Below are 62,474 nucleotides of genomic sequence, written 5' to 3' on the forward strand. Positions count from 1 at the left end.
TAGGGTAATGACCGAAATGCCATAGTCCACAGTAACTCACAAATTTGATAAATAATTTTTATATTTTAATAAATTTTATAATATTTTTACTCAAAAAGTAAGAATAGTTGTAACGGCCCGCCTCCCAGAACCCCCGTGCACCAAGAAGATCCGTGAGAGGGTCATTATTAAAATGATATCGAACAATGGCGCACAACACACACATAACCCTTTTTGAAATCATAATTTTTCTTTATTATAACATCTCATCATAATCTTTACAAACCATTCATCACTTGGGCCCACCTGAGCTTACATAACATGCGACAAACTCTGAAAACATAAACATTAACCTTATTAAGACACGATGACACCCAGCATCTAGTTTTGGGAGAGCTCTGCACTGGCTACCATGACTTGACGGTCTGGACCCAAACCCCGATGAACACACCTGCGATCTCAGGATATGCTGACCTGGAATGATGTAAAACAAACATGAGTCGCGAGACTCAGCAAGCTCTAGAAAGAAAGGTTACGGGTTTAGGATAGGACTCTTCCCATGACACCCCATGCAATTCATGTCAATGAAATCACGCCATGTCATGAGCTATACGTACCTTACTTCTACATGCATAACATAAAATAAACTGCACATAAGGAACCAGGGGCCCACATAAGTCAAACATTGGCACCCGGGTCCCACATACAAACCTGTTGTAGCCTAACATAGGCTACCATATCATCATTCTCTTATACCAGTCTTTTCCTGACATGGTCGGCTTTTCCTGACATTCAACTTTTGTCTTTTCCTAATACTTGTTACATACTTTTCCTGATTCCCATCATATTCTCATGTGTTCATCATGTCATACATCACATAATCATATACTTCCGCGATCTTGGTCTTCCCTCGGGCCAACCCCGAGCTAATATCTAAGCCGAGCCGAAGCTCACATGAGTCGGTACTCCCGACACCTGGCACGGTACTCCCGTCCAGAATAACAGTAACATTAGAACCATGCAATGCAACACATAGGAAATGCAAGGGCTTCTGTAGCATAAACGTGATGACAAGGCCCCCATAAACCAAGCATCAGGCCCTGCTACGCCCACACATAAGAATTCACACATGCGACATGCTCTAAATGCATATGCTCATCTAGGGTACCCAAATTGGCTCTTAGACCAACCGGGTCATGCAAATGCTCATACATCCCATCGCACACAAAGCATGTCCCAACGTGAATGCAACCCAGCCCTTTGTAGCACACACATCATGAAATGCACAAACCAAGGCGGGAATCTGGAGTACCAGCTCTTCTGGCCGTCTAGCGCTTATCGTAACAACCGATGACTGGAGCCCATACATCCAGCCATCAACTGCCACGACCCACGGTCAACAGTCAGTAGCTTTGTACCCATACCCTTAGACACACTTACTGACATTATTGACTTTATATCTTCCCAGCTTAACTTTACATAACATTTTTCCATAACTCATAACTCTTCATGTACATAACCACATAACATCATAATACCATTCTTATTACTTTTCATTCACATAAAGTCATCTCAACATACATAATAAACTCTTTAACACATTCTCCTAATTCTAACCATAACCAATTTCTCTAAGAACCTAACCCCAATGGGTTCGGCATCATTCCCAAGGAAAGCGGAGCAATATGAAGCTCCGTGACGGTTGAAATAAAAGACGCCATGACATCCTTACTTAGCTTATCCCATTAACAATAAACTTATTAATAAAATAAAAGTCGTGAAATGGTTACTACGCGGATTATTATTATTTGTGCGTAGAACCGAGTCATGGTGAGGGAGGATTTAGAATATAAGAAATCTCAAAGACTTTTGCGGGAAATAAATAATGCGAGAAGAGGGTTAGGATTTGCCTAAAAACGGCTGATTTCAGCCTCTCTTGTGCTCCCGATGCAAAGAAAACATTTCCTATCAAATAATACAACCGTGACTTAAATTGGTTAATTCTAACGCGTAAACTGTATAATCTAACCATATAAAATCCATGATTTAAACATATAACACTTATATAAATTTTACCCACTTACCAAAATATTCTAAATACCAAATAACCTCGAAGACTCCTTAATTTTATCACTTCACTTCCATTTCGTAGCTACCGTGCGCTTCCCCAATTCTTTTCTCCTTCCTTTCCCTTTGCTGCTCGCGGTCTCCCTCTTCTCCAAGCTCTGTTCGCGAACTCCCTCTTTTCCAAGTTTTCTTTAGCAAATTTGTATCCCTATTTATACTCCTCAGAACACCTTCGCCACTAAGTTTTTCCCCAACCCCAATGGCCATCATTTAAGCTATCAAATCTCATTTAATTCTCTCACAGCCTCTTGACTTTTGAACCAATTTCAGCCGCATTTAAGCCATTTTGATTGACCATTTTCCATAAAAATAAGAAAAACACAAATTGGGAAAAGAATTAAAGGCAGCGCATGTTGCCATCGCGCCACACGTCCCACACACACACTATATTACATGTATACATATATATATATAATGTTATCTCAAGTATTCCATACTTATATATATTATGTAATATAATATATTAACTTAAGATTATATTTTACTTCACATATAATTACGCGCGTTTCCTTCCAAATTACTTTCATTCCTTTATTTAATTATTTTATTATTTTATATTATATGTAAATATATTAATTACTATAATATTTTATTTATCTTAATCACTTAATAATCTAAATCCTAAAATTCTACAAACTTCCGATCACTTCCCCATTTAAGAATACAATAAATTTAACATCCTCATTTAAATTTCTTTAACTCACAAGTATTCCATAAGTCACCAATCACTCTAAAACGTCGAAATTAGTACTTATTATTTACCTCTAAAATTTCGGATGCTACAATAGTATTATGAATTATTAATTTTAAAAATAAGTATTACAAATTTTATATATAACACGTTAGTTTATGAGAGTCTATAAACTCTAAATCTCCCCTTTTGAATTTTTTGTTTTAAGTCTATTTTAGATTTGGACTCACTTTCTAACACATAAATTTAGTTTTACAAAAGATAAAAAAAAAAAAAACAAAAAGGCGAAAAAGCCATATAAATATTCAAACACTGGGCGCAAAAGATTTTTCATGGGGTTGTTTTAGTTTAGGCACGTTGGTTGGATATAAATCTACATGAGCAGTTATAATAAAAAAATTATTTAATTCTTTCTATAAATTATGTTTAATCCCAGAGTATTTGTGTTAATTTTTTTTAATAAAACTTCTATGAAATTTAGAAAAATAATTATTATTAAAATTAAAATATTATACTAAAAATATATATTGTTTGAACATATTATACATAATATATATAATAAAATATTATCTCCGAGGATATAGCCCTAAGGATATAGCTCTGTGGTCAGAACGAGTATGGAAAAAGATTTTTTGCCCTCACATTTGTAGTGTGCCAGTATTTGAACTTTGACTGCTACGGTTCTCTAATTTATATTTTTTGTTAGAATTGTGGGGTCAAATAACGAATACATCCGCAATATAGCATCATCCAAAATATATATATATATAATATATATATATATAAATTATATACTTAATACAATTTTCGAACTTAGTTTCGAGTTTCAACTATGCTAAGGGCTACTTTCTAGCTTTTTGTGTAGTGGTTTTGCCGAAAGCACCATCAATGATAAAAAGGCATGAAGTCTTATCACATGGAGATGAATCTTTTGACCTTTTATTTCTTAGATAATAATCATAATTTAAAAAGAATTAAAAAAACTTTAATCCACATCAAGAGCTTTTAATCAATTTATTTAGTTAGCTTTTGTTAGAATGAGTAACATAAAATTGTATTAAAATATTTTTTAAACTAAACATATAAAATGATCAGGATAAAACTAAGAAGTATTCAAAATTTTTTATCAAACTAATTGTTAAATTTTTTAAAATATACTATAAGACACATACATTATTTTTTTTTTATTTGTAAAGACCAAGATAAATTTATCTAGAGAGAGATAAATTTATTTGAAAAAACTCAAATAAAAAATCACATAATTTCTTTTTTAAAAGTCACCGAATAAATATAATGAAAAATACTTTTATTTTGAATGCTTTACATATCACAATTTTTTTTATTTATATTTTGATTAACAAATACTACTTTAATTGAGTTAATTTTATAAATTTTTTATTTAAGATTTATAATATTTCATCGAATAAATTTTTGTTAGTTGTCGCTCTCTAATATAAACTTATTTTTGTATTCAAATTTAAGACTTATTATAAATTAATAAAAGTGTTCAAGAAATTATTAAACTTATAAATAATATTGTTGATGATGGAATATCCTATTTTAATAAAAATTACAAAAATGTCTTTTATCAGGAGCTTTTGGAGGTGCGGCTAGGAACATTTCAAACTTATGCCAATGTCATTTGGGATCATTAATCTCAAGGAAGCAAGATCTGACTTAGGGACATACAAAAGATATGGCTTGAAAGATTGGATCCAGACCTAAATTTGGACCCAAATTTACATCACTCCTCATGAGGTTAGCCCATGAGTTCAAATTCAAAAGATTGGATCCAGACCTAAATTTGGACCCAAATTTACATCACTTCTCATGAGTTTAGCCCATGAGTTCAAATTCAATCATTCACGAGAAACGATCACAATCATCCATTAAACCCTACATCCTATCATTCCGGTGACGTCCACGTGAGCCTTTACTAGCTCTATAGTATTCTTATATAAAAACATGAATTTCAATGGTTAAGTATTTATTAATTACATCATTATTGTGTTACTTTATCTAAGATTCATGATTGACTTGATCGTCGAAGGACACAACAAGTGGTTGAGTCTCGCCCTCCTCACTAATTAGTTGAGTATTTTGATTTTAATAATAATAAAAATATTTTTTAATACAAAAACAAACAACTCAAGCTTAAGATTGGGTCCTAAAAATCCAAAAAAGCCTAGATGGTGACATTCACGCATATAAGAATTAACAAATGTTTGGAAGAGTCTATCTATCTATCTATCTATCTATATATATATATATATATATATTAAAGTTGAATCTAATATCTTCTTTGGTGAGTATTTTATTTTTCTAATTTTGTAGTAATTTTTAAATTATTTATTTTATTAATTAACTATATGTATATTCTTTATAATAATACTATTAAATCTAATAATTTTTTAATTCCACTTGAACTCTAAACATCCAAGTAATATTTCATATTCATAAATATTTATTATTATTAAAGTAAGTTGCACCTATATAATCAATAAAATAGATTAGATTTAAGTTTTATCATTTATTTAAAAAATCATTGTACTTATCATACATTTAATTGTCTATTACTTTAATGCAATGAATTTAATAACAAAATAGAGATAATATATCTTGAACTTTATACATTCAAATAACACTTCATATTCATATTTATTGCAACTAAAGTCAGATACATTTGAAGATTAGTTGAGTGTTGTCAATTATAATTTCATACACAAATTATAGATATCATTGGTTGCTTGGTGGGAGTCAGTAACATTGACAACATTAGCATAGTAAGAAACATTGCAAAAAAAAAAAAAACTCCACATGCTTGCAAATGAGTAAGGATTTTCATTTTCCAAACCTTTCAAAAATTAAGTTTTAAAATATTACAAACAAGTTGGTATACTATATTTATTTTCCTATAAAAATATTTGCCAATAACTAATTGGAAAATTCTATTCACAATCACGTTTTTGCTCTTCGCAGCCATTAAAAATTTATTATTATTCTTTACTTTTCGTAGCCAATTTAATAACTCTTTACAGTCAATATTTTTCAAAAATACCCTCTTCCACACAGCCATACGCATTCACACACTTTTTCTCTCGTCAGCAGTGATACGCAGCTGCCCAAACACAAAAAAAAATTACAATGGGAGAATACAAAAAAATATATGAAAATAAATAATCAACACACATACACATATATATACATGCTGACACACAAACACACATATATATATACGCACACATACATATATATAAAGACACACATATATATACACACATGTAGACACACAAACATATATATATATACACACGCACACACAGACACACACACATATACATTAACAGTCCACATACACAAAAATAAATATATGTATGTATATATACACACATACATATAGAGAGAGAGAAAGGAAGGAAGCAGCGACTATATATAGAGAGAGAGAGCGGAAGGAAGAAAGCTGCGGCCATACATGTATTTATTTTTGTGTACACACATACATATATATAGAGAGAGAGAAAGGAAGGAAGGAAGCATCGACTATATATAGAGAGAGAGAGGAAGGAAGGAAGCAGCGGCCATACATATATTTATTTTTTGTGTATGCGGATTGTTAATGTATATGTATGTGTGTATATATATATATATATATGTTTGTGTATATATGAAGAGGTGGTGGCGGGTAATTAATTGAGGGAGAAAATGGGTGTGAGGATAAAAATGAGTTTTTAAAATAAGGTATTTTAGGTATATTAAAATATGGTTGCGAAGAGTAAAAACGTGGTTGCGAATAGAATTTCTCTAACTAATTTAGTATCATATAAATTTTGTGGCATCAGGTTAAAAATTAACATTGACAATATTTATAAAAAAATATAACCTAAATATCATTATTATCTATTTACAAGAAAATTCCCGCATCGAGAAATAACGCCTACTATTAACAAACGTTTGAACTAGCCTTAAAAGATTAAGCCATGCTTGAACCTTTGTATAAACTCTCATATGATTCTTATATGTTTAAAACACTTATTATCTATTGAGATTTTATTCTTAATAAATCTTTTATTTTCAAAGAAGTTAAAAAAAAAACTCAAGATTTTTTCTCTTTTAGTTAATTTTATAAGCTTTTATGTCATTTCTTAAAAGTAAGGATATTAGCTCCCATGTTAAACTAGGTTGACCTGATTGCTTTTATTTTAGGGATGAATTCATATTTGACCAAAGTCAAATGTATAAAATCTTTTTTGTACTTTTTACAGAAAAAAAATGTTTTTAACTATTCAAACAAACTAATTACACTCTATAGCCACTTTTATGTAAAATACCAAAAATACCCTTAATGAGATTTTAAAATAGAAAACCCTACTGTCCTTAGCCTCATTTACCAAAATATCCTTATCTCTTTCATATAACCTTTCTTCTCTCTCCTCTTCCCACATTCACGTTACTCTCTTTCTCTCCATTGTCAAACTATCCAAACTCAATCATTCTTCATACATTCAATCTTTTTGCTTGTTGGGTCATTCAATCTTCTTTATCAATTGCAGCGACCTCACTGAAGTCTCATTCAATAAGTTTCTTTCTCTTCAACAAATAATTTCACCCAATATCTCAAGGTATCTATTCGATTTGTATTTGTTTTATTTTTTTAAAATAATTTTTGTGTTCACATTGCTTATTAAGGTTGTGTAGAATGATTGTAGTTGTGAGCAGAACATATTTTGATAGATATCATTCCAAATCTGCTCTAATTCGGATGAAAAAAAAAATTTCAAAACTGCACATCGTTTATGGGTTTTGTGGGCGATAACAGTTGATCGGGCTTCGTTCCCCCACAAAGCCCGATCGGGCTTCGTTCCCCCACAAAGCCCTATCGGGCTTTGTTCCCCCACTAAGCCCGATTATGATTTTTGTAGGCATTATGATTTTTGTTGCCTACAAACCTGATATGGTTTTTATATATATTATTTTTTAAAATAATATGAGTATTTTGTTAAATAATTTAATATTATATATGAGTAAAATAATATAATTTAATATAATATATTTAATTTTATCATATTATTTAACAAAATTTAACTTTTTAAGCATTTGTGCCTAAATGTGTTATGTTAAAATCCTCCAATGTTTTTCATAAAATTTTTAAATATTTTTCTTAAATTACATATGAAAAATTATCATAACTTGGTTGTTAGTTTATAAGTCAAAAATCATGTTTAATTGTACAAATCATCTCTTTAGAAAAAGAAAATAAAATACAAATCTCAAAAAGCAAATAAACTTACTTACTTATAGTTATGACTTGGTTTAATAAGGAAATGAACCCGATTTGGGTGTGTGTGGGTCCGTTGCATCCATGGTAATGGTGAGACTAATTTTTTACTCCTTTCAATCTTGCAGCAATGGATTTAGTGCAGTTGGTCATCGTGTGGAACGAGGAATGGAATGATAATAAGTATATTGGGGGTAATAGGATGTGTGCGGGAATCTACAAAAATACGACTTTTACTCAATTGGTTGAGATTGTGTACACAGTAACGGGAATTGATAAAACAAGGTACGATATCACCATTCATTTTGTAACGGAACACTCAAGCGAACTTCCAGCTACCAAGTTCCCTATCAAGGACGACTACGGTGTCAGGTTTATTATGTGCGATGACAGAAAATATAAAGTGATGTATGTTGATATGATTTGTAAAGATATTGGAGTTTGTAATCTACGTAGTGGTGGTAATCAAGATTCAGGTGCCGTTCCATTTACATCCGCACGTAGTCCACTGCAAAATGATGATTTTGGTACATATGGTATGGGTGGTTTGTCAGATGACGCTCCACATACGGATGATGATTGTGATAATGAAACTGATAATAATAGTGACGATAGCGATGGTGATAATAGTGATGATGGTGGTGATGAAAGAGAAGTGAGTCCGGAGTACCCAGAAGTAAGATTTTCAGGTTCACAATTTGAGGACAACCATTTACAAAGAAACTGGATCGTTCCTGGTGTAGAAAATTATGCAATTGAGGAAACAAGACCTGAAGTGTCTATTCCATACCAAGGTGATCTTTTACACATGGGTGCACTCTTTAAAAGTAAACAGGAACTAATTTTGGCATTTGGACAATATTGTGTTGATGTGAAGATGGACTATCGAGTCAGACGTTCGTGCACAATTCGATTTGAGGCTGGTTGCAAGGATGTGAACTGCAAATTTATGCTTCGTGCAAGATGTAGACCTGGTTGTTCGTTTTGGCATGTGGTGAAATTTATGCTGAGTCACACGTGTACTCCGGACGTATACGATTCACATTTTCGAAGTGTGAAGGCTATTGTCATCGGAAGTTTGTTTTCTGAAAGAGTGGCGAGTAGTGAATATACACCTAGAATGCTAATGAGAGAGTTGCTGGAACAACATGATGTGCAGATTATGTACACTAAAGCTTGGAGGTCTTTACAACATGCAAAGAGACTTACTTATGGTAATCCAGATGAATCATATCAGCAACTACCCTCATATTTTCACATGTTAAAAGAAACAAATCCTGGCAGTATCACGGCAATAGAGACAAATGAAAATAATTATTTTTTATATTCATTTTTTGCACTCGGAGCTTGCCTTCATGGTTTTCGGTCTTACATAAGACCGGTTGTTGCCGTTGATGCCACACATTTGAAAGGTGAACACAAAGGGGTGATATTCGTTGCAACTTGCAAAGATGGGGAGGAAATGATTTATCCCATCGCTTTTGGATTTGGAGATGGTGAGTCTGACAGATCATGGATATGGTTTTTGACGAAATTGAGAGAGGCTATCGGAGTGCGAGAAGATTTAGTCATTGTTTCTGATCGTCACCAAAGCATTGCGAATGCGATGAGTCATGTCTTCCCTTCTATCCCACATGTCTTTTGTTTCTTCCACCTTAAGCAAAACTTGAAGAAACGTTGTAGACAGCGAAAAGATGTGATGACTGCATTCTACCTTGCAGCATACAGTTACACCACAACAGAGTGTGATACATACTTGGCAGAAATACAATCGATGCATCCTCAGACTCATTTGACATTGATGGAAGCTGTTAGAACAGGTAGGTTCTATGGCACACACCAAGAGGGGGGGTGAATTGGTGATTTTAAAAACTTGATTTAAAACTTTGAAATCCTTTTGATGGAAAATTCGATGCAAGTGGGGATTATTGAATTGCTTGAAATAATAAATGAAATAAAACCACAAGCACAAGAGAAGAACACAAATGATTTATAGTGGTTCGGCTTAACCCAAGCCTAATCCACTACCTTAGCTCCTCACTAAGGATTTTTCAAACCATCCACTAAAACCCCCTACTTAAACCAAGTAGGTCCTCTAGTCCGAGACTAGGAATTACAACCTCCCACTCAAATGGGCCCTCTAGCTACACAAGCTAGGAAAATAACAACGATACAAATGAAAGAGAGAAGCTAAGAGTTAACACTCTTAGTCACAAGTTCTCTCACAATGAAAACTAGGCTTAAGAATAGATTTACAATGATAGAACGAAGCCTTGCATAGAAAAATATAAAATTGAAAGCACAGAGAACACTGTAAGCTCAAATAAAATGATTTCCAAATTCTAGATCATCTCGTTTCCGTCCATTAGTCTCCTCTTGATCATCTATGACATGTATATATAAGTGTCCCACGAAGTTGAAGAGAAATATAGCCGTTTGGAGCCGTTGGGATTTGAAAAAATAACCGTTGGAACTTTCTGCACAAAGAAATAGTCGACAAAAGAAATATATAGTTGACTATTTTTACAACTAAAGCAAGAAATAGTCGACAGACAAAACGAATAGTCGACTATTTTATAACACAAAATTTCAATAGTCGACAGACACATTCCAATAGTCGACAGATGCTGAGATATGAAGAAATTTTTGAAACTTATGAACAAAAATAGTCGCCAGATCAAAAGGGATAGTCGACTATTTTTACTCGATAGTCGACAGATGCTAAAATAGTCGACAGATGCTTAAATAGTCGACAGAACATCAAAAATAGTCGACTATTTTGAAGCATAGTCGACAGAATGATCCTGATAGTCGACTATTCTATAGAAAATCTTGAATTTTCAATACATCCTTATTCGATTCTTTTAAAACCTCATTTTGATTATCTTGAAAGCAAGTTGAGATTATCAAAAGTATATTTTGAAACAAATCACTCTCAACAAGCAAGTTTTTCAAATCACTCTCAACCATACTCAATATTTCTTCTATAAGTTTTCATATCTTGCTTCAAAGCTTATATACTAAAAATTCATTTTCTCATTCATATAATCCACATGATAGAAATTGATTTTTATATAGACATTCATCAAAACCATTTCATTACTAAGAGATATTAGATATCAAAATACTAGGAGATAGTTTTCTAAAATGAACACTTTCTAAAATGAACACACTTTCAAAAACATGTTCTAGTTGGTCTTTTGCCTTAGAATTGTTTTGACCAACGATTTCAAGGAGATTCTTTTTAAGACTAAAAACTTGACTTTGCAAATCTCTAACTAAAATAGAAAATCATAAATCTTTTTGGTTTTCATTTTGACAATGCACTTGAAATTTATTTTGTTGAAAACCACCACCTTGATTCATGACTTAGGGATTTAATAACATATGTTTTTCATCATCAAAACTAAGCACAAGGGTAGAACATCAGAAGCAAGACCGGAAAAGTGGTCACGTGCATATTGTCCAAGAAGAAGATATTCCATGATGACCACCAACATTGCCGAGTCTCTCAATAAATGCATGATGAAAGCACGTCGGTTGCCTATAACAAGTGCACATGAATTTTTGAGACATATGCTTCAGAAATGGTTTAGTGATAGACGTGCTGCAGCTGCCAGACTCGAAACCATTGTGACCTCCGCTGCAGTGGCACATATTAACTTGGCGCATGCCAAAACATTAGACCGAGGATGTCGTGTAGTTCCTATAATACAAGGGAACAAATACCTCGTGCAACATGCAAAGGAAGGCGATGGGATAGTTGACATTGTTGCGAGTACATGCAGTTGTCGCAAGTGGGACATTGATCAAATGCCACGTCTTCATGCAATTGCTGCTAGCAGGTATCATGGTTTGACTTTTATTTGCGTATTATGTTCGTAATTTAGTGTGATATGTTAACACTATGTGTTTCTTTGCCTTATGCGACAGTTTCATGAGGGTGCACTACCATATGCTTTGCCATTCATATTACACCGCAGATTGGGTCAGACGGGCATATGCACTTCCCATCAATCCTCTCCCTAACAAGGCTGCTTGGGTTCTTCCAGCGTACGTCAGACAGATAGTTATACTCCCACCTGTGCAAAGACGACAACCGGGTAGACCGAGAAATGGTCGGATTCCTTCCATGGGGGAAGCTCGTCGAAGAAAAAAATGTGGAAAATGCGGTGAACTAGGACACAACAGTCTGGGTTGCCCTAATGAATGGACTTCCTCCATTGGAGAGTCGAGCACAGCCACTACTTCAGAATCCAGGGACGCTGCTAGGGCCTCTGCAAGGGCAAGCTGGAAATGCAGCATTTGCAAAGAGACTGGACACACTCGTCGTCGGTGCCCTATACAGTTGTCAATTCCAGGTGATGATAATATTGTCAATGATGAAAACAATCAATAGACATTAACTCATTCAGGTATGATATAATGTTATCACATATGTTATCAATAGTTGTTAGATCGTTTGTGAAAAAAAAATGTTTTTTACTCGCAAAGTGTTAATGGAATTTTTACTGACCATATATATCCTTTGTGTTTCAGCAATGCTCAAAAATCACTGGCACGATACAAAAAGGATGACAACATCAATCAAATATCTTTTTGTCGGGGGTTCAGAAATGAATATTATTTTTTACATTAATATTTGAAATTGAGATTTATTTATATTTGTAATCTTTCAATTTCCTTCATCTAAACTCATAATAATTAATTTAATTGACAGCTTGTGTTGTAGTATGTTGTTGAGCAAAGAACTGAGTATATAATGCAGTTTCAATAGCACCAAAATGATGCAATGATAAACTTGCTAAAAAATTAGAGTGTAATTTCTTAACAATCACTGTTATTTGAGACTATACTAGTGGGAAACTTCAAAAAAAATTCAATTGCAAAAAAAAAAAAAAAAAAAAAAATCGGGCTTTGTGGGCCACCAAAACCCGGCCATCGGGTTTTGTGGCCAACGAAACCCGGCCATCGGTTTTTGTGGCCCACGAAACTCGGCCATCGGGCTTTGTGGCCCACGAAGCCCGAAAATGATTTTTTTTTATTTTTCTTGATTTTTCTTCAAATTAATATATTCCATTACCACTAAAATGATGTCTTTTAATGTTATTTGGGTGAACCCAAATGTATATATCACAACAAAGTCATTATTTTTCACTTTGTGTGAGGATGTCCATCCACCATCTACACAACCAACACATGATCAATTGCTTCTAATAATATTGTACAAAGCAAGATAATAACGCTATGATAATAAACTTGCTCAAAACTTAGAGTGTAATTTCTTAACAATCACTGTTATTTGAGACTATACTAGTGGGAAACTTCAAAAAAAATTCAATTGCAAAAAAAAAAAAAAAAAAAAAATCGGGCTTTGTGAGCCACCAAAACCCGGCCATCAGGTTTTGTGGCCCACGAAACCCGGCCATCGGGCTTTGTGGCCCACGAAGCCCGAAAATGATTTTTTTTTATTTTTCTTGATTTTTTTTCAAATTAATATATTCCATTACCACTAAAATGATGTCTTTTAATGTTATTTGGGTGAACCCAAATGTATATATCACAACAAAGTCATTATTTTTCACTTTGTGTGAGGATGTCCATCCACCATCAACACAACCAACACATGATCAATTGCTTCTAATAATATTGGACAAAGCAAGATACTTAGAGTGTAATTTCTTAACAATCACTGTTATTTGAGACTATACTAGTGGGAAACTTCAAAAAAAATTCAATTGCAAAAAAAAAAAAAAAATCGGGCTTTGTGGGCCACCAAAACCCGGCCATCGGGTTTTGTGGCCAACGAAACCCGGCCATCGGGTTTTGTGGCCCACGAAACCCGGCCATCGGGCTTTGTGGCCCACGAAGCCCGAAAATGATTTTTTTTTTTATTTTTCTTGATTTTTCTTCAAATTAATATATTCCATTACCACTAAAATGATGTCTTTTAATGTTATTTGGGTGAACCCAAATGTATATATCACAACAAAGTCATTATTTTTCACTTTGTGTGAGGATGTCCATCCACCATCAACACAACCAACACATGATCAATTGCTTCTAATAATATTGGACAAAGCAAGATAATAACGCTATGATAATAAACTTGCTCAAAACTTAGAGTGTAATTTCTTAACAATCACTGTTATTTGAGACTATACTAGTGGGAAACTTCAAAAAAAATTCAATTGCAAAAAAAAAAAAAATCGGGCTTTGTGGGCCACCAAAACCCGGCCATCGGGTTTTGTGGCCCACGAAACCCGGCCATCGGGCTTTGTGGCCCACGAAACCCGAAAATAATTTTTTTTTATTTTTCTTGATTTTTCTTCAAATTAATATATTCCATTACCACTAAAATGATGTCTTTTAATGTTATTTGGGTGAACCCAAATGTATATATCACAACAAAGTCATTATTTTTCACTTTGTGTGAGGATGTCCATCCACCATCAACACAACCAACACATGATCAATTGCTTCTAATAATATTGGACAAAGCAAGATAATAACGCTATGATAATAAACTTGCTCAAAACTTAGAGTGTAATTTCTTAACAATCACTGTTATTTGAGACTATACTAGTGGGAAACTTCAAAAAAAATTCAATTACAAAAAAAAAAAAAAAAAAAAAAAAAATCGGGCTTTGTGGGCCACCAAAACCCGGCCATCAGGTTTTGTGGCCCACGAAACCCGGCCATCGGGCTTTGTGGCCCACGAAGCCTGAAAATGATTTTTTTTTATTTTTCTTGATTTTTCTTCAAATTAATATATTCCATTACCACTAAAATTATGTCTTTTAATGTTATTTGGGTGAACCCAAATGTATATATCACAACAAAGTCATTATTTTTCACTTTGTGTGAGGATGTCCATCCACCATCAACACAACCAACACATGATCAATTGCTTCTAATAATATTGGACAAAGCAAGATACTTAGAGTGTAATTTCTTAACAATCACTGTTATTTGAGACTATACTAGTGGGAAACTTCAAAAAAAATTCAATTGCAAAAAAAAAAAAAAATCGGGCTTTGTGGGCCACCAAAACCCGGCCATCGGGTTTTGTGGCCAACGAAACCCGGCCATCGGGTTTTGTGGCCCACGAAACCCGGCCATCGGGCTTTGTGGCCCACGAAGCCCGAAAATGATTTTTTTTTATTTTTCTTGATTTTTCTTCAAATTAGTATATTCCATTACCACTAAAATGATGTCTTTTAATGTTATTTGGGTGAACCCAAATGTATATATCACAACAAAGTCATTATTTTTCACTTTGTGTGAGGATGTCCATCCACCATCAACACAACCAACACATGATCAATTGCTTCTAATAATATTGGACAAAGCAAGATAATAACGCTATGATAATAAACTTGCTCAAAACTTAGAGTGTAATTTCTTAACAATCACTGTTATTTGAGACTATACTAGTGGGAAACTTCAAAAAAAATTCAATTGCAAAAAAAAAAAAAAAAAATCGGGCTTTGTGGGCCACCAAAACCCGGCCATCGGGTTTTGTGGCCCACGAAACCCGGCCATCGGGCTTTGTGGCCCACGAAGCCCGAAAATGATTTTTTTTTATTTTTCTTGATTTTTCTTCAAATTAATATATTCCATTACCACTAAAATAATGTCTTTTAATGTTATTTGGGTAAACCCAAATGTATATATCACAACAAAGTCATTATTTTTCACTTTTTGTGAGGAACAACTACAAAAAATTCATTAGTCATTTCCAAGTTTTTCATTTTTCCTCTCAATATATGGGTTCCACTAACACTAAAATGATCTCTTGTTACGTTGTTCAAGTTAGTTAAAGGTAGAATGCACAACAAATACATGATGAATTGTTCTAACTACTAACATTGGATCAACATGATGTAATGATCTTCAAATTACCCCATAAGTGTAATTTAAAAATTTCGGCAGAGTCTCCCTTGTTTCTTGGACATTGAACCTGCATTAGAGACTCAGTCTCTATGTTCAACAACATAATAACATGACAATATTTACCATCACAACATTAGAGACTCAGTCTCTCTTCCCAACAACATACTGCCACCACAACCACTTATCCCTTACCATCAACAACACCGCAAACCACATTTCATCAAGTGAGCAATATACAATTTGCTATTTGCTATTTGCTATTTGCTATTTGCTATACTTATACAAAAATATACAACATTTGAACTAGATGAAAATAAAAACACAAAACAAAGAATCTTCTAATCTATTGATCTACAAGTATACTATCGTGCTATGTCTATACAAAAATATTCCAATCTGTCTTCGGAGGGTACGGACATCCACAGTTGGGTGCATCTGCCAGTGATCCTCATTATGCCTCAGTATGTCCTCGACATATTTGATAACGTAGCACCCGCAGCTAGCCCTGTATTAGACATAACACACATTGGTAGCATAACCATATTTTCATGAAAATTGACCCTGTAATATAATTTAAATTAATTTACCCATCCGGTTGTTGAGGCAACTTCTGAGGATCAGTATTCTCCACTTCCCAATCTCTGTCTAGCGTCGCAGTTGCAGTTACATGTTCATAATATGCAGCTTTCTTTAGTAGAATGGGTAACAAACTCACAAGTGGTTGTATAGCTTCGACCCTGCTCCTACGACTATCTTCATTTATGGAATTGGAGTCATATATGATAATTCTCCTATCTTTCAAGCAAATCTTTAAGAGAAACCAATGAGAATTTGCTACATTACAAGGGAGCAACACCTGTATTTTATTTTAATATGTCAATCGTACGGAAATAAATAAATAAATAATTAAATAGAATGAATTAAGACTTACATAATCGACTGTCCACCAAGGGAGACTTCCGTCAGTGCGCCCGTCAACGAAACCGATCCACTCTTCTGGAACAGATGCGATAGAAGGCACAAAAACCCTCCTATTGCCCCCGTACTCCTGTTCCCAAAATCTTACCATGGATGCCTGAAAAATAAAATAAAATAAAATAAAATAAAAATATTGGTCATAGATTAAATTAATATGCAAAAAAAAAAAAAAGTAGTGCAAACTCACAAAAAACGAAGTTGACATGATAGCGTAGTTTGTGTCATATTGACGCCGAGACTGTATATGTAAGGGCCCACTCCTGAATGTGCCCGCTAGCATAGGACATTCGAAAGGAGGTCATCACAAGGATGATATAGAACAATACCTCATAATAAACACACACATTTATTTATTTTCACGCAGCGGAATATCAATAACTTTCGTTACAAACCAATGTTGATACATCTAGGCTCTTAGGCCATACAAACTGAATATGAGGCTCTAATGTAAAACAACAATTTAAAATCTCATCAATCTACCTCACCAAAACGCAACTAGGATCTCCGAGTTGAGTGCCTCTGTACACCACTACCCTTGGGTTGTAGTCCCACTGGACTCGCCCTTAATGACTGTTTTACCTTTACCTGGAATGGCATAAGAAGATCAAGTGAGCCACAAGGCTCAGCAAGTTCTAGTACAAAGGAGCAGTATGAAGAAAGAGAAATCATGATGACACCGAGAGGAGTGTACAACGACTTCATATCAATATTCAATTATATGAGTCGGAAATCATATCTCATAGAATTATAAATTTCAAATTTTTGTTCATGTATAATCATACAAGTGCATACATCATAAGTATAAATCCCATAGGCTCATAAGCCACGATGCAAAATATGCGTTAATCATCATATCAGTAAATCAACACATAACGTATCGAGCACAACCTGCCGGGCTATGGCCACCTCGTCCCGCGTCAGGCGCTCCTAGGGAACCCTTTATTTTCGCGCAAAATAATAAGTGCGCTAAGAACATATATATATGAGCATCATGTACATGTATGCATCATGTATGCATTTACCAGCAATGTAAAATTTAAATTCTCGTTCTCAATATACATTTAATACCATTGAAGAATGTTATGGCAAAAATTGTTATTTTTCCACCATACAATTGCTCCAATACATTAAGTAAATGTTTAATTAATATTAATAAAAATTTTCGGATGGGTATTGTAGCGGGGTACTATACGGATACGGTATGGTACTGTAGCAAGATACTGTATGTATATTGTACGAATACGGTATCATACTATAGCGAGATACTATATGGTATTGTATCGAGATACTGTATAGGTACTGTATGGTACTGTATCGAGATACTGTATAGGTATTGTATGGTACTGTATCGAGATACTGTATAGGTACTGTATGGTACTGTATCGAGATACTGTATTGAGATACTATATAGGTACTGTATGGTACTGTATTGAGATACTGTATAGGTACTGTATCAAGATACTGTATAGGTACTATATTGAGATACTGTATAGGTACTGTATTGAGATACTGTATAGGTACTATATGGTACTGTAGCATCCGAATTTTTTCACACATTAACTTGATATTTTTCCACAATTTCATGGGACATTCGGGTATAGACATTAATTATCCAGACATCATTCACATATAAGATATACCAATAAATACACTACAATGAGCAATGAAGGTGAACAAACTCCCATCATAATGGAGGTGAAAAATGCCATTCACAGAATAATATTGGGGTGAATCAAACCCCTTTTGAGACATCAAATAGACTCACAATATTTAGGAATTTTATACTATGTAGATAGAAAAAATTTAATAGAGATGCTACACATGGAAGGGGAGAAAAATAAAAGAAGAAGAAGAAAGGATACTTGCCTGAGGATGAATAAATCAAGATGAAGCACCCGCACAGAAGCTCCAATTGCCACAGAAAATTTAACAGAATAGAAGCAGTAGAGAAGAAAAAGAATGCGTATTAGATGAGGAAGAAGAAGAAGAAGAAGAAGAATAGAATAAGAAGAAGAAGAAGAAGTCGGGAGGGAGAAGAAAAAAAGGAGATAAAGAGGAAGAAAAAGAAGGTGTAAAAAAGAAGTGAAAGAAGAAAGTAGGAGTAAAAGGAAAAAGAAGAAGTAAAAGGAGGAGTGAAAGAAGAAAGGAGAAGTAAAAGAGGGAGTGAAAAACAATAAAGAAGAAGTGAAAGAAAAGGTGAAAGAAGAAAAAGAAAGGGGGGTTGGGAAGTAATGATGCGTTGATGGTGGATGTTTTTTTTTTTTTTTTTTTTTTTTTGTATTGGGCTTAAGCCCAAATAAATGGCCCATCTTCTATTTCCTTAAAGGCCCAAGCCCAACTCATAGCCCATTTGCCTTAAATAAATTGAAGCCCAACTCATTATCCCATCCATTTAATTTAAACCCATACATACAAGCCCATAGATCTATTTCAACATTAAGAATCAAATTTGCTCAACTTATATAATAACTAAAATAAGTTAATATATCATTCTAAAATTCTAAACCCAATAATGGGTCGTTACAGTTTCTCCCCCCCTTCAAAGAATTTGGTCCCCAAATTCCTGTCTGGTCACTCGAATAGCTGGGGGAAAAGACACCTCATCTCCTCCTCGCGCTCCCAGGTAGCCTCATCTAAAGAGTGACACTGCCACTGAATTTTAACAAATGGAATCGATCGATTTCGTAGCACTTTCTCTTTCCGCTCCAAAATACTAATAGGTTTCTCCTCGTATGTGACATCCTCCTTGACTTCTATAGTCTGATAGTCGATGATATGCTGGGGATCCGGCACGTACTTCCTTAACATGGACACATGGAAGACATTATGAACGCCAGCTAACTGTGGTGGCAAGGCCAACCTATAGGCCAAAGGGCCAACTCGTTCCAAGATTTCAAACAGTCCAATATAGCGAGAACTAAGCTTCCCCGACACCCCAAATCTGCGTACGCCCTTTATGGGCATCACTCTCAGCCATACGTGGTCCCCAGCTGAGAACTCCAAGTCTCGACGTCTTTTATCCGCATAGCTCTTTTGTCGGTCCTGTGCGACCTTCATTCTAGCCTTGATAATCCGAATCTTTTCTGATGTCTGCTCAACAATCTCTGGCCCTAATAATGCTCTGTCTCCAATCTCCTCCCAACAAATGGGTGATCTACACGGCCTGCCGTAAAGTGCCTCATAAGGCGGCATACCAATACTAGAGTGGTGACTGTTGTTGTAAGCGAATTCTACTAGTGGCAGATGATCATCCCAACTACCATGGAAATCTAACACACATGCCCTCAACATGTCCTCTAATGTCTGGATGGTCCTCTCTGACTGTCCATCTGTCTGAGGGTGGAACGCGGTACTAAACTTTAGCTTCGTCCCCAAAGCATCTTGCAACGCTCCCCAAAAGTGTGAAGTAAATCGAGGGTCCCGATCCGACACGATACTAGAGGGAACTCCATGTAATCTCACCACTTCCTCCACATATAACTTCGCAAGGTGGTTCAAACGGTAAGTCTTCTTAATCGGTAGGAAATGGGCTGATTTCGTCAAACGGTCTACTATCACCCAAATAGCATCGCACCCCTTCGTTGTCCTTGGTAGCCCTGACACGAAGTCCATGGATATGTTATCCCACTTCCACTCTGGAATGGGCAACGACCGTAGGAGACCTGCTGGTTTTTAATGTTCTGCCTTAACCTGCTGGCACACTGCACACTGGGATACATATCTTGCCACATCTCTCTTCAGACCATCCCACCAAAACTGCCTCCGTAGATTCTGATACATTTTCGTCGTGCCGGGGTGAATTGTATAGCGGGACTTATGAGCCTCTGCCAAAATCTCGTTCCTGATCTCCGCATCATCTGGTACACAAATCCGATCTTGGAATAGTAGCATCCCATCGCCCCTTTGGCCGAAACCCACTGGGGAAAACTTCCCCACATCTGCTAAGATCTGGGCCAACTTCACATCGTGTGATTGTTGCACCCTAATCTGTTCCATCACATCAGGTTGTATCCTTAGGTACGAACAATACCCCGTAGGTCTCTCTTCGGGTTCAGAGATAGATAACTCCCCCATCTGACTCAAAAGCATCCATTCCTGGGTCTTCATAGCCGCCATATAAGCCCCTCGGCGACTCAATGCGTCGGCCACCACGTTGGCCTTCCCCGGATGGTACAAGATCTCACAATCATAGTCCTTCAAAAGCTCCATCCACCTACGTTGCCTCATGTTCAACTCCTTCTGGGAGAAAAGGTACTTTAAACTTTTATGGTCAGTATAAATCTCCACCTTCTCTCCATAAAGGTAATGCCTCCAAATCTTGAGAGCAAACACTACTGCCGCTAACTCCAAGTCATGGGTAGGGTAGTTCACCTCATGTTTCTTCAATTGTCTCGAGGCATAGGCACTCACTCGTCCATCCTACATCAATACACATCCGAGACCTGAGTGTGACGCATCACTGAAGATGGAAAATGTCTCTTCACTCCTAGGAATAGCCAATACTGGTGCTGAGGTTAGCCTCTTCTTCAACTCCTCAAAGCTACGCTCACAAGCCTCGTTCCATTCGTACTTGACTCCCTTCTGAGTCAACTTTGTCATAGGAGATGAAAGCCTAGAGAAACCCTCAATGAATCTTCTGTAGTAACCTGCTAGCCCCAAAAAGCTCCTGATGCCGGTCACTGTAGTCGGTTGTGGCCACTCAATCACTGCCTTCACTTTTTCAGGGTCTACTGAAATACCCTCACCAGATACTACGTGTCCCAAGAAGCCAACCTGTCGCTGCCAAAAATCACACTTACTGAACTTGGCATACAACTGCCTCTCCCTCAGCCTCTGCAATGCCAGCCTAAGGTGGGTCTCATGGTCCTCCAAACTCGGCGAGTAGATGAGTATGTCATCAATGAACACTATAACAAAGCTATCCAAATACTCTCTAAACACCCTGTTCATCAAATCCATGAAGACTGCCGGGGCATTAGTCAACCCAAATGGCATGACCACAAACTCGTAATGGTCGTACCTAGTGCGAAAAGCAGTCTTCTTTACATCTTCTTCTCTGACCCTCACCTGATGGTATCCAGACCTCAAGTCAATCTTCGAAAAGACGGATGCTCCACGTAACTGGTCCAACAAGTCATCAACATGGGGGAGGGGATACTTGTTCTTCATCGTCACCTGATTCAACTGCCGGTAGTCAATGCATAATCTCATGGATCCATCCTTCTTCCTCACGAATAAAACTGGAGCACCCCAAGATGAGGCACTCGGGCGGATGAATCCCTTCTCAATCAATTCCTCCAACTGCACCTTTAGCTCTTTCAATTCATTTGGAGCCATTCTGTAAGGAGCCCTAGAAACTGGCTGCGTACCTGGTACCAAGTCAATAGAGAACTCAACCTCCCTCGATGGCGGCAATCCTGGCAACTCTTCAGGAAATATATCGGGAAATTCACAGACCACCGGAATATCTGGCAATTCCATCTTGTCCTCATTACCAGTCGTCACTAAAGCCAAATATGCCTCGCAACCATGTCGCATTAATTTCTCCGCCTTCATCACCGAAATCAAGGGTGTGGAGCTCATTGGTTTAATGCCTCTATACACAACAATTGGCTGATGAGGCTACTCAAAATGAATTACCTTGTGCCGATAATCAACCTTAGCATAGTGTTGGGATAGCCAGTCCATGCCCAAAATAAGATCAAAATCTTTTATGTCTAGCACCACCAAATTCCCCGGAAACTCCTTATCGTGCACTATGATTTTACAATCCCTATACACCTCACTACCCACCATTTTCGTATCTCCCGGAGTAGTTACAATCAAATAATATGGTAACAATGTACTGGAAATTGGAATATGACATACCACCCGAGGTGCAACAAAAGAGTGTGTGGATCCCGTATCAAATAAAACACAAACATCAATATCATATAAGGATAAGATACCTTGCACTGTGTCCTTCCCTTGCTCTGCTTCAGCTGTAGTCAAGGCGAACACTCGCCCCTGGATGTGGGGTCTATCAGCATCTGCGGTGCTCTGTCCTGATGGTAGTGCCAATGATGGTGCCATCCCCTGAAGTCTAGGCACTGACTGCCTCTGCCCAGATCTATCACTCTGATACCCCGGCCTTTGGCCTCCTCGCTGGGGTGGCACTGAACAAACGTTGGCCTTATGGCCCTTGCGCCCACATTTAAAACATGTCACCTCCTGGCTGCCTGCTCTACCTGACCCCTGAGGGCAGTCCCTCTGTACGTGCCCCGCCTGACCACAAGTGTAACATGTCACCCCTCTGTCGTAGCGGCATGGGTCACGATGCCTCTTTCCACATGTCTTGCATGGGGGGATGTCTGGCGTGCCTCTCGAAGGCCCTGGTGCACCCTTCCTCTTCCTGTCATTGCCCTATCCCTGGGCTAAGCCTGACCCCCTAGTAGCTGTCAGGGCTGCTCTCAGCTCGCTCCTCTCCCTCTCAATGATGTATGCCCGATGTACCAGTGTAGAATAGTCAGTGAACTGCGCACCTGCCAGTTGAAATCGAATCTCCACTCGCAACCCTCTCAAGAACTTGGTCGCTTTCTTCTCATCAGTGTCTACTAACTCGGGGGCAAAGCGTGCTAGGGAGGTGAACTCCTCCTCATACTGAGCCACTGACATGTTGCCCTGGGTCAACTCGATGAACTCGTATGTCTTCTGGCTACGAACCCAGGCGGGAAAATAATTGGCGTTGAAGAGCTCCCTAAATTCAGCCCAAGATGGCTCCCTGTTCCTGAATCGCAGTCTGGCCGTCTCCCACCACCTCTCAGCTGCTCCCCGAAGTAGGTATGTGGCCAGCTGTACCTTCTGTGCATCAGTGCATCCTATGGTCCGCAGATGTTTCTCTATTGCCATCAGCCACTCTTCTGCAACCAGAACGTCATTTCCCCCTCTGAATTCCGATGGCCTGAGTGCCATGAAGTTCCTCACCAACTGACTGCCAGCATTACCATCCATACCCTGAGGCTCAACCTCCTGCTGCACTGGGTTCGACGTCTGACCACTAACATTTTCTTGTAAGACTGCCTCATTCCCTGCTACCGGCGGCGCCTGTCCTGGCCTGCCCTGATGGGCCATGAATTCCTCGAAATGCCTCAACATGGAAGCCATCGTGCCCCTCAACTCACTAACCTCTTGGCGCAACTCTGCCACTGAATCTGTAGGAGTAGGCGATGCTAGGGGTGGTGTAGGGTTAGATACAGGTGCAGGCTCCGGAATGGGATCAGGACCTGGAGCAAGAATTGCCCGGTTGCCTTGGGCGCGTGTCAGCTGCCTTCCTCGATGTCCACTCATTTCCTGTACAACCAAAAGACCTTTTAGTACTCCATCTTAACTTAGTCTCACTAGACTACTAAACACACATCTACTCTACCCACCAATCCTAAGTGTACAGAGACTCTCCTCACTCCTATACCTAATCGCTCTGATACCAAAACTGTAAGGGCCCACTCCCGAATGTGCCCGCTAGCATAGGATATTTGAAAGGAGATCATCACAAGGATGATATAGAACAATACCTCATAATAAACACACACATTTATCTATTTTCACGCAGCGGAATATCAATAACTTTCGTTACAAACCAATGTTGATACATCTAGGCTCTTAGGCCATACAAACCGAATATGAGGCTCTAATGTAAAACAACAATTTAAAATCTCATCAATCTACCTCACCAAAACGCAACTAGGATCTCCGAGTTGAGTGCCTCTGTACACCACTACCCTTGGGTTGTAGTCCCACTGGACTCTCCCTTAATGACTGTTTTACCTTTACCTGGAATGGCATAAGAAGATCAAGTGAGCCACAAGGCTCAGCAAGTTCTAGTACAAAGGAGCAGTATGAAGAAAGAGAAATCATGATGACACCGAGAGGAGTGTACAACGACTTCATATCAATATTCAATTATATGAGTCGGAAATCATATCTCATAGAATTATAAATTTCAAATTTTTGTTCATGTATAATCATACAAGTGCATACATCATAAGTATAAATCCCATAGGCTCATAAGCCACGATGCAAAATATGCGTTAATCATCATATCAGTAAATCAACACATAACGTATCGAGCACAACCTGCCGGGCTATGGCCACCTCGTCCCGCGTCAGGCGCTCCTAGGAAACCCTTTATTTTCGCGCAAAATAATAAGTGCGCTAAGAACATATATATATGAGCATCATGTACATGTATGCATCATGTATGCATTTACCAGCAATGTAAAATTTAAATTCTCGTTCTCAATATACATTTAATACCATTGAAGAATGTTATGGCAAAAATTGTTATTTTTCCACCATACAATTGCTCCAATACATTAAGTAAATGTTTAATTAATATTAATAAAAATTTTCGGATGGGTATTGTAGCGGGGTACTATACGGATACGGTATGGTACTGTAGCAAGATACTGTATGTATATTGTACGAATACGGTATCATACTATAGCGAGATACTATATGGTATTGTATCGAGATACTGTATAGGTACTGTATGGTACTGTATTGAGATACTGTATAGGTATTGTATGGTACTGTATCGAGATACTGTATAGGTACTGTATGGTACTGTATCGAGATACTGTATTGAGATACTATATAGGTACTGTATGGTACTGTATTGAGATACTGTATAGGTACTGTATCAAGATACTGTATAGGTACTATATTGAGATACTGTATAGGTACTGTATGGTACTGTATTGAGATACTGTATAGGTACTGTATTGAGATACTGTATAGGTACTATATGGTACTGTAGCATCCGAATTTTTTCACACATTAACTTGATATTTTTCCACAATTTCATGGGACATTCGGGTATAGACATTAATTATCCAGACATCATTCACATATAAGATATACCAATAAATACACTACAATGAGCAATGAAGGTGAACAAACTCCCATCATAATGGAGGTGAAAAATGCCATTCACAGAATAATATTGGGGTGAATCAAACCCCTTTTGAGACATCAAATAGACTCACAATATTTAGGAATTTTATACTATGTAGATAGAAAAAATTTAATAGAGATGCTACACATGGAAGGGGAGAAAAATAAAAGAAGAAGAAGAAAGGATACTTGCCTGAGGATGAATAAATCAAGATGAAGCACCCGCACAGAAGCTCCAATTGCCACAGAAAATTTAACAGAATAGAAGCAGTAGAGAAGAAAAAGAATGCGTATTAGATGAGGAAGAAGAAGAAGAAGAAGAAGAAGAATAGAATAAGAAGAAGAAGAAGAAGAAGTCGGGAGGGAGAAGAAAAAAAGGAGATAAAGAGGAAGAAAAAGAAGGTGTAAAAAAGAAGTGAAAGAAGAAAGTAAGAGTAAAAGGAAAAAGAAGAAGTAAAAGGAGGAGTGAAAGAAAAAAGGAGAAGTAAAAGAGGGAGTGAAAAACAATAAAGAAGAAGTGAAAGAAGAAAAAGAAAGGGGGGTTGGGAAGTAATGATGCGTAGATGGTGGATGTTTTTTTTTTTTTTTTTTTTTTTTTGTTATTGGGCTTAAGCCCAAATAAATGGCCCATCTTCTATTTCCTTAAAGGCCCAAGCCCAACTCTTAGCCCATTTGCCTTAAATAAATTGAAGCCCAACTCATTATCCCATTCATTTAATTTAAACCCATAGATCTATTTCAACATTAAGAATCAAATTTGCTCAACTTATATAATAACTAAAATAAGTTAATATATCATTCTAAAATTCTAAACCCAATAATGGGTCGTTACAGTATACGTCTCAGGCAACACATGTAACTATCGATATGGTAACCCTCCAACCAGTTGGCCTCATTCTCTATGTTTCGGAGGTCATCCGGTGTTAGGTTAAGAATGAAACCGGTGTGAAGACTACAACAACCAAGAAAAATAAGAGTAAGAATATATTGTTTATGCAAATAGAAAAAATGTAAATATTGTTACTTACCTAATATTTTCATTAGAACCTATGAACTCAATATAACCCTCAGGGGGCTCTGTCTCTATGTCCGGCGGCATTGGGTCTAGTACCGGCGGCATCGGGTCCACGTCCGACCCCTCCAAAGTAGCATCCTTCTTTCTCCTTTTATATTTTGTTGGATCGGTGAAGGGTGGACGACGAAACTGCGATGGCAATCTATCTCGCATAGGTCGCCTGTCGACCCTAACCACTTCCTCCTCCTGTAACTGAACAAAACCTAACCGTTACAAAATAGTATTTTAGAATGAAGTAAAACGTATAAAAGTAAATTTGGAATTTACTCTAGATGTAGATGCCTGCTCCTCATCGTGATGATCAAGATCTACCTGATCACCACTCTGGGACTGCTTATGAACATTATCGCTGTGATCTGGGGAAATATGCGGGATGCGTAGATGAGCACATAGTGCTGCCTGCCCCCTCTCTAGTGCTGCTTGCCCCCTCTCTAGTGATTCCTGCGCCCTCTCTAGTCTCAACAATTGTGTCCTCACCTGACTCATTTCCCCATCTATTCTCCGCAACATATCTAGAGTTTGTTTCAGCATCTCGGTGATCTACAAAAGGCAAACAAAAAAAATATAAATAATTAAAAAAAAATATAAAACCATTATGATAATAAAAATCATACCCCTACCTCGTATTGTCCGTGGTGCGAACTATCAACGAATCTTACCTCCTCCTTATCCTTCTCCCCCTTTCCCTCCTATAAAAAATATATAAATAATTACAAAAAATATAAATTAAAACCATTATTAAATAAAAATCATACCCCTACCTTGTATTGTCCGTGGTGCGAACTATCAGAGAATCTTGCCTTCTCCTTATCCTTCTCCTCCTTTCCCTCCTATAAAAAATATATAAACAATTACAAAAAATATAAATTAAAACCATTATTAAATAAAAATCATACCCCTACCTCGTATTGTCTGTGGTGCGAACTATCAGGGAATCTTGCCTTCTCCTTATCATTCTCCTCCCCATTCTCTTCCTTTCCCTTCTCATCTAAATGTATCCTACTCGCCTTATCCTCATCCCCGTTCTCGTCCTCATCCCCGCCATTCTCTTCCTCCTCTTCACCCCCTCCGCCCCCAAATTTATAGACATTGACCCCAACCGAGTGTTGAGGGTTAAAAGATCTCCAAAAATTCGTTTCCCGCTCATCATCAGTGGGCTCAAGAGTCTGACTCGATCCTCGTGCCTGCAAAATTGTATTATTTAGATAGATATGATTTAAAAATAAACAAAATTTAGAGGTAAGTTGCACACTTACTTCCTTCCTAAGACAATCGTCGTAATTTTTTATCTGCGGCCTTTTTTTTGATAGCCATTTTCTGCATCTTGGAATGTCTGCATCAGACAGTCTAACGGCCCATTTATTCTGAATCCATGGGAACGTTTCGATCAACCACCACTGTAGAGAGCAAAATAAAAATAAAAATAAAAATTAAAAAACAAAACAAACATTTAGTTATTATAGACAAATCATATACAATAAGGAAAGAGTACCTGAAACGCCCATACAAAACCATAAAGGTTGATTTTCTTCCCACCTTCACCAGTCAATTTTCTTTCTTTCGTGGCCAATCAGATGTAATGTTGACTCTTACTGTAGACATACGTACCCCAAGGGAACATCTCAAATGCTTGTAAATCCTCAGCCATAGTCCACAAGAAATCATCCACATGCCCGCGCTCATCCTAGCCCAACAAAAACATATCGACCACAGCAATGTAAATCAGTTTCAGGGCATCCTCTGAAACCATGTCCTCTCTGGTACTAATAAGTAATTCAAGGTCGTCTCCAGTCACCCCCTTCTTATGTTGTGGAAATAGTCGAGCACGTAAACTCTCCGGCTCAATAGGTTTCGGTTCAAGGCTTTCCCTATCAATAGCCCCAAATCGGAGTCCACTAATAAGTATGAACTCCTGCCTCCCGTACCTATATGGTGTGCCACCAATCTCGAACCACATCTCATCGTGGTGGGCACCTGGAAATGTCACCTCCCTAAGTAGAACATGATATATCAATTGTGGTGCAGTCAAATGGAGAGACAAAGACATCTTTAAGAAATGTCCTAATGGGCCCTGTAGGAATCTATCTAATAACTTGTATCGATCTAGAGCACGACGCATCGCCTCAAGGTGTTTGATCCCACAATGAGTAGTAACTCGCATTCCGGGCGGTAATATTCGATGAGTATGAACATAAGTAAATTTTATAGTTTGTTGTTCAGCCATCTGTAAGGAAAAAAAAAAAAAAAAACAACAATTGTTTTAGACAGTGACCATGTAAAAACACAAGTAAAAGAAGAAGAAGCCCAATTGTCGCAGCCAGATCATCGCAACCCAAACCTAATCGAGCTTCGTTGGGCAGAGATAATCGAGCTGGGGCCCAAGAGAGCCTGATTGGGCTGTGGGCTTGGTCGCGGCCCATCGGGCTTCGTTGTAGTGAGACGAAGCCCGATCGGGCTTGGCCTGCAAACGAAGCTCGATCGAGCTTTGTCGAGATGCAGGGGGCTCGTTGCAGACGAAGCCCGATCGGGCTTCGTCTGCAACAAAGCCCTAAAGACGAAGCCCGTGGGGCACAACGGGCTTCGTCGCGAACGAAGCCCGGTCGATCTCCATGGTCGCCGATGAAGCTTTGTCGTCAGCGACCATTTCTAGCATCTTCTTCATTAAAATCAACAAAGAAACTCTAACCTTGTTTAGCCAAGATGAGATTGATGTCGGCGGTCAAGTGGCTGTCACGGCGGCGGCGAGTGGCTGTCACGATGGCGGCGGGCAGTTGCTTAGTGAGAGAGATGAAGTGGGTGGGTGAAATGGGTAATGAGGGGATGAGGGGTATTTTAGTATTTGACTATTATTGTGTTTAATTTTTATTTCTTTCTAACTTTTTAAATAAACTAATGGTTGAATCTGACAAAGTGGCTATATTATGTAATTAGTTTGTTTGAAAGTACATAAACGTTTTTTTTTTTAAAAAGAGATAAAAAGGAATTTTATATTTGAATAGTGGTTACTTTTTGTCATTTCCACTTTATTTTATGAAGATATTATAATAATTCTTGAGATTAGTTTTATATATAGGCTTTATCATTTTTTTAGAAATACATTTGATTGTCTTCTGATGAAAACATTCAAACTTTTCAATACTTGCTGAAGACATTCAAGCTTTTCTCCATTGTCTCTACCGATTAGTTGGGCTTGTCATATTTCCAATGAAGATAGAGCAAGTCAAAGAATACAAATAAGTTATTTTATTAAGTAAAGAGGTATATTGAAACTTGAAGAGCTACAAGTGACTAGGTGAGTTGACTCACTATCCTTTGTTATATATGTATATATGCTTTGTATGTTGGTATTCATAAATTTTGTATATTTTTTGTTCATAAATCTACGATCGTTATAGAGATGCAAAAACAATTGTGTCGACTCAAGAACAAGGCGAATTCCAGTAAATGTTGTTTTTACTATTTTTATATAAATAAATACATTTTTTATTTAATAATTAGTACTAAAACTTTGACAAATTTATGAATTAGTTTATGTTTCATGACATGATTGTCATTTCTTTGATTGTGGAACTAATTTTGCGGTTCTATTATTTGTTAATTCTTATTAGAGTCAAGATAAAGGCATAAAAATAGCTTTTTACTTTATCAAAAAAGTTGTGTGACACCTCAATTTTAAAAACGACTTATTAAATATTTTTATTATAAAAAAATTAAAATTATTAAATATCTCAATAAAATAAAAAATAATATACCTACTCAATGAACATGTTTAGGAAAGGTCTTTTATATTGAAGTCATTGTTGTAACTTCAATTAGAGGCGTGCAAATTGTTGATTCGATTATCGAATCAATCAAAATTTACTAATCGATTAAATTGAACTGGGAACAAAATTGAATTGAATTGACCATTAATCCTAAAAATCAAACTAACCGATAATTGAAAAAATCAAACCCAAATCTTATAAATCAAATCGAACTGATTAAATCGAAGAAATATAAAAAAAAAATTCAAAAAAATTAAAATAATTATAGAAAACACATAAAATTGAAAAAAATAATATTATTTTATAAATATCAAAATATTATCATTTTAAAGTTTAGTTGATTCAGGTTGTTCGATTCTCCTAATTAAAAAATTAAACTGAAAATTGAATTCTTAAGAAAAATTAATGTAACCAAATTGATGTAAACAAAAAACTAATGCTAACCGACAAGTTCAATTGATTTGTTTCGATTAGTTTGGAAAAATCTAACATTTGCAATCTCCCCTATATTCAAACATATTCGTTAGTTTAAGTTGATTGTCAATTTTTTGAGCTACAAATAAAAGTAAAATTGAAAAAATTAATTTTTATAAAATTTAGAAGGTGTAAAAAATTTCAAAAGCAAAAATCGAAGCTAAAAAACACAAATGCAATCCCCACCTCCCTTCTCCGCTCAGCCCGACGCCGCCATCTCCGGGACCGCCGACGATTTTCCTCCTATTCGTTCACGGCTCGGCCCGACAGCTCCATCTCCGGGGCTGCCAACGATTTTCCTCCTCTCCTCTCGCTCAGCCCGACGCCACCATCTCCGGCACCGCCGACCATCTTCCTCTCCGTTCTTCGCTCAGCCCAACGCTACCATCTCCGGGACCGCGAGCCGGGCTGCCACTGCACCGCTTTGCCATCTCCATTCTCCTTGGATCTGAACCCTCCGTCATTTGCCCGGTATGTCTACACCCTCAAACCTTATTTTGTTCTTCTAATATCTGTTCTGGGTGATTTTGTTTTTCTCTTTGTTTAGGGTTGTTATCAACTATATAAATATGGTCATCTATATTTACTTCCTATGCTTTAGAGGTATGACAATGATTTTTAAGCTAAAATACATTGAAAGTAATGAATACTTTTCCTATATCCATGTCATTGCAGAATATTTGTCTATCTGAAGATTTATCTGCAGAAAGTAATAGATTTGCTTAGGACACCATCCTTTGTTTATGTTTTGTATTTTTTGTACATTTTTTTGTTATTTATGTATACTTCCCGTGCTTTATTTTCATTGATCTATGAAAATAAAAAACCTAAACACAATGCGCAATTTGCTAAATACATCTTGTGCAGAAGTAATAAAACTTTCTTTTATTTCAACCTTTTCCTTTAATTTCTCGACAATCAAATAACACTAAATCCCTCTTCACCAATTGGACTTATCCTTCATGATATGTACACGCAAAATATATTAGCACAAACGAAATAATGACAAACAAACCCACATATTATAATCCAAAAGAAGTTCAGACTGCAGACACATGTTCACTTTTTGTAACTAGACACAAAACATCTAGGTGGGGTTCAACTCCAACCAATTAAAATAAACGAAATTTCCTAGGTGGTCTATTTTCGATTGTCTGATTCTTACAAGCATTTTTCATGAAAGAGTTTTCCATGTTGGTTACTGTTTGTTTTCCCCCTACCGTTGCAGAAAGTTGGAGGCTTGCAACCATGGAAGCTGGCAAAGAAGATGACCCTGTTTTTCTCGACCGTGCTTCTCGAGGAACAAGAGGCAAAAGGTCTGAAGTATTAGAGACATTTGAGCAGGGGACTCATTTTAAATGCTTAATAGATGTACTTAAATTATGTTTTATGATAATATAGGGATGTAGTTTACTCTTGTAGAATGTAAAGCTGGGATTTGTATTTGATGTATCACAAGTATTTGACACTGTCGTGATGCCATTCTAGGATGACCAAGTTGCTTGGTGAGGAGATTGAAGAGGATGAAGTTTTCTGGAGTCAGGAAGCTCTTAAGGAGGTTGTAGGCAAACTTTACTGATTTTTTCTTGTTTTACCTTACCACCTTCACCACCACACCATCAATTGCACCTTTTCCTACCCAAGTTGGGGTCGGTGACTTGGTGGCATGACATTTATAATGTCAAATGATTTCTAAAAGCCACATTGACAATACAAATCCATACAAAAATTTTGTGCTGGATGCCCTTCTTGGAACAACGCTCCAGTGAGGAATGATGAGATGAGGTTCTAACACCGTCTTCATATGGAAAAATTTCATGAGATGGCAGTAATGAATATAATGGGTATGATTATGTTCCATCACATTGTTGATATTGTTCCTATACAACATGGAAACATGACTATGCTTGACCAACATATTTGTATATTTTTCCCCATCAAATGATGCGAGTAATATTCTTAGAAAGAAAAATTCATTATAGTCAGCAGGCCTATGATTGCCCATTAGAATGAAACTATTAAAACGAATGAACTCAGCGTCCCTTTTCTCTAGCTGGCAGAAGTGCTCTTTGAAACTCATAATGCTCTTTTCCATGGCTGAAGGATAAACTTCCATTTGATGTTTGTTATATTCAATTGAAGCCCATCAAGTTCAGGCTCTCTTGTGAAAAAAAAAAAAAAAGAAAAGGAAAAATGAGGAACATGTTGAATGCTTACTTTTCCAATTTGACAGAGCTATCAAGTTCTTTTTACTGTTCGATGCGATCTGTTACATGTTCTGTGCTTAAAACTAAATGTTTTCTTCACTCTTCTGCTTTACTACTTCCTGATCTGCAGGCTTCTTTATTTGTTTGACACAATCCATCTCCTTTAGCAAGCTTGTGAATGGGATTGTAAATTAAGAACTTGAATGCTAACTTGCTAGTCACTTTCTGTTTCTTGAAAATTATAGATCCGTGAGATTATTATACTGTCCTAGGATGAATATATACTTCTTTACACAAAGCTGGCATCTGCTCTATAATGGCCTTTCGTTTACCATTAAGCCCAAGATATTAGTGGGTGAAATATAATATTTTTCTCTTGTATGTTTGTTCAGGAAGAAAATGATGAAAATTATGAAGAAGAAGCAGAGGTTGCCGATGTTTTTGACAGTGACTTTGATGAGGATGTCAGTATTTTTAGATTTGTTGCAATTTTGCATTTCCCACAGGCTTGCTGTATGCAACTTTCTTTTTCTAACTTCTGTAATCCTTGACTACTTGAACTTCCCTACTGTCTGATGATGTTCTTATATTGGAATCAGGAACCTGAAGCAGATGAAGAAGTAGAAAACGAGCCAGATGATAGGTTTGACTTCTCCAAGATGATGCGAGTTGAGTTTTTAAGTCTAGCATGGTAGCTTTTGAGATCTTAAGTGATCTTGCAGGAAGCGGGCAAAGAAGAAACTAATATTTCCTGGAAAGGTGTCGGCAAAGAAGAAAAAGAAAAAAAAGGTCCTCTCAAAACTAGGAAAGGTTCCCCAGGATGAAGAAACTGCTGAGCAGTCTAGTGCCCCTGAACAACATGATGTGCCTGAGGATGTGGATGCAGAATCAGAGAGAATCGTTAGGAAATCGACAAGAACTTCAGTCATTGTTAGGCAAGCTGAAAGAGATGCAATACGGGCAGCTATGCAAGCAACAATGAAGGTTAGTTTTTAAATCCTATTCTTGATCTTGATGAAATGCGAAATTGGGTAGTAAACAATTGCTTTCCTTTTCAGGAAATCTGTTTTAATTTTAGTATGGTGGAAAAACAATGTCATTTCGCTATAGCTTTCCGAAGTAGTTTGTTATTGTCTAATCTATTTGATTGAGCAGGTGTTTTTCAGCACTTCTAATTGATTTCTGGATAACCATAACTTTTAGAAACGATCCTACTTATGTTTTTGGAAGCAATAATGTGCAAAATACTTGTTTGGATAAGTTATTTGGAATGCATCAATGGCTGCTGCTTTGTTGTGAATGAGTTGTATTAAACTGGTTCAGATCCTGCTCTCTCTCTCTCTCTCTCTGTGGTTATCTGTCGTTATAAATGTATGGATTGTTAGCTAGTCAGGATTCTTACGAAGTTTTACATCTTTATTGTGTATGCTCTAGCTGCCAACTGGTATTTGTTTGATAACATACTGTGCTTGAATTTTCTGAAGTGTTGAAAAGTATAAAAATATAAGGGCCTGCTCAGTTTCAGAAAATATTTTCTAATTTTCAACTTCATTTTTCTGTTCAGTGGTTGAATCCCTTAAAGAAACAGTAAACTCAATTTTCTAGTTTTAAACTGTATACTTTGAATTTGAAAACATCAAAAAGGTGTTTTTCTGAATTTTCTAGAAATGAGTGCTATTACTTTTGAATCGTAAAATGTTAGAGCATATTTAGTTGTAAAATTGGAGTTGAAAATTAGGAAATGTTTTCCACAATTGATCGGGCCCTAGTCCCCAATAATATATATATCTTCATTTTTCTAAATAGCTGTATTCACTTCTGTATTTTATGTATGTGCCTGTGCTTTTTAGGGTTGTACTCATTATGATACTGTATTACATTCAATTTCATGGGTGCAATGTATCAGATGCTTCAAATTCAAGTCGTCAAATGAAGATAATGCCACTTCCTAACGCTTCAGTGCATATAGCAGGGAGAAAATAATGCTGCAGTTGTAATGTACTTCATTATGATTTGTGTTATCTACGAAAACAATGATAAACAAGTGAATGGGGAGACTTAAGACTGGCTTTTGTTATTTACAAAAAAAAAAAAAAAAAAGACTGGCTTTTGTTTAAAACGAACTGAATGTGCAGTCTCTTTTGGGGTCCTCCTTGAATTTGTTCAACACACAACAAAAATGTGTATGTTTGTAGGTATGCATTTTCCTTTTGGTTTATACCTTGTTTCCCAGTTCAATCTCTAATTATTGACTCTTAATATTCTAATAATTAAAATGTTATGAAGAATATTTGGCTGGAGTTACAGTGTTAGGATATACTGGTATATTGCTTTAAATAAAAAAATTCCCCTTTTGCTCAGCCTATAAAAAGGAAAAAGGAAGGTGAAGAGAAGAAGATGACCCAAGAAGAGATGCTTTTGGAAGCAGCTCAAACAGGTCTAGTCTATAGTTAATTTTAGTGCAGTATGCAGATTACTGGAGGCAATCTATAGATTCTTTCATTAGGGATTGATCATACCTTATGGGATGATCTCAATTTAAGTGGCATAAAATTTCTATATTGCAGAAATCATGAACTTGAGAAACTTAGAGCGTGTATTAGCAAGGGAGGAAGAAGTGAAGAAAAGAGCAATTGTGCACAAAGAAGTTTACAGTGGCCCTCAGATGCGATATATATCTAGAGATGGTAATTTTCTTTATCCTGCCAATAGGTGATTCCCCCCCCTCTCTTTTTCATACATCAGATCTCAGTTAGTTAGCCTGGCCTCTTCATTGCATTTGAATAAGAGATCTTCCTTCTTCTGCATTTCTGGGTTGGAATCGTCCCATTTGAGTGATGCTGTGGTAGCTTTTTACTGGAAGATTGTTTAGGTATAGATGATTTCCGAATTTGTTGCAGGTAAATCCTATCTAGAATTCGGTAAAGGATCGTCATTTCAGGCAGATATTTCCACAGCATCCATGCCATGTAAGTAAATTACATGCTTGTTACCTGATGTACTCGATCAAGTGTTAATGATGCAGTTGATATCATATATGTTACTACTTGTCTTACAAGACTTGATCTGTTAGGAAAGTGGTCAAGCAATGTGGTCAAGCAACGTATATCAAGTTCTCTGATACTTCACCTTGTGTACAGCTGCATGGTTGCAAGTGTACAATTAAAATTTGTGTATGCTGACACACAAAGAATATGAGCACACAAGAAAGATGAATAATTTGAAACACAGACACACATAATGATCATGTGCCAATTACACTGAGGAAGTCTCTTCATGCATGTAGACTTTCTTAATATTGGCAAGATCCTTGGGAAGCATAATGATGTGGCTGCTATAGTTTGTGGTGTCACCAAATACTTGGATGAAAGAGAACTTCTCTTGAAATTGAGGTTGTTTTGTTGTCTTGAGATGTGCTCTCAAAACTCAAAACTTGCTGTTGTCTTCTTATCCAAAAATATCATGCATGTACAACTCAAACTGAAGTTATCTTGTGAATCTGTAAGGTAGCTGGGTTTCTAAGGATAGTATTCTAGTATTAGACTGATTACTAGGGCTAACCTTTTCATTTATTTATCTTTGACCAGATCCAGAGAGGGCCATGTGTGCAGTTACTGGGTTGCCTGCAAAGTAAGAATTCATTTCTCTCTTGTTGGCCATGTATTTGCCTTTCAGTTTTTCACAAAAAAGTAATTAAATAAATTGAACATGTGACTAATATATTCTTTTCATGACCATCACAAGCTTTAATCCCACTTATTTGGGTCGGCTACATGGATTATAGCTCTCCAATCATTTCTATCCATAACCATATGTTCTATACAGCTATTATGTCTCATGTCATGTTTAAGAGATTTTTACTAAGTTAATATATACCTTTTAAAAATATATTATAGAAGTCATAGCCGGTGACTGTACTTAAGTGAATGACTTTTAAATGTAATGTAGCTAAACATAAGCTGCTTCACCCTTTCTATGGTTATGTTCTTATTGATACCCCCTTTGAATGCATCCTATGGGCATTGAAAGCATCTTTCTACATTATCACCATTTAATTATTTTGAATGATAGCTCCACGTTATAATCCCTTAAAATAGTCGACTTCAATTTCCAATTCAGAACTCTAAGAGAGAATGGTTGAACATTAAATAGATTAAGTACAAGGCACTGAACTTTGAACCACATGTCTTCTTAATGTAGCTAAAATCATTAAATGAAAATCTGGGTATGCATCCTGAGCTTTCTTGTGCAAAGAAAAAAAATGTAGATAGCGTCAAAAGTGTTTCTACAACCATCTTTTACTGCTGAAGTTACATGAAGTAAGCTAGTTGGTTCAAATGCAAGCTTGTGTCACACCCTTAGAGATGAGCTTAGGGTATGAAAGGAAAATCGGAAATATTAAGAGAAGAATTTGGGGGAGAGATCAATTGGGAGGGAGAGAACAGCAAGAAGATAAGGGAGAAGATAACCAAGAGAGAGAGAGAGAATATTCAATTCATTCTCATCATGGCTTCTTCCTACAGCTAGGCAATATATATATATAGCCTCACTTTAGCTACTGGACAAAGCACTCTAACCGCCTAAGCTACAAGACAATAAAGGAAAAGACAAAATGTAACCACCTAAGCTATAGGACAAAAGGGAAAAAGACAAAAGGGGAAAATATCCAAACAACCCCTAGGTACAAGACAAATAACCCTAACAGAAATGGAAATTAAAAAACAGAAAACCAAAAATACCCTTGGAATGTGACAGCTTGCAATGCTTGAAGTCAAGTTTCTTGGTCTGTCTTACCTTCTTGTGCAGCATTGTGTCATTTATTTATTTTGTTGAGAGTGATCCTTGGTAGCAATGTTAGGGTTGTTCCTTTGTGACTGGAATCTCATCATTTCAAGTTGTGGAAACAGCCTCTTTGCACCAAAAAAAAAAAAAAAAAAAGAAGCAAGGGGAAGGCTGCAATCAAATATGACCCTCCCCCTACCCATGCAAAGTGGGAAAATAAAAAAAAAAATGTTATGAAGTTGATCTTTCTTAAGACTGAAATATAATGAATGTTTTGTCCTTTGTGTTGTTGTGGGACAAAAGGATGTAAAGGACTTATATTTTGTTATTTCTCTTGTAAATTGAATTAGGTGCGTACATGTAGATCTTAATCCCCTTTACTGCAACTTATTTTGAAAATATAGTGCTGAGAAAAATTGTTTGATTTTCATGTGATATTGAAGGTACCGTGATCCAATGACTGGGCTACCTTATGCGACAAAAGAAGCTTTTAGGATCATCCGTGAACGGTAAGGCTTCAATAGCCTCCAATGAGTTTTTGCAAAATTTTACTGATATATTGATTATGTAAAGTCATTTATTTCTCTAACTTCTGCTGTAGTGGGTTCATCATCCTTGTTTCTATTCTGCTTCTGTTCTGAAATCATGCTCTGTACTATGTTACTGTAATTTTGAAGCCAATTTACAAGTATTATACATCTTTGGTTGAGGGTTCTGTATAATATGGGAAAAAAGCAGACAGTGCAACCCTTGATTTGCATTTGTGCAAGAATTCAGTGAAACCCTGTTCCCAAACATTTGCCTTTGCAGAAAGGGGAAGTTCCTCTTTCTTATTTCTGCACCTATTATTATCATTGTTACCAGTGAAGTTTTATAGACAAGCAAGCTACACTTCTCTGTTTTCACATTTCTTGAGCAAACTTTCATAAAATATTTTTGAGAAACTAAAGAATGAAAAAAATTCTGTCCTGGCTTGGTTCGTCAAGAATTTGGAGATCTCCTAGATGGATTGCTTTTATTAATTAGGCAATTCTGCTAAAATTTGCAATCAACCACATGAGATAAATTGATTATTGTTGAAGGAAAAGATAAGATGAAGATACAAAAGTTATATGTTTGAATAGAAGCCGAAAGGAGATGAGTTGATAGGGTGTATTTGAAACGAAAGAGATAAGAAAGATGAGAAGATAAAGATGAAGAGATAAAGTGGTTCCATAAATATAGGATAAAACTACCACTTGAGTTTAAATCCTACCCTATCTGTTTTTGTAACATATTTGAACTTGTATTTTGTATCCTATCCCTGTATTTTAGGAGCAAACTGTGGCCTAGCTCATGTATAAATACTCATTCTAAACTCAATACAAAGTGAGAAAACAAGTGATTTGTTAGTCTCCAATTCTACCTAAGGTATTTTTACTTAGGTTATTCAATTTGTTCAATTATAAAAAATCATATAAAGTAACACTTTTTTTATGTGGAAAAGAAAACTCTATAGAGAACTTGATAGGGAAACTCCCAATATCTAGATCAGTCAAGCAATCTACTATCAAGAATCAAAATATAGAAGTGACAAACTGACAGCTTACAAGTTCAACTCTAGTGGGAGTTCTCGAGTGTGCCAGGTGCTAAATCTATGGTGTTTGCAGGTATGCTTTTCTTGTACCAAGTTCCTCCAGTTTCATATCAAGTAGACATCATGTTTTGTAGCAATTACTTTTGAGTGTTGAATTTACGTCTTTGGAATTGACCATGAACTGAACTTGAATCCCCAATCTACAAAGTCGATTATGGAATGTACAAAAATGGCTTAAAGATTTTGATCTTATTCCTTGCATAAAAACTCTCACACGTCTATCATGACCCCAAGGATATACAATGATATATTAGTAATTATTTTTTTTATCGGTAAATAAATGTATGTATTGATCAAAATGTACAAGATACACTGGGCATACGTAGGCAAAACAAAGGAGCCAGAAATTACTGACCCATAGCAATAGACTCATACTGGACTAAAACACAAGGATACAAAGTAAAAATAACTCTGTATACATGTGTTTTAATTAATTTGATGATGCTGTCTACATTCGGTCTAAGGCCTTAAAAAATGAGCTGGTTCCTAGCTGTCCACAAGTGATAAACCATGCTAGCCAACGCAATTTTCTTCGGCAATTTTCTTCGCTTTACTATGCCAAGAAGTCCCTCTAGCCTCCTTCTTGAGCCATTTAAGGGCACTGGGGATTGAAGTCATACTCCTAGAGATGCCCAGCCACCCTCTGATCTGATTCCAGACATTCGCACTCAGCACACACTGGAAGAAAATATGCTGCACCGATTCATCAGAACAGCTGCAAAATGCACACAAGGGATTAATATCCAAATACATCATACTCCTTGTTGTATTGTAGCTATTGTACCTTTTAGTTGTTATTGTAACTGAAAGGCAGACAAGCCTATAAATAGGTTACATCTTAGAGGTTAGGGATATAGTTGAATGATAATTGAAATCTGTTTCTCTCTCAACTTCATTGATCTCTCTCTTGTTTCCCTCTGAATCCCTCATTTTCTTTGTACTGTCTACATTTCCCCCTCATTTATGTCTATTTCCCCCTCCATTTCTGTTCTAATTCTCCCTCGGATTCTTCCAATTTCCTATCAAAACAACTCAACCCAAGGATCATGACACATGGTATCGGAGCCAACAATTCTCGGCCGAGAATCTGGAAATTTTTAGCATTTGATTAAGGTCCCATATTGTGAATGCAAAGCAGATCCAGATGATTTTCGGTTGTTGATTCAAAGCAGCTGGTTCTCAGATGTTGAATTAGATATAAGCGATTCAGGAAGCCAGTTGATTCTTGGTTGTAATTCTAGCGATCAGAGCATCAATTAGATAGGCGACTCCTAGAAGCAATTACTAAGGCAGACTCAGGTTTGCTAAATCGAGTACTAGAAGGCTGTCCTTGGAAGCTGATAGTAGGTAACTCAGGAAGTGGCAACGAGAGTCAATTGATTCTCAGAAAGCTCAACAAGGCCAATTGAGGCATGTAAATTTGTGGTTTCGAGCGATTCTAATCCAGAGGTGGTACCTATAGGCTGTTTCTCGATTGTCTTGACCCCAAGGATATACAAGAATTATTAGTAATTATGTATTAGACGTATTGTAGTGGTTGTACCTTGCTGTATTGTAGCTGTTGTACCTTTCAGTTATTATTATAACTGAAAGGCAGGCAAGCCTATAAATAGGTTACATCTTAGAGGTTAGGGATATAGTTGAATGATAATTGAAATCTGTTTCGCTCTCAATTGTCAAGACCCCAAGGATAAAATAGTAAATAAAGGAGGTAGTAGTAGATAGTTTTGGTATTTTCTATTGTTTGAATCAGTGTTATTAAAGGCCCAAGACGCACAAGGGTGTTGGACCCCAAGGGGCAAGGCGCAAGGTAAGGCACGCGTTTGGTGGAACTAGGGGCATGCTAATTAAAAAAAAAAGAAAAATATATGTTCTAATTGAAAAATAAGATATAAAATAAGTCATAACTCTTAATAATATACTCACAATCATGTTATCAAGAAAATTAAAAAAATTCAACATATACCAAGTAAGGAAAATATTAAAACAAGTCACATAACTGTAAATTTCAGCAAAACAAATCCCATTATATTTCAGCAATCGGCATATAAGCATCACAAAAGTTAAAAAAAAATCTATAAAAAAAAGTTTGATCTTTTAAGTCAACTTAAATTAAATTTTAAACAATTTATAGGTCTTAAATCCTAATTAAAATTAACTAATTATAAATTTTAAATAATCTAAAAATCATCCTCATCGTCAAAATCAAACATTTATATATTTTCATCATTAGAAGTCTTAGTCTCTTTGGTTTGAGAATTTCTTTTGATTTATTGTTTATTTAGTATTTAATTATAATTTGAATTATAATATGAAAAGTAAATACCAATTCCAATTAGTATTTACTATTTAGTTATAATTAGAATTGGAATCTAAAAAGTTTTCTTTTCCTATTAGAATTGGATTCTATTAAAAATCACCACAATAAATAAATACCAATTCTAATTAGTATTTAGTTATAATTGAATTGGAATCTGAAAGTTTTATTTTCCTATTAAGATTGGATTCTATTAAAAATCATAGCAATAAACAAAACACCAATTCTAATAAGTAAATACCAATTCCAATTAGTATTTAATTGTAATTGGAGTTGGAATCTAAAACGTTTCATTCTTTTATTAGGATTGGATTTTATTAAAAATCACATCAATAAATAAAATACCAATTCCAATAAGTAAATACCAATTCCAATTAGTATGTAATTATAATTGGAATCAGAATCTGAAAAGTTTCTTTTTTCTATTAGGATTCTATTAAAAATTACAACAATAAACACTTAAAAAGTTAAAACAGTAAAAATATTTTTAAGAAAACAGCCGGGTGTGCCTAAAGCCCAAGTTTGTGCCTAAGGGCTTAGGCGCGCCTTTCTTGCTTGCACCCCCTGGGACCATGCTAGGCGTAACAAGTGCGCCTTGCGCCTAGGCATGCCTTTAATAACACTCGTTTGAATTTCTGTTTTACTCTGTAACTGTAATAGAATGACTGACATAGGGGAAGTAGCTATATAAAGCTAGCTGAGATGCTAAGAGGAGGATATGTTGGAATTGATAATCTGAATTCGGAATTTCCCTCTAAAATTCTCTCTTGTTCTCTTCTCTTCTCCCCCAAAACCTCTTTTTTCTCCCTCCAAACTGTTCTCTTCCCTCGTAATTCCTTTCTAAACCCTAGCTCACCCCTAGGACCCTAACATCAACATCTTTGATCTCTCTCTCATTTCCCTCTAATTCCCTCACTTTCTCTTGCCTGTCTGCATTTCCCCCTCATTCCTGTCTATTTCCCCGTCCATTTCTGTTCTAATTCTTCTTTGGATTCTTCAAATTTCCTATCAAAACCCTAGCTCAACTGAAGGATCATGACAATGTCTTCATCGTTTCTTGGAGAAACTAGCACCCACAAATGGTTAATATTATGTTACCCTTCAACTATGGAAACCTAATGAAATCTGACATAGTATCTTTTAGTTACTTTTTGGTTTAAGGCAAGCTAATAACAGTGGCTTCTATTAAAAATAAAATGCTTGAGACATGATTAAAATGGTTTGATCATGTAAGAAAAAGGTTGATAGGTGTTCCTGTGAGAAAAGTTGGATGGAATAGAAGAAATTCAATAAAATAGGTAGAGAATGAAAGACCCCAAAATCTGGTATGAAACTCTTACGTGTGATATGTGTTATAATGGACAAATAGGAAATATAGCTATAGATAATGATGATGGGCTAGACAGAATTCTTGTAATGGACCCCATCTTGTGCAGTGCTAAGCTTTGATATGATGTTTTAGGAAATCATACAAGAAAAGAAATAAAAGAAGAAGAAGATAGAATATGAGTAATTGAGATTATCTATAATGAAGTTATTGAGGTGAATGATCTGCCATACACACAAAGTTGAATTATAAATAGGATTATTCATATTAAGGTTGAAGTGGTCCTATTGAAGATCATAAAACATGCCATATGTGATTAAGATAATTTGAGCATGGAAGAAGATTAATAGATGCATGTATTAGGCAAATAGATGCAATGGAAGAAGTTTGTAGTAAAAGAGTAAGAGGAAAAAAAAAAACAAAATAACCTTAGCGAGAGCCCCCTTAGGCTTAGGGATGTAAATGGATCCCCAATTCATGTGGGATTAAGGCATATGATGATGAGTTAATCATAAACTTAGTCACATGATGGCAGCTTGTACTTAGGGATGTGAATGGGTCTCCAGTTAACCCCGTTTACGACTTGTTTTAATAAGTATTCAAATAATCTTATTCTTATATCTCCCAATTATAAATTTTATACTTGTTTTAATTGGGGGTATTTCAAATGGGATTAACTTGGGACCCATTTATATACTTGTGAAATTGCTCTTGAGAGTTCAGACCTCACCAAGTTGTTTACAGACAGAGTCAATCCCATTGATTTTTTAGGTTATGCTAACTCAAGTCTGAAGTTGTTTGCTAACTGTTAGTTAGGAAATTGTTGATAGCCTCACAAAATGCTTTACCTAGTTACATTTTCATTAGAAAGATATTTGCTCCTCTCCTAACCAAATGAAGTGCAGAAGATTTGATGTTTAGTTCACCTATCGATATAATGGAATTATTGTGGTTTGAGAAATGTATCATCAAGCTTAGCACTGTGGAACAATTTAAAGTTTTTCGTGATTAGATTTTAAGGAAATCCTATGGGGTAAATCCAAAAGTGTTAATTGGTTGTCTTACTACTTGATGTACAGAGCCAAGCATTCCCAGATCTTTGTTGAAGTCCTCATCGGGAAAACTGCTCAGCTGAAAGTACTGGCCAGTTTATCCAGATTCGGAATTCTAGGAACTCAACTTTCAATAATTGGATGTTTATGGATACATGTATCGTTAAATTGTTAACTACCATATCATCTAAAAGCTTAAGCTAGTAGATAAGGGGGGTTAACTTTATCTTGTTATTGTTTTTACTCTCAACATGTCCTCTCACATGTGGTCTGACTTTATTATATGGTTGGTCTAAACACATGTAAATATTTAAGTATTGTGTTAGCGGTGAGGTTTCAACTTAGAACACTTGCTCTAATAGCATATTAAATTATTAACTAAATTCACAACTTATGCAAGTTGGCTATCAAAATAAAAAAGAAAAAGAAAAGTGCTCTTTGAGCATGCAGCTTTAGTAAAGCAATGCTTATTAAGTCACGAGTCCAGAGAAACATGTAAATTTTACTTTGGAGCAAAGACGCCTTTTTATTATGTGGTATAACTTCATGTTCGAAGTGCTTATTTTAAGTTAATGTTTGTGTTAAGCTGCATGCTTCACATATTTTTGCTATAACGACTTCTTCCTTTCTTTCTTTCTCGCTCAATGAACTCTTTTGTCTGGAACCTCTTGACAATTTTTTTTTAGGCTTTCGGAAGAAAGCAGTAACTCTGCTAAGAAAAAGAGCATGGGGATTTTATATGACGTAATTTCTGGGCAAGGTTTTCCTGAAAGGCGGAAGAGATCAGTAACTCCAAACCCAAAGGATGCGTCAGATTTTCGGTTCTCATCACGTTTCCTTACCATTCCCGCCCTGGAAAGCGAAGCATCAGAGTAGCTGCCTTTTCGACGAGATTTCAGCACACACTATGCATGCTTGATAGGAAGTTGAAAGCTCTCCTCATTTGGATCCATGAGGCCTAAAGCATGAACCAAATATGACGGATGGTGAAATTTAGGAAGCAACAGCTTGCATTTGCGCCTAATGCATGCTTGGGCAAATGCCAAAAGAAGACACATTATCATGTATGTATTCTAGACTTCTAGTGTCATAGGCCTAGCGTGTTTGTTGAAGGCACTGAGAAGTTATCTAGGGTCTCACAAGCTGGGGAAGCCCTTTTATCCATTGTTACTTGCATTATTGCATTGTAGTTCTCTTGTCCTCAAAAGGAAAAATGAGCAAAAAAAGGTGAAGAAATAGGGAGCCAAGTAGGTTTCTGCAATGGAATTGTACTTGAATCATGCCCTCTAATTGTTTAACGATATAGTGCATCATCGGTCCATTTAAGATGGGCTTATTTTTGCTCCGCCGAAGTTTCCAAATGATATATCATATGCTGTTGTATGTCATTAGTCGTGACCTTTGCATGTACATTGATTTTGTTATACTTGGAATTACTATTCTTGCGTGGTCTCTCGTCGGTCGTTCTTTTAATTTTGATAAAAGAGGTAAATCATAGACAGACCTTTACCACTTGCCTAGGCTAAGTATTGAACTCGTGACTTACTGGTATTAATCATAGTGCATCACTTGCTTGTTACTTGATCTATACGCTATAAGCTTGATTTTGTTATAGTTGAATATAAGGTAAATGTGTGGGTTGCCCACTCTCTCAAATAAGCCCAGACGGAGGCAGGCCGTATGATCTTGAGTTGCTCAATCTCTCATCAAGTGTCTACTGAAATACAAGATCTCTCTTGCTCCCCATCTAATTCTGTATTGATAGTCTTTGAGATTTTGGGCATATCATTTGATTTCATAAATGTTGGAGTTATCTTCAGTTAAACTCTTCTAGGTAGAAATAGATGCTAAGTAGTGTTAGAAAGTAGTATCTTGACTCAAGTGTAGATCTTTACAATTAGGAAATGCCGGATCCCCACTTTGGATTAGGTCTATAATTGGTGATCCCATCCCGATTGAGGTGGGATATGATGCAACAAAGTTATCATTCATGTATATTATAAATATATCATAACTAAACTATGACAACCTTCTGTCTTATATTTATTGCTTTAAATCATTATGAATATGTAATGAATTGAAAACATTACATTCTACTTATGGAACATACACAAAATATATAATTGTCATGCCAAAAGAATCTAGAGTAGCATAAATATATGTTCTTCTAAATTCACTTTGAGGAATGTTTTTTATCCCGCTACTGTTCCTTTTGATTTATTATTTGTTTCTTTCTCATGTTTTTGCTTCTTTATTTTTGCAATATTCTTACAAGGAATGAAGGTGAGTGCACTCGAATGACTTTGCTAAGATGACCAAGGGTTTTATGAAAGAACAGGAGCTACCTACATCAAAATTGCCTGAACAGCTCAAATCACCTACTGTTGAGCCAATGATTTATGTGGTTTCAAGCATGTGGTGGATGGCTGTGGTTTGGAAGATAGGCAAACTGGCTATGGTGATCTGATTTAGAAAACATCTCTTAAACTGCTTCAACCAACATTACCCACGGCACTCCCGTAATTGCAATTGGCTTGAAGGTTTATGTTCCTATTTATAGAGCACAATTAAAAACCCTAAGTGCTATTGGGGCAAGTTTAATGTGTTAGCAAAAAATTCGATCCAATTATTAATTCATAAATGATTATATTATGAATATAATTATTATTATTTATCTAATAAATAAATACAACGTAATTAGTAATTACATAATTATTGATTTATCCTTCATCTCCTTAAAATATTTCTTATTATGTAGGACTTTCTAGGTTCACAATTATATTAACAACAAGAATTAATTAACATCTAACAATGTGTAATGATTACTCAATTTAATGTGAAGTGAGTATTTGAACCTTTTATTACAATATCATACAATATGATCCTTCTATCATCCTATATCCCGATAAAATAAGAAATCACGGTCTGCAGGTCAAATCTCTTAATTTCGTCATATAACTAAATCCAAAATCAACTTGATTAATATGACACAACATTTATGGAATACACATTCCATTATCATATTATATCGGTTAAGAATTTATTGTCAAGTGATTATTAGATCGCATAGGATATATTCCTCATAAATCTCGAGGTGATAGATTATACGTCTGATACACATATAACTCATGCATCACTGAACTAGATACATAAATACGTATGATCGTTCTTAACTAGAACAACCATATATTATCGTTGATATCTTAATCCACTAATACACAAATATCTATGTCATATCAAGTCTAAGGACTAATTGCACATCCGTAGTTAACATTGAATCATTGACTTGTGAGATAAAATCCACGTGATTAAATGTTAACAATTACATTCAGTGAACTTGTTTTTATAACAAACATCCACTCATCTTCTTTTTATATCTTATACAAAATGGCACGAGACTCACCAATCTTATCTTTCAATATCTCATACTGAACAAAAATGAAGACGATGTGCTGGCTTTTGCGAGTTACCACTATCCAAGTTAGAAACTCTATAGCCAATAACATATTTATAGTATAACAAATCATGAATTATTTGTCATGCATATTCTTAACACTTAATAATGGTATTCTTTAGTCAAGTAAAAAATTAAAAATTATTAGGTAGAGTACGAGTTTATGTACTTGAATTATTAATTGACTAAATGAAAGTTATGGTCGAGTCAAGTCATAATTTACTAGAGTATCAAAAATATTTACTTAAGCTCGTGTCAAATATCTGCATATCTCACTCGAGTAATATTTAATTTACTCGACTATTGTTATATTAAATTTTAAAAAATTAATCCAGGCAACATTAAATGCACATTTTTACTATTTTATCTACAAACAAAATATATAAATTCATGTGTCACTATAAAATTTATAATAATTTTATCTAAAATTAATAATAGTCTATAATAGTTATACTAAAAATTAATAATAATTCATAATAGTTATTAGAGTTATTGTTATCAAGATAAAATAATGAATTTGTTTGAATGAAAACGTCATCGTCAAGTCGCAAAATTTGAAAAATAAAACAATAAGAGAGTTCGAAAAAATTCTTGCGTAGACACTCTAATATTTAAGTAAGACACTGAAAATAATAAAGACTATATTAAAACTAGTATCAGATATTTAAATATTATGAAATTATGATTATTGTAGATAACATTTGTCTTTATAATGTTTATCTTGTCCCTTTTAAGAATGTACTTTATTGTGGATAATTGCTTATCTTTTTAGAAAAAATTTTAGATATCGAAGTCATATAATTTGTACATTTGTGACCTTTTGTATACAATAAATTTACATTTTTTAAGCCAAAAAATTTATTTTAGACTTTCAAATTTTTTTATTTTTTAATGAACTTTTACTGATAACACAACAAGAGTTATTGTAAATTTGAAATAAGATTAGTATTAATTGTATAATATTACATCGATATATAAATAATGATATTATGAAAAAATAATAATTATTTAAAAAATATAAAAATGTGCACATATTTTGAATAATATGCAGATTAAAAAAATATATATTTTATTTATTATAAATTGTAAAACACACCCTATAAACACGTAGTGTTCTAGAAACGCTAATTTGTGCATCCAATTGGCTGGCTGGCTGCGTATTGAAGAGGGAAGAACGAAGAAGACCCCCGGCGGCACAACCTCTGCCCCCACGCCGAAGCCTGTTGCTTCCTCCGCCTCTCGCCACTGGCTTCATGGAAGAAGATCGCCGCCTCTCCCGCTCAGCCCCTCTCCGCCGGCTTCAGAGAAGAAGAGAGCCGCTGCATCTCTGAAGCTGCTCGCCGTCGCCCTCTCTGCCGGCTCTCACCGCTGCCCTTTATGAAGCTTGCGGCTGCAGGGCCGTCGCCTACCACCGCCACCTACTGCTGCATCCTCCCTCTCTGCCGCCTCTCGCCGCCGCCGCACATCCCCTCCCTCTCTACCGCCGCCACACAGGTTTGATTATTAGGTTTTCTTAAACAAAAATTCGAGCCTATTTGTTGATTTTCATTGGATCGGAAATTTGAAGCTTCTATGGACGGCTTGGCAAGAACACTGGACGGATTCATGTTGATGTTTTCCAAACTGCCTCAGGTTAGTCTTCCTACAGATTTTCCTCCTAAGGAGCGATTTGATCCGATTTTACGTGGAAATGGAACAAATCTTAAAACAGGTGTTTCTTTTGAACTAGAAATTGAACTGGTGAAAGAAAATATGGTTGAAAGAACAGTAGAGAAGAGGCAGGAGGTACAGGCTGCATCTGACCAGCCTTACTTTCCATTGCCGAAGTTGGAGATTTCGATGTTTGACTGTCGAAACCCTAGGTTGTGGGTTAGACGGTGTCAAAAGGTTTTTACCTTGTATAATATACCGGATCAGCAAGTAATAATTACTTCTGCTTATTTGAACGATGTGGCGGATGCGTGGTTTCAAGGACGGATCCGGTTACGAGATAATTGTCAATGGATTGACTTTGTGGAGGACTTTTGTGAACGATTTGCTGACAGAAACATGACCGATGTGGAAGAATTTAATAAATTTAGGCAGGAGAACTCTGTTCAACTTTTCAGATGAAGTTTGAGGAGCTTAAGTCCTTGATGCTAAACCTTAATCCCTACCTAACTGAGGCATATTTCATCTCAAGTTTCATTAGTGGCTTGAGCGAAGAATTGAGGCCTACAATTAAAATGCTACATCCAAAAACTATAAAACAGGAAGCTGACAATGCTTGATTACAGGAACCTACTGTAGAAGCCTTAATGAAGAAGCGGAGAATTCATATAAGAGGAACAAGTTCAAATTCTTTGTTGAATCGTGGATTTAACAAAGTGGCAGCCAAGAACAATAAGAATTTCAAGAATTTAACAGCTCATCCAAATGTTATTTCAAATCAGCGGATAGGAGGAATGTTTGGCAACGTGGAGCAATGTAGGCAAGTTGGTTTATGTTATAAATGTGGAGAAAAATACATGCTGGGACATTAGTGTAAGATGTAGTTCTTACTGTTGGAAGGAGAAGAGGAAACAAAAGAAGTGGAGGAATTGCCAGCAGTTGAAACTGAAATTGAAGAAGCGGATAATGGAGAAATATCATTGCATGCTCTAAGAGGCTTAGCCAACATCGAGATTATTAAGGTGGAGGGAAAGGTATGCAGCTATAAGCTAATGACACTGATTGATAGTGGAAGCACACATAGTTTCTTGGATGAAAATACAGCTAAGAAAAACTAGGTTGTAGGTTTACCAGTACTCAACCTCTATCAATGACAGTGACCAATGGCATTAAGGTGATTAGCAAATTCTCTTGTATCGACTTTTAGCGGGAAATGCAGGGGGAGATATTTACAATTGATTTGATGTAAAAACCTCTATCTTTGCAAGCTTACATTTTGTTATTGTTTGATTAAGGGTTTAGTTAGTTTAAAATTTGACTTCCTTGTTAAGTCATAATGAATATAAAAATCAAATTTTTGTGTATTGATGAACAATGAGAACAGAACTTCGTCCTTCTCGAGGAAAAAAAAAACAGGCCTTAGTCCCAAAAGGTTGGGTCAAATTATTATATATATATATAATTTATCAACTTTCCAACTATCTCTATATTTATGACTATATTTTCTAAATATTTAGGTATTATATGTTTTGTAATGCATGTTATTCTAGTGGGAATTTTTGTGCACTAATTAATGCATTAGAATTTTTGGAACGAACTTGTTCTCTAAATTTGCAAATGCTTGTCATGAACAGCTTAAACAGTCGGTTGAACGTCTTGAACAAGCTTTACGACTTCTGAGGGGCATGAACCAACATTGCGATGAATCAATGAATTCGTCTGATAAGTTTTCATTCTCCCTTGACCGTGAAGATCTAACCCTACAAATTTTCATTCCGTCACTATTTGATTAATTATGTAATTTGTTTAAAATTTAGCTTTCTTGTTAAGTCATAATAAATGTAAAACCAAATTTTTGTGTATTGATGAACAATGACAACAGTAGGACTTCGCTCTTCTTGGGGAAACAGACGAGCCTTAGTGTCACTAGGTGTGGCGGAATTATTATATATATAAAAAAATTATTGACTTTTTAACTGTCTTTATATTTATGACTATATTTTATGAATATATAGGCTATTACATGTCTTGTAATGCATGTTAGCCTAGTTGAAAATTTTCATGCACTAATTAATGCATTAGAATTTTTGGAACTTACTTGTTCTCCGAATTTGGGTGTGCCTATCCACCAACTCGAGATAACACTTCTAGTCCTAAAACAAGTGGCAGCAGATTAACCTCCACCACAGATTCATTTCCAAACGAAGCTTGTCAAGAGGAATGCATCATTGACACGAGAACTATTGAATGTTGTGATAGTGATGGCAATGTCGACACTGTTGGTGATGAGACTCTACAACCTTTTGCAAGTCCTAATGATGAACCATCACATTCATGGTTCAAGATTATCAATTGTGTTTTAGTAGTATTATCAATTGACTTTTGCACCATTTGCGAGAGCTTTGACCAGTTGAGGATTCATGGCCATAATCATTGGCAGGGATTGTAATTCCAGCCTTTGCTTCAATTGGTTTCAATAGTGGCTCAATATCAGCTTTCACAAAGGTTGCTAATGCATTGACCTTTTCAGCTAGTTTAATTGCATTTTCGCACTTCCATGATAGGAGAGAAGCAGCCCCTCGATACCTAGTTAAGCTTAGGGACACTGCTTATGCAAGTTTGATATTTGTGACCATTGTGAACGATCTTCCAACACTTGCTATGTGGGCTGTCACGGTTGCTTTTTTCATCGTAGTTTCCCTGGTAATCAATACTTGAGAGTAATCACATTATTCAACATAAAACGTGTTTAATAAACAATGTTATCAGAGAAGAATGCATAGATGCATTTACCTCATATATATCGAAGCAAAAGGCGTGAAAAATGTACCAAATTTGGAGGAACACATACGAGTCAAATGCATTTGTGCGTTCTTCTTTGGTAACATTGTTTATTAAGCAGGTTTCATGTTGAATAAGGTGATTACTTTCAAGCATTGATCACCAGGGCGACCGCAATGAGAAATACCACTGTGACGACCCACATAGCGGACGCTGAAAGATCGTTCACAATGGCTACATATATCACACTTGCATAAGTAGTGGCCTCAAGCTTAACTAGTTATCGGGGGACTGCTTCTGCCCTGTCATGGCGGAGCAAAAATGCAGTCAAGCTAGCTAAAAAGGCCACTGCAGTAGCAACCTTTGTGAAAATCGATGATGAGCCACTATTGAAACTAGTTGAAGCAGAGGCTAGAATGATCATCCCTACCAACAATTTTGTCCATAAATCCTTAGCTGGTCAAGCTCTCGCGAATGATGCAGAAGCTAATTGATAACACTCCTAGGAGCATAATTGATAATCTTAAGCTAACATGATGACTCATCATTGAGACTTGCAGGTGGTTGTAGAGTCTCATCACCAGCATTGCCATCACTACCGCAACCTTCAATAGCTCTGATGTCAATGATGCATTCCTCTAGACAAATTTCGTTTGGAAATGAATCTATGGTAGGGGTTAATCTGCTACCCAGGACCAGAAGTGTCATCTAGAGTTGGCAGATAGGCACACTCAACTTTGGAGAATAGGTAAGTTGCAAAAATGTAATGCATTAATTAGTGCATGAAAAATTTCTACTAGTTTAAAATGCATTACAAGACATATAATAGTCTATATATTCTAAAAATATAGAGACAGTTGAAAATTTCTAAGGCTAGTTTTTTTTTTATTGAAAAGGACAAAGTCCTGCTGTTGTCATTATTCATCAATATACAGAAATTTAGTTTTACATTTATTATGACTTAACAAGGAAGCTAAATTTTAAACTAACTAAACAATTGATCAAACAATGATAAAATGAAAATTTGCAGGGATAGGTCTTCACAGTCAAGGGAGAATGAAAACTTACCAGTCATATTCCTTGATTCATCGTAGTGTTGGTTCATGTCCCTCAGAATTTGTAAAGCCTGTTCAAATCGTTCAACTGATTGTTTAACTTGTTCACGACAGGCACCTACAAATTTGGAGAACATTTAAGTTCCAAAAATTCTAGTGCATAAAAATTTTCACTAGGCTAACATCCATTACAAGAGATATAATAGCCTATATATTTAGAAAACATAGTCATAAATATAAAGATAGTTGAAAGTTAATAATTTATATATATATTAATTCCAACCCACCTGGTGACACTAAGGACTATTTTTTTTTCCACAAGAAGGATCAAGTCGTGTTATTGTCAATGTTCGTCAATACAAAGAAATTGGGTTTTACATTTATTATGACTTAGCAAGAAAGTCAAATTTTAAACTAAATATTAATCAAATAGTGACAGAATGAAAACTTGCAAGGATAGGTTTTCACAATTAAGGAAGAATGAAAACTTATCAGGCACATTCCTTAATTCATCGTAGTGTTGGTTCATGCCCCTCAGAAGTCGTAAAACTTGTTCAAGCCATTTAATCGACTGTTTAATTTGTTCATGACAAGCATTTGCAAATTTAGAGAACAAATAAATTCCAATAATTCTAATGCATTAATTAGTGCATAAAAATTTTCACTAGGCTAACATGCATTATAGTGGGATAAAGGTTAGATATGTTGTTTTAGGCTAACATGCATTATAAAACATATGATAGCCTATATATTCAAAAAAGTTGTGTAATTTCAGTTTTGCTTGCTTTGTTCCTCGCATGATTTTGATCTTTCTTCTTGTTTTGCATGCCTTCAAGGTCTCACTCTACCTTTTACCTAGTGTAAGGTTTTGACAACAAATGGTTGACAAACATGTAGTTTTGGTGTTAAAAGATAAAAAAAAAAAAAAAAAACAAACAAAACAAGCCCAACATAGAACAAAATAAATAAAACAAACAGACAGATCGACCCAATATAAAGTAAGACAAATGAACTAGCCTAGTTGCTATAATATCTTTATATGTTATGGATAAAGTGTTATTTATACATGTGAAATATTCTAGTTGGTCCCTTTGGTGACTATCAAACTCTAAGGTTATTTCCAACCAGTGCCATTTCCCTCGCCAAGCCAAATTTTTAGGGAGGCTTTGGGATTTTTCCACTCCAAAATTGCTTACCATCACCAATTTTCCTCGCCATGTTGATAGCAATTCATTGTTGGGTTTTTGCATGGAGTTTTCTGTTCAGAAGATGAAGAATAGAACTTGTTAAAAGAATGAGTGCGGCTGGATTTTTTCTAAGGTAGATTAGTTAACTTAAATGTTATTTTATAAAGGTCATTTTAATCTTTGTGTAGGCTAAAGAATAGGCTTTGTAATTAACGCCCCTATGTTCTATAAATAGGAGGCAAGAGCTAGGCAGTCGGTCATAACATCATTCACTCATTCATTGTCTCTCTGAATACAAGTGAGATTGTCGAGATGGAGAAAAGGCTTAGAGAGAAAGTTTGTCTTTGTATTCTCTTGTGTGAGGGCAGTGAACTTGTGTGATAGATAATTGAGAGTTCTTGTAATTTTGTTCAACAGTTTCTAGTGGAATTTGCTCTCGGATTGGAGGCTGGATGTAGGATTGCATATTGTAATCTGAACCAGGATATATCTGCGCCTATAGCTTTGTTTGGTTGTCTCTTGTTTTCTTTTTTGTTCTTTTTCATTTTCAGTTTATGTTTTCTATTGTGGATGTTTCTCGAGTGAAGAGTGTTGAGAGATTGGCAAACTAAGAGTATTAAATTGAGTTTCTAAGAGCTCCTAATCTGTTGATTCTTTCAAGAATTGCTAAGAACCCTAGAAAACAATAGGATTCTTACTTGAAATGGCTTTTGCGGCCTCTGTTGTCCGTTATGACATTGAGAAGTTAAATGGGACAAATATTTTCGGATTTTGGAGAATGAAAATGAGAGTTTTGTTGGGTAATTTAGGATTAGAAGAGGCTCTCAATGGAGAGTCAAAGATGCGGGATGATTAAATAATACTTTGCAGTAGTATTTTAGTTTTTTTAGAGAATTATATTCAACCTTCTTGATTCAGATGAATGAGTGTTTTTCAAGCTTTATAATGAGAATGAACAGAAAAATAGAAAATTATAACAAACATAATAACTAAATAACTACTGCAAGAATGACTAAATAACAACCTTTTCCATCATATGTTTGTTATATTTTGCGAAAAGAAATATTTTTTAAGCTGGGTAGAAAAAGAAAAAGTTTTTGGACTAAGCTAGTAAGTGTTTTTTAATTCTTTATTCGCATTTCCTCTCTGCTCTAGCATAACATGTGAATGTTCATGGGAAGTTACTTTCTTAAGTAATGTACATTGAATGATATTTGTAAATGGTATGAATTTGTTTAGGAACGCGTGTAATGGTAAACATAAGATCATATTTTTCGTCTTGATAAATATATTGTTTGAATTTATTGAACTCACATGGTCGTGTGCTTAATTTCAAACGAATTATGGTCTAGCAAACAGTAGAATGCAGCAACCCCAGCCGATTATAATGGATCATCGATTTTTCTAAGGGTTGCTTAATTGTGCAGCGGCCTTCACAGCTAGTCTGACTATGATATCGCTCCGCTATTAACTAGCAGTAGTAAAGCGGCAGCAGCAGCAACCGCCCGAGTCCCGGGAAAGTTTAGTACCTTTGTTTGTGCAGTTGTAGCCATCATGGCAGGTCGGTATTTCCCTTCCTCGCCGCCATGGTGGCCATGGCTTAATTAACTCGAACCATCATAGCCTTATCAAGTATAAGAAACAGTTCACTTAAATATTGAATGAAAGGTGGTTTTCAAATTATATTATTTTTAAAATTAGTAATTTAGAAGAGATATGCTATTTGTACAAATGGTCGTCAACAGGCGAGGAATATCGCGATAAATTAGAGATATTTTGAAACTAAATTAAAGTAATTTCTTGCGATAAATTGAAGTAAAATGAAAAGAGGAAGACAAAAGGCGGGACTTGTGAGAAATCGGCCAAACCCCTCCTTTGCTTTACGCAAACCAACCGACCACCAATCTCCACCGGTGATCTGCCTTCCGTTCGATTTGCCTCCCATCAGGTCAGCTCATGATTCTGGCTAATCCGCCTTCCGTTGGATCAGCCCATCATTCCTGATAATAGGTAGAATGTTAAGTGAAGCCACTATTTTAGATCTTCAAGATTTTATTTGGATAGTTTTAACTCTTTATTTTTTTAGGATATTGTATTAATTGTTGCAAAAATGTTCTCATTTTTAGGCAAGCTGCTTTTGCTCTTTGCTAAAATGATGCAGTTGCACAGATTATCAGTAAACACGAACTTGAGATTTCCACTCTCGCCACTTTATCATATCTAAAGGTCTGGATTAATATTTTGCAGTCTAGTTGATGTTTTTTAGTTGTATGCTAAGTTTGAAAAATGATCTTGGCTTGCTTTGAGCTTGAGTAGTATTCGTGGCTTGAGATTGAGTCTCAAACTTGGGCTATTAAATGTGGATTGGAGTAAAAGCTATGATTTATTTCTTTTGTGTAGGGATTTTAATGTAAAAGCTATAATTTATTTACCTTAAGTTTGGTCTCTATGATTTTGTTTGCTCTTCATTTTGTCTGTATTTGTGGTCAATGAATTCCTTTCTATGTCTCTCAAGCTTCGTGGAACTCTTTAACATAGAAGCAGTGTGTGAAAAGTTGAAGAAAAGGATGGAGGAGATAAAAAAGTCGGTGTCCTTTCTCAATTGAAACTCATGAAATGGAGGCGCAATTCCATTCAGAATAAACAGGGGCAAAATAATCATTTACCGCACTTGTCAAAGTCATTCCTTAGAAATAGCATAATTCAACGGAAAATTCTATTTGCAATCATAATTTTTACTCTTCGTAGCCAAGATTTCCCCTTCGGACCAAAGTGTCTTTGGCATTGTTCGCTCTTTCTCTCGCAGCAGATGGCTATTGTCGCCTCCCACCTCACTTCCCTCTGTTGTCATCGCTTCTCTTCCCCCCCCCCTTTTTTCTCTCAGTTATGGCCGTCGACAGTCGCGTTGCAAATGGCCACTCGCGGTCGACCATTCCCCCTCTGCCCCTCTTACTCTCGGCCCTATCTCTCTCTCTCCCCTTTCTCATCCCCTCCAGATGGCGATGGTTGCTAGCAACGTGACTGGCGGCCATTGCCATTTCCATGCCTGAACCCTAGGGTTCGAGGGTTTTTGTTGCCCCTTAAGTGGCCCTTGGGTTCGGGGCTCGGTAGACCCCCCGAACCTCAAGTCTTTTTTTTTTTTTTGGGGGGGGGGGGGGGGTAACGAAAGCCCCTAAACCCAAGAGTTCGAGTGTGACAATGGCGACGGTCGCCGATCACATTGTTGGCGGTTGTTGCCATTTAGAGGAGGGAATAGAGGGGGGATGGTCGGTCGCGTGCAACGACAATTGAGAGGAAAGGGGGAAGAGAAGCCATGGCGATGGAGCAGAAGAGGGGGGGGAAGAGGCGAGGCAACGGACGGTTGCTGCAAGAGAGAGAGCATGATGACATGGAGCAGATAGAATTTCCCTAACTCAATTTAGAATGCCCCCATTTCAATAATAGTTTCACGCACGTTGTTGATGACATGGAGCAAATTATTTGATGTTGAGATATTTTTGGGTAATATTTTTTTTAATTTTTTAAAGTTATAAAATATAAAAGTTAGGGACGTGCAATCAATTATAATCGAACCGAATTGACCAATAATTACTAATCGAATCGAACTGAATCGAGATATATAATCGAACTAAACCGACCTAGTCATCTAAATTAATTGAAATCAAACTAACCAAATTTTTAGCTGTTAACTAAAAATTGAACTGAAATTCTTACCAAAAAAAAATCAAACCAAATCTAATAAAAAAGGGTTGGATTGTTGGTTTAGTTCGGTTTTTCAAATAATAATACTAAAGAAAATTGAGTTGAATAACTAAAATTTTTGAAAAAAAATAACTGAACTAAATTGAAGCTAATAATTGAATCGAATTAAATAATCAAAAGTCTTGAGAGAAATAATCAAATCAAATTTTTACCGGTGAAAAATCGAATTGAATCAACTGAATTTGCCGATTCGATTTACCTAAATTTTTGCTTACCCCTAACAAGAGTGGTTATTAATTGTTTCCTAAACTTATATTTTGCTTTGATTATGATATCCAGTTTCCTAGCAACAATTTTCATTTGAGTAATTTGATTATAGTTTTGTTAATTTTTTTGTCCAATCTCTCATGAATCTGGGGCAATTTTTTTTAAAAAGAATATCTTAAAATTGTACCAATAAGGTAGTATAATATCTTTTAAGGTAATTTTTGTTAAAATGCTCGAGATAAGGGAGTATTAAGATAAGTTTAAAATGATTTTTAGATTAAGATATGAAATGGTCAATATAAAGTTGGGAATCATTTCAAAATTTTTATCAAATTGATTGTTCAATGTAGAGACATATTTCTTAAAGAAGTCATTTTTTTCTTATATGTAGAGATCAAAATATATTTATCTTGAGGGAGATAAGAGGTGCATATTTTGAAAAATCAAGATAAGAGGTCATTAATGATTTTTTTAATAATGGTCAAATAAATTTAACAAATATGTTGAAAATGATAGAAGTTTGGAATGTATTTCATATTTTAATTTTTTTTATCAAATATCTTGATTACCAAAGTCCCCGGGGGAAAGTTGGGATTTGGCACAATATGTGGGGTCGGATGAGATGGGTCGGATCTGGTTGAGGCCTGATTCTTTGCATGTTTCAGGCGAGGCCCATGTGTACACAAAGCCCATTGGATTAATCCACAGATAAATGATTAGGGCTCTGGGTTTTCATTTGGGCTGCTGTAACAGGCTACGAGCAAGCTCTCACATTAAACTTATGATTTGATACATCAAAACTAAAATATTTTGACAAGTGCAAACCGGGGCCCGCTAAAGTTTTCCATTCAAAAAACAGTGGATAATAATTGATGTGACACTGTAATTTAATCTCAGAGAAGCAATGGAGTATAGATAGTTTGTAAAGCTTTCAATCAGGATGATTATAATAATTAGATTATGGGTTGGGTTGGGATGGGCTGGGCTGGGCTTTGAACTTCATATTGAGGCCTGGGCTTAGAGACCACTTTTAATACATTTCCTATAGGCCCATTGAAGTTAACAATGAAGGCCTCTGAAACCCGGCTCCTTTTTTCTTTTCTTTTTTATATTTATTATTTATTATTTTTTGATTTATTGAAAAACTAAACGATCAGCTCTAACGGAAATGTTTGGGCCATTTAGGCCTGTTCTCTGGGCTTTGGGCCCATTTCTGGTGAGCTCATTGTGGGCCTCGTGAAGACATTGTTCATTGGCTGTTGGTGCAACCAATGAAGAAGACGAGGAACATTGGCAGCTTGAGTGCAAAGCATCAGAGGATAGTAAATGGGTGTCAAATGTCAACGAAACAAATAATACTGGCAAAGAAACAGAGACGTGCTTGATAAAGAAATTATTGCTCAAACTATCAAGTCTAATTTCATCTTTTGACAAGCACGTCATTCTAGTTCTAAGAGCTCAAATCAAAATCTATAGTACAAATCTACCTTCGAAAAGCATAGTAGAGCGGTGTCTACTACTTTGAAAGAACTTCTTTCGAACTCTGAAAGAATGTTTGCTTACCCGTATTCATCAATCCAAGATGATGGTTATAACCATAAGGAAATAGACAACCCAAACGAGAAAGTGAAATTGGGGCGAAAGACATTCTAAAACCATCACAAGTTTCGTAAAAAGTAAGCAATCTTTACAAATTTGTTTGCATATCGCCACAAGGTAATTGCTACATAAAGTGGAAAGAATGAAAAATTTATAAAAACAATGAAACACAAATGAAGATAATATAGAAAGAAATTGTAATGGCTCGCCTCCCAGAGCCCCCGTGCACCAAGAGAATCCGTGAGAGAGTCATTACTTAAATGATACCGAACAACAATACAACTACAACTCCTTCTAAAATCACAATCTTTATATCATAACATATCTCATAATCATCTTTACAAATCTATTCATCACTTGGGCCCACCTGGGCTTACATAACATACGACAATCTCAAAAACATAAACATTAACCTTAACAAAGGCACCATGACATCTAGGACTTAGTTTCGAGAGAGCTCTGCACTTGCTACTATGACACAACGACTTGGACCCAAACTCCGCTGAACGTACTTGCTATCACAAGCGTTTATTTTACCTTAAATGATGTAAAGCAAACGCGAGTCACAAGACTCAGCAAGTTCATGAAAGAAAGACTATAGGGTACATACAAGACTATTCCCATAACATCTCATGCAATTCATGCCAATGCAACGTCATGTCATGCCATGCCCAATACCTGTCTTACCTCTAGATGCATAAACATATAATAAATTTCACATAAACGGTCTTTGGGGTCCACATAAAACACATACTAGCACCCAAGTCCAACACACAAGCCTATTAGCAGTCTTTTATAAGCTACCTTCATACCATTTCTTTTATATGTCCATTCTTGTCGCACACATCATAATCTGTTGTTGTGGGTCTCACCCCAAGGTCTTTATATCGTCGTGGGTCTCACCCCAGGGTCTTATCGTGGACCACGCCGCTGTGAGTCTCACCCCAAGGTCTTACTGCAGCCACGTTGTGGACCACGCTGCCATGAGTTTTACCCCAAGGTCTTACCGTGAGCCACACCTACCACCCCTACTAATCACCTATAACCACACATTCTCACCATGCAATGCAACAATTAAGTAATGCAGCAGCTTTTGCAGCATAAACGTGATGACGAGGCCCCCATAAACCAAGCATCAGGCCATGTTACGCCCACATAAGAATACACACATGCAATATGCTCTAAATGCACCGGCTCACATAGGGAACCCAAGTTGGCTCTTGGACCAATCGAGTCATGTAAATGCTCACACACCCCGTTACACACAAAGCATGTCCCAACAGTGAATGCAACCCAAGCTTTATGTAGCACACACATCATGATATGCACAAACCAAAGCGGGAATCTGGCAGTACCAGCTCTTTTGACCCGTCTAACGCTTATCGTGATAGTCGATAACTGGCGCCCATACATCCAGCCATCAACTACCACAACCTACGGTCGACAGTCAGTGGCTTTGTACCCCATACCTTTAAAACACACATAAACAACATTAAACTTAGTCTCTTAAGCTCAATATTTCTCATACTTTATCCATAACAACATAGATACCATTATGTCATTCACGTTCTCTTTTCTTCTCAAACACAGGAAACCATTTTCACATTCATAACAAACTATTAACATAATCTCATGATCTTGACCACATCCATTTTCTAAGAACCTAGCCCCAACGGCTTCGACATCATTCCCAAGGGAACCGAAGCGATACGAAACCCTGTGACGGTCGAAATGAAAGACACCATGACACCCTTACTCAGGTTATTCCATTAATAATAAACTCATTAATAAAATATAAGTCATAGGGTGGTTACCACATGGAGTATTATTATTAATGAGTGGAACCGAGTCAATGTGAGGGAGGGTTTAAAATATAAGAAACCTCGAAAACTTTCACGGGAAATAAATAACGCGAGAAGAGGGTTAGGAGATTACCTGAAAACGATTGATTTCGGCCTCTCTTGTACTCCCGATGCAAAGTAAAATATTCTATATAAAATAACAAGTTAATGGCTCAAATTAATTAAATTTAACCGCATAATCAACATAATCTAGCCGTATAAATTCTACAACTTAAATATATAATATTTATTCTAATTTTACTCACTTACCAAAATATTTTTGGATACCAAATAACCTCAAAATTTCATATTTTTTTTCAATTGTTCTTCTCTTTTCTTCCATTCATTCATTGTCGCGCGCCTCCTTTTCTTATCCAATTCTTCTCTCCTTCCTCTCATTTCTTCGCTGTTGCTCGTTGTTCTCCTT

The 62,474-nt window shown here is 36.1% G+C and overlaps 3 protein-coding genes, 1 long non-coding RNA gene and 1 pseudogene across 7 annotated transcripts; 3 read left to right on the forward strand and 2 right to left on the reverse strand.

The window, feature by feature from the left end:
• The first annotated feature begins 11,555 nt into the window (after positions 1-11,555).
• Positions 11,556-12,681, forward strand: LOC127810241 (uncharacterized). Its single transcript, XM_052349619.1, has 3 exons — positions 11,556-11,917; positions 12,006-12,487; positions 12,612-12,681. The coding sequence occupies exons 1-2, from the start codon at positions 11,556-11,558 to the stop codon at positions 12,469-12,471; spliced, it is 828 nt and encodes a 275-aa protein (XP_052205579.1). The 3' UTR covers positions 12,472-12,487; positions 12,612-12,681.
• Positions 12,682-19,517: 6,836 nt separating this feature from the next.
• LOC127810036 (uncharacterized) lies at positions 19,518-22,529 on the reverse strand (annotated as a pseudogene).
• Positions 22,530-22,568: 39 nt separating this feature from the next.
• On the reverse strand, positions 22,569-24,272 carry LOC127810037 (uncharacterized). Its single transcript, XM_052349255.1, has 2 exons — positions 23,439-24,272; positions 22,569-23,348 (listed from the first exon to the last, which is right to left on the reverse strand). The coding sequence occupies exons 1-2, from the start codon at positions 24,270-24,272 to the stop codon at positions 22,569-22,571; spliced, it is 1,614 nt and encodes a 537-aa protein (XP_052205215.1).
• A 7,077-nt stretch (positions 24,273-31,349) lies between these two features.
• On the forward strand, positions 31,350-45,909 carry LOC127810235 (SWR1 complex subunit 2). 4 transcript variants are annotated; one of them, XR_008025390.1, is made up of 13 exons: positions 31,350-31,661; positions 32,419-32,506; positions 32,679-32,748; positions 33,790-33,861; positions 33,997-34,040; positions 34,120-34,381; positions 35,759-35,834; positions 35,965-36,084; positions 36,298-36,366; positions 36,985-37,027; positions 38,623-38,688; positions 39,666-39,828; positions 45,198-45,339. XR_008025390.1 is itself a non-coding variant. In XM_052349586.1 (12 exons), exons 3-12 carry the CDS (start codon positions 32,714-32,716, stop codon positions 45,385-45,387), a joined length of 1,026 nt encoding a protein of 341 aa, XP_052205546.1. In that variant the 5' UTR covers positions 31,350-31,661; positions 32,419-32,506; positions 32,679-32,713; the 3' UTR covers positions 45,388-45,909. The 4 variants fall into 4 exon arrangements, 3 of the variants coding, with proteins under 3 accessions (XP_052205546.1, XP_052205544.1, XP_052205545.1); XM_052349586.1 differs by lacking the exon at positions 39,666-39,828 and having other exon boundaries at positions 33,790-33,910; positions 45,198-45,909; XM_052349584.1 differs by lacking the exon at positions 39,666-39,828 and having other exon boundaries at positions 45,198-45,909.
• Positions 45,910-49,088: 3,179 nt separating this feature from the next.
• Positions 49,089-54,395, forward strand: LOC127810249 (uncharacterized). Its single transcript, XR_008025392.1, has 2 exons — positions 49,089-49,597; positions 49,695-54,395. It is a non-coding gene; the product is annotated as an uncharacterized LOC127810249 (long non-coding RNA).
• Positions 54,396-62,474: the final 8,079 nt, after the last annotated feature.

This window comes from Diospyros lotus, chromosome 9, assembly GCF_014633365.1.
Source record: "Diospyros lotus cultivar Yz01 chromosome 9, ASM1463336v1, whole genome shotgun sequence".
NCBI lineage: Eukaryota > Viridiplantae > Streptophyta > Magnoliopsida > Ericales > Ebenaceae > Diospyros > Diospyros lotus.

Coding starts and splice junctions, on each gene's coding strand:
- LOC127810241 (XM_052349619.1), top strand. CDS start 11,556: ATGATGACCACCAACATTGCCGAGTCTCTCAATAAATGCATGATGAAA. Junction 11,918..12,005: donor CATGCAATTGCTGCTAGCAG/GTATCATGGTTT, acceptor CTTATGCGACAG/TTTCATGAGGGTGCACTACC.
- LOC127810037 (XM_052349255.1), bottom strand. CDS start 24,272: ATGAGTGGACATCGAGGAAGGCAGCTGACACGCGCCCAAGGCAACCGG. Junction 23,349..23,438: donor TCACTGACTATTCTACACTG/GTACATCGGGCA, acceptor GCCCAGGGATAG/GGCAATGACAGGAAGAGGAA.
- LOC127810235 (XM_052349584.1), top strand. CDS start 32,439: ATGGAAGCTGGCAAAGAAGATGACCCTGTTTTTCTCGACCGTGCTTCT. Junction 34,382..35,758: donor CTATGCAAGCAACAATGAAG/GTTAGTTTTTAA, acceptor CCTTTTGCTCAG/CCTATAAAAAGGAAAAAGGA. Junction 38,689..45,197: donor TTTAGGATCATCCGTGAACG/GTAAGGCTTCAA, acceptor ATTTTTTTTTAG/GCTTTCGGAAGAAAGCAGTA.